This window comes from Mustela erminea, chromosome 14 (assembly GCF_009829155.1).
Source record: "Mustela erminea isolate mMusErm1 chromosome 14, mMusErm1.Pri, whole genome shotgun sequence".
NCBI classification, from domain to species: Eukaryota; Metazoa; Chordata; class Mammalia; order Carnivora; family Mustelidae; genus Mustela; species Mustela erminea.
Window position 1 is genome coordinate 17194878 of NC_045627.1, and position 54828 is coordinate 17249705.

Consider the following 54828-nt stretch of genomic DNA (forward strand, 5'->3'; position numbering starts at 1 on the left):
TAAAAAGATACACGTACTTCCAAGGTCATCCCAACATTATTTGCGGTGGCCAAAGTATGGAAACCACCTAAATGTCTATAGATGGATGAATGAATAAAGAAGATCTACTTTAAACATACATATAAGGGAATATAATCCAACCTTAAGTGGTGGCAAAACAAAGATTTTTTTCAGACAAACACTGTCAATTGATCGCTAGTAGATCTGCAAAACAAGAAATGTTTAAGGAAGTTCATCAAAACAAGAGAAAGAAGGAAAGAAAGGCAATAAGGAACAGGGTCTCTCAAGCTTTTAACCAAAGAGACAAAATAATAATAATAATAATAATAATAATAATAATAATAATAATAGTAATGGTTTGTTATTACTATCAACAGAAGTTCGCTATTGCTGGTAAGAAATTAACCACAAGGGGTGCCTGGGTGGCTCAGTAGACTAAGCCTCTGCCTTCAACTCAGGTCATGATCTCAGGGTCCTGGGATCGAGTCCCACATCAGGCTCTCTGCTCAGCAGTGAGCCTGCTTCCCCCTCTCTCTCTCTGCCTCTCTGCCTACTTGTGATCTGTCAAATAAATAAATAAAAATCTTTAAAAATAAAAAAAAGAAATTAACCACAATGTGGAGGTTTAAAAGAATATCCATTTATTTTCTCACTCTTGCTGTGGGTCCACAGTCTGGACATGGTGCAGCTCCCTCCTCTGTTCAGGGAATCCCCGGGCTGCACTCGAGGTATGGCCAGCCTGCTTTCTCCACTGGAGGCTACACTGGGGAATAATGGGCTTCCACGCTCACCCAGGAGCTGGCTCTAATTCCTCCTGCAGCTGTACGACTAAGGATCCGTCAGTTTGCTGGTTGTGGGCTGGAGGCCACCTGCAGATGCCAGATGTCACACGTGGCTCCTTGCCATGCAAGCTTCCATATCTGTTCACTTCATCAAGCCGACAAGAGGAAGCTCTTCTCCAGTCTACTTAGATGGAGTCTCATATAATATAACGCAATCAGGAAGTGACGTCCCATCACCTTTGCCTTAAACATGATCTAACCAAGGGCGTGGCACCGTTACCTTTGCCAGTTCTGTTGGTCAGAAGCAAGTCTCGGGACACTCCCATACTCGGGGGAGAGGATTACCCCAACACATGGACGCTAGAAGGTGAAAACCACTGGAGGGGTCACCTTAGGGGTTTGTGTGCCATGTTAGTAGTTTGAGAATCCACTTCCTTAGAGAAAGGAAAATGTATTTACTTTTGCAAACATTCGTCCATCAGTCTAAAAAGGTCTTGGTAAATTTCCTTGGGCGCGTCCTGTCCGAGGTAAAAATCCACATGATTGTAGTGTGGGATCAACTTGTAGTAAATAAGCCTGGTAATCTTAGGGAGTAAATTCTCAACGTCTTTGAGATCAGCCACACGGTCATGTCCTCCACTCCACACAGCCGTTGGTACCTCCATCTTTGTGACGTCATATAAGGGAGGTGTAAGCTAATTACAAATAAAGAGATAGAGAAAAAAAAAACAGTTTTTACAGAAAACCACCTAATGAAGTAGCATTCACTATTAATTGTTTTTTTTAAAGATTATATTTATTTAACAGAGGAAGAGAGATCACAAGTAGGCAGAGCAGCAGGCAGAGAGAGAAGGGGAAACAGGCTCCCTACTGAGCAGAGAGCCCGATGTGGGGCTCGATCCCAGGACCCTGAGATCATGCCCTGGGCCAAAGGCAGAGACTTAACCAACCAAGCCACCCAGGTGCCCTAACTATTAAGTGTTAAGCAAGTTCTTCAAATGCTCCAAGCATGCAGTTAGAATACACTTAGTGATCTATAAACATTAAAATGTTCAAAGTACTTAAAAACACTTTTGTGCAATAGTTCAATTGTGAGCAAATGAACAACAATGATAAAAAAAATCCACAACCATTTTATTCCTGATCTGCACTTGGAGGAAAACAGGAAAGAATTCTAGGGGAAGGGGGTCCTTATTTCTATGGGGGCCATCTTTCTAGTAACACTTGCATGGGGACTATGTCCTTTTCCAACAAGATAGATGTGTTTATGTTTTGGATACATGTAAATACTTCATCTCATACACAGAAATCTGGACAAGGGGTTACTGACACTTGAGCAGGCTCTTGGGGGAGCACTGAGACCAACAGAAGAAAACATCTGAAATACAAAGTTAAGAAGGAGACAGCCTGTTCCAGAGAAGAGTGGCTGTGGTATTAATCTCTAGCCCCTTCTCTCTGGACATACAGCGTTTCTCACGTGGATCCAACAAATTCCATCCTCCAGTTTATCAGTGGTCCAAGATGACCAGGCCTGGCCTATCCATCCTTCATTCTTCTGGCTTCCATGACTGGATGAGAGATGGGTACATGGCTAAAAACCAAGCCAGAGCTCTCTCTGGAACTTTCGGCTAGAGTAATTGAGAAAAATACTGGCCTTTTCTTTGGATTTGTGGTTGGAAGAATGCTATGAGCTAAGTACCACCAGGCACCCTTTCACTACTATTTTTAAAAATAGCTTAAGAAGGGAAAGGGCACAAGCAGAAGTGGGAGAGAGAGAGGGAGGGACCAAGGGAGCAGGAGAGCCTGGAGGACAGTGTTTAAGTTTCTACCTATTGTGAATTTCCCACCACACTTCTTAGCTCAGTAAAGCATACTGCTTTTATATTTTTTAAACTTAAAATAGAGTTGTCTTCTGTTTAAGCCTCCAACTCTTGGTTTTGGCTCAGGTGGTCAACTTGGGGTCTTGAGATCAAGACCCTGCATGAGGCTCTATGCTGGGAGCAGAGCCTGCTTGAGATTCTCTCCCTCTGTCTCTGCCCCTCCCACTCATGCTCTCTTTCTCTAAAAATAAATAAATACATCTTTAAAAAAGAAAATGCACCATCATTAATTTTGGCAGCAACATTAGGAAGAAAATGTCATAGGGACAAAGGTACAGATCCTTAGGAACTTGTAACCTTGCCCGGGAGAGGTTTCCTAGATGAGAAATGCACACGGGTGGGCCATCCCTCGGCGAATGTGCACCCAGACTTCCCTGAGCAGGGCGGTATTCAGGCAGAGAGCATGGCTTTAGTCATTACAGAAGTCACTGGCAGTCCATGTGTTGGTGTCTGGGTCTTCGCATCGCTAAATATCTTACTGTTTACACCTACGCTATACTGCTGGGAGACTATGGTCTTGGGCTTAGAAGCAGGTGGTCAGTGGGAAGGTGTAGCTGCAACAGGGAGTGAGAAAGGTCAGGAAGCAACTGAGTGCAGGTCGGCTGTGAGCATAAGGGCTTAGGGGAGCAGAAGGGCTCAGGGCAGGGGAACTGGCGCAGTGCCCAAAGGCAAAGAACAGCAGAGGCAAGAAGAGACATGCTTCCCCTGACTCTGTGGGTTTCTCAGTGGGATGAAACAGGGTACAACGACCCGGATGCAAGGATGGCGAGAGCACAACCCAGAGGGAGCAGCACGTGCTAGCAAGTTTATGGCAACAGACTGGGGCTCCGCAATGGTTTAGGACTCTATGAAGGACAAAAGGGGGCCCAGAAGATGGCAAAGCAAACATGAACGTGAAAATCAGGATGCAAATAAGACGTGCTGGCTTTGGGCCAAGAAATTCTTTTTTACTCTCGTGGTAATAAAGGATTGGTGATTACACTGATAATCACGCCTGCCTAATTTAGGGATATTACTTATACTTGTGACAAAAGCTATTGCTTTGTACAGTTGATTTCATCTACCCTCAGTCTGGGATTTTCCATTATTCATTCCCTCCAAGGTCCCAAGCAAAAGATTGTAAATGAACTTGAACTACCCCCTCTCCCCACCCAGTCTTCTGAGGATCTGTGAGCACACTGGTAAAGCTAAGCCTTGTGACTCAGCTCTCAACCAAATTGATATCTGAGGCCACAGATAAATTCATCAACCAAGACACTTTCCTTTGAGCAACTATCTATTCCTGTGAGGACGAGGAATCAATCAATTACAACAGTAAACGGCACTTGGGACATAGTGGGCGAGTCTGTGGGTGGCCAGCAGTTTAGGAGAAAACTATAGAAGTTCGGGAGGAAAATTGGATTTTTCACACCAGCCAAAATTATGCAATTTCAATACTGCAGTTGGGGTAGCACTGAAAATTTGCTTTTTAAAAAAAATTCCAATTTTTTCCATATTCCTGATTTGAGGAACTCATGTGTCTTTGATGACTACTTGTTTAATTTGAGCTCAGTCTACTAGCATGAGGCCAAAATCATATACAGATTTCCTTATAAATTCTGGAAAAAATAACAACAAACAGAACATAACCTATTGCCATTTAATATAAAACTTTGGCCCCAAAAGTTTTCAGAGATTGTGTTAGGAAGTATCGTGACCCACTGATCTCTGACAGATAACAGCACTTCTTCCTTAGAGTGAGAGTTCTGCCTCGTATATCTTTAGTGATCCATGTTGTTTAGTGATCCAGTGTTGTTTTTTTTTATTTTTTATGAGTCATACATGGCATCCCAAAGATCTGTCCCAAAGCGCTGAGAGTTTCTATTTTTTGAGAAGGAAGAAGTGCAGTGGAAGAAGAATGGATACAAAATCCAGGAACCCTGGGTCATACTCAGGTCCATTACTAGCTAAATAATTTTGGCAATTTACGTAACCTCTCTGAGCCTCTGCATAATGAGGACAATCATATTTGCCTTGCACAGTCCTCGTGAGGATCACAGTCATGATGTGGAACCTGGCAGGAAACCGAGAAGTAGCATCTGACTGATATACAACATCTGGGGGTAGTGTTGGTGGTTAACGAGTGAATACCACTTTATTAGTTTGCAAGCAGGTGCCCCTGATGATTATTGCCATCTCTGTACCTGGTGGAAGTGCCTCATGTTCTGATCAGCATTTCCCCAATCAAAAGCTTGGAACAGACCAGAATTAGCAGCCTATAATAAAATAAAAATAAAAATGCATTACCGTGATATAAGAAGACAGCACACATTGAAAGACAATAAACAGAAAATATACAAAGAGGATGACATCACATCCCACTGTTTTGGCACAAGAGCTAAAACCCAGTAAAGAGGAATAAACCTGATCATATAAATGATAAATATTGATATACTAATTCACAGAACTAGGACTGTTTTTCAATCCCTTCCCCCATACTTCTCGAACGAAAATCCTCAGGCAGCAATGTCCTTAAATGTTCTAATGCCTATGAAATGTTTACAAGGATGCTGGGTGGGATGATTCTTGAATATCTTAGCTTCACAAATTTTAATTTTAATTTTTTTAAAAAGCACCAGCTGGACATCTCCTACATTGAAAATTGACTGTTTTCATGTACAAACAGCTTTGTACGTTATCCAAGGCAGGCGGTCTAGGGTATTAGGACCATAGTCCTTATTCTTTTTTTTTTTTTAATTTATTTTTTATAAATGTATATTTTTATCCCCAGGGGTACAGGTCTGTGAATCGCCAGGTTTACACACTTCACAGCACTCACCAAAGCACATACCCTCCCCAATGTCCATAACCCACCCCCCTTCTCCTAACCCCCCTCCCCCCAGCAACCCTCAGTTTGTTTTGTCATATTCCTTATTCTTAAACATTTTGTTGCCAATGCAAGGAATGTTCATTAACTCGGAGCCTCCTCAGCGCTTTCTGTTTGAGGTACAGTGTTGCTGTCCCCCATCTGCAGGGCCAGGCAGCCTGTGTCTCCCACGTCATCTGTTCCTGTGGCCACAGCCTCCAGGTCTGAGACACCACACGCACCCATATTTGCATTTTAATGTTTAGACTTTGGCTATTAGAATAGAAATATTCATAAGCCTCTACACCTAAGGGTTCCTTCTGTGATTTGCCAGGAAGCAGGTAACGTTCACATTTGTCTCAAGGGCTTCATGAAATGATTTTCAGGCTAATCCAAGGGGTTTTTTCTTTTTCTTTTAGGTTTTTTTTTTTTTTTTTCTTAACTTGACTCTCTGATTTTTTTTCCCACCCTCGTTGATTTAATCCTGATTTTTAGTTTAAAATTAGTCCCATCGTGATGTCTAAGGACAGATGCAGTAGTCTGCTGCTGTTGGAATTTTGCAGGGTTTTGGCAATGGAAGGCACTATCATGGGCTACTTAGGTCATCTTCCCCAACGCTCATCTGTGAAATGGAAATGACAACATCCTCCTCACGGGCTGTGGAGATTTTTTTTTCCTTTTTGGTTGTGAAGATTAAATAGGGTAATGCAACAAGATAAAATAAATAGGGTAATGCATATGAAGAGGGTGACACCTAATTACCACCATCAGCATCAGCCTCATCACCCCTGCCTTGGCTGTCTGAGTAACTTAGAGCCACATGATTTATCTCATCCCCTTCCCCCACTGTCCTGACTTATTTCTGTCCTGAAGAGGATTTTCTGTCACAGGAGAAGAGACCTTCTGAAGAGCAGTCAGCTGGGAGATGCGTAAGGGACTGGCTAGGACATCTGTAGAATGGGGGTCCCAACACCTCCATGGAAAGACTGTTATTAAGAATTCAGTGAGACTGAATGAAATCACACATATGAGTAGCAAGAACACATAGTAAGTGCTCAGTAAATGTGAAATTGAGGTCGCGTCACCTGGAAGGCCATTCCCATCACAGGCTCCAACCGTCTCCTCACCGGGAGGAGGCCATGTGGCCTTTTTCCTGCAGGAACTTGAAGGCTTAGCTTCTGGGGGATATAACTCTTCAGAGGAGTTCAGAAATCCTCAACTAGTATTTCAGGCTATCTAGAGCAGTGCTTCTCAACCTTAAACCATGGAACAAATTTATTTGGGTGGAGGTTAAAGATTCCTAGGGATCTCAGATATATTAAAACTCTGGGAAGACCTTTCTCTCCTCCTTCCTTCCCCTCCTCATACACACACATGTTCATACATACTTGGCTCAGAAAGCTCTACCAATTGAATTTGACTTGTCTCTGCACTTGCTGAATATTGAGTAATAGGATAAGTAGAACACTTAAAAAAATTTGAAACTGAGAGTAAAAACCAGAAACCATTAATCTATTTTAGTCCCTCTCTAACATTTAATTTGCTCAGAACTAAACATGATTTCCATACTCCGAAATGGCCCACATGCCAATAGGAGGCTGAGCAGATCTTTCTGGAACAGCCCATATAATGCTGTATAAAGTTCTGTTAGAACTGACAATTTTCCAAAAGAGGAAATACAAGCTTTCCCAGAAAAGGCTGTTTGGAGGGATCCAACAATCAGAGTTCAATCAGAATCTGTGGGAACTAGGCCTGTACACCAGACACTATTGAGGACATGAACAGAAGAGAGAAGAGGAAGTCGCTGCACAACCCCACAGTGGGCTCTGTGAGACCACTCCTCAGGGGTCTCTGAGACCTACGTGGACCTCATCTCAGGAATAGAGATCTCTTACCTGGGCCCAGTGCAGCATATTCTGAACAGACGTGCCCGCGGAGCTCTGCGCCAAGTAAACATCCAAGCGACTCTGCAAAGGAGAGAATTTTTCCTCATCTGGAGGCTACTCATGTGACCACACCACAGATAAACCTGAATATTCTCTCTGTCAGGAATAAACATGTACCATACCCTCTTGAAGAACTTTCTCCTCCCTTGGCTCTAGTCTGCCCTGTGCAGCCTTCCTAAAGTCCAGAGGCCATCCTGCAGGGTCGAAGGCACTAACACATGTTCTCTCCAGCCTCACCTCAGACAGGTCTGACAGTCCAGGGGGTCAAGGAGTAAAAGCCACAGTGACCTTCCTCACCCTGGGTTGAGTCCCAAAAGACCTTCCCAGAGAGTTGTTTATCATGAGGCATTGACAAAAGATCTGAATGTTTGCTTTCTGATTTTAACAACATGGTCAATATTCTATAGGGCTCTCTGAAAGTTTGTGGGACATAACCCAACCAGTGTTGTAGCTTCCATTAACATTTAGATTTTTTTCTGGATTAAAAAAAATTTTTTTGTTCGTATTTTCCATTGCATATTTTTTTGCATATATGAAAGAGTTATATATTTCCACCAAAGTAAGCCTACTAGAAGCATCATGGAGCTTTTAAAAAAACACAACTCATCATGAGCTACCCAATACTATGAGGTACCATGAGGTACCCAATACCAATACCATGAGCTATTGAATCAATATCAAAACTTCTAGGGGTGAGTTCTGGACTTGTGAAGTTTTTCAAAGTTCCACAAACTCTTATTTATGCGTCCCTGCTTATCCACTAAAACATTCTTGTAGAGACTATAATATTCCATAGGATGGTCCCCAACAGTGAAAAAAAAAATGGGCCAATCTGACTGTACAACGAAGGCCCTCCATGGGAGTTATTCTGTGAAGTCTTTCTTTAGCAAGCTCTTAGGCCATGCCTCGAAGGTATTTTTGAAATGATCTCAGTTGGGTGTGCATAAAGGTCCTCTTACTCAGCTCTGCCTACATGATATGCCTCCATCAAAGTGATAAACAAGCACAGTTCCCTTCAGTAAACTGAGAATAACGTAGGGGAGGAATGTGGAAAGCCAGTGACTAAGGCACGCTTTCCATAAACCGCCTTTTTTAAGTCTTGCTTAAAAGCAAGAGAGGTGTTATCAGTGCCTTCCACTAACAGAGGGAGACTAGGCTCTGGGCAGAAGTCTGGGAGATAGTCGAAGACATTTTCAGCTTTGTCCTGCCTCTGGTTTCAAAGATACTTCCTCTCTGGCTTGGGAGTAAACAGTACACAGTGGACAGTAGCTGACTCTTTGGCTCAGCTAGTGAGGACCAAGGAAAAAAAGGATTTCATCCAGAGAGAACTCACCAGTAACCCAGCTTATCCCTCTCAGTGTCCTTTGAACAATGAATCTATACTTAACATTGGAAAGCCACCCCTTAACCTCTTTTGATTAAAGAAGTAAGTGGTTCATAAAATGACTATTTCCAAGTCACCTATGAAAGAGGAAGACTGGTTCAAAAACAGATGCCTGAGCTTACTCCCTGAGATTCTACTTTGGTAGGTGTGGGGTAGCGTTTAGGCATAGCAAGATAAATTTCTAAATCATAGCCTTCATGTAAGTGAAGGACTTTCCAAGGGCAGCATGTTGGCCAACAGCAAGAGTTGGTGAGAATGTTCAGTGGCCAAGCCTTCTCCTCAGAACCTCCTACTAAAGCAGGTGGACTCCCCAGCTTTGGTTGGAAACCACCACCATGTATCTTCAATTTAGAAGACAAAAAAAAAAAAAAGAAAGAAAGAAAGAAAAAAAGATCTTGAAATGTGTTCTCCACATGATTCAGTACAAATTCTCCTCACCTCTGTGCAACAAAACAATTGTTTTCTTGGCTCTGACTACTTACACATACCATGTTTAAATTTTTCGGGTCAAATCCACTCAAAGTAAACAGGAAGTTGCTGCAAATATGACGAAATAGCTTCCGGTTGCACACCTTGGTGGCAATGAATTGGTCAAAAAACGTATGAGGGTAGAACATCTTGTCACCAAATAGTGCCTGCAGGATGAGTATAAGACACCATCAGATTTCATGGATGTGGACGTCAAGAGTGGAAAGGGATAGACAAGGGCTGGACAGCTGTGGTATCTGCACTACACTAGTCCTCAGTGAAATGGAGAGCTCTGTTAAATTTTGTCTTTGGTTCTCCCAACCCACCCTGGTGATCTTTCCAACTTTCCTCTTGATGCCTTTTCCCAAGATCTTCTACTTGGGGTGTTTTGAGAATGCCCCTTGTGAAAGCAGTCCCTGTAGGGAACTGGTAAGTCTCTGGAGTTGGGGATGCCTTGGTTCAATTTTGGACTCTGTTTCTTATACCTTAAGGGAGTATTGAATTTCAATTATCCAGAAGTTTCTCAACAATGACATGAAAAATTAACATGCAGTATGCTGTGAAGATAATAGGTCTTGTTTAAAAGGAGCCTTCTGGGGGTACCTGGGTGGCTCAGTAGGTTAAGCCTCTGCCTTTGGCCCAGGATCGAGCCCCACATCGAGCTCTCTGCTCAGCAGGGAGCCTGCTTCCCCCCCTCCTCTCTGCCTGCCTCTCTGCCTACTTGTGATCTCTCTCTCTGTCACATAAATAAATACAATCTTTTAAAAAAAGGAGCCTTCTACAGTTTTTAGAATCTAGTAAACACTCCTCAAACAATAACTGCTATTATAATTAGTGAATGATTGTTCCAGAATCTTTCAGCGAACTCTTCCAGAGGCAAAAGCTCAACCCCCCCCCCCCAAATCAATCTCTACTAATGGAATTTGAGGCAATGTTGCCAGTGAGTTGAATTTACCTTCTGAACTTTAGGAATCCCTTCAAATTAGAACACAAGTTCATATCTAATTCCTGTGCATAGAATATGAATCTTGCCTTTGTTTCACAATAACTTGTTTTATAATCTTAAATTAGATAAAAGATGAAAATATTCTAAAAAAAAAAAAAAGACTTTATGTGTTTATTTGAGAGAGCAGCAGGAGGGGCAGAGGAAGAGGGAGGGAAACAAGCAGATTCCCTGTTGAGTGCAGAGCCTGGTAGCTCGATCCTAGGACCCTGAGATCATTACCTGAGCTGAAGCCAGACAACTGCTCCTTCACCCTAACTGAAAGAGAAAGGATAGCAATGCAGGCCAGCCAGCCATGCAGCACCCATTCCTACGGTGTAGTCAACGTGACCTGTAGACTGTGTAATTCCAAGTTGGTTCTAGAGGTGGCGTACTTGTCACGTAGCAGCATATGGTTCTAGCTGCTGTGAATTTAAGATGTTCCTTCTAGGTACCTGGCCCCATGCCAGGTCACATGGTTTATCAAGCAGAACATGGGCTGGATGCAGCTCTCGATGGCCTGCTGAGCTGGACACCATGTGCATGGCTGTATAAGGATCCAGAACTAACTTTTTCAGGTTGGCATTGGAAAGGAGGGGAAATGATTATGTAGAAGAAAGAACATCGACCACAGATGGCCTGGTCAGATCTGGGTTCAGGTTCTGATTCTACCACCCATTTGCTGGGTCATTTGGGACAGGGTGCTTAGCCTTTCTGAGCCACAGGTTCTTCTTTTAGAAATGAAGATGGGCGCTTTGTTGGCTCAGTCAGTTAAGCATCTGACTCTTGATTTTGACTCTGGTCATGATCTCAGGGTTGTGAGATCAAGTCCCACCTTGGGCTCTGTGCTGAGTGTGGAGCCTGCTTTGGATTCTTTCCCTCCCTCTGCCTCTAAAGAGAGGAATAAAAAAAGAAATAGAGAAAGGATGGAAGAAAGGAAGACAATACTAACAATCCTTACTACTATAGATAACATGCAAAGAGGAAAGGGTCAAAGCAAGCTGTAGGTCAGAAAAAAGATAGAGGGGCAAGAACACAGAAATGCTCAGGGATAAAACAGGGGTGGACGATGTGGAGAGGATAAGCAGTTGGTAATTAGGAGATCTGAAGCACCAAGTGCTGAGGTTTTGAATCTAAAATAAACTTAAATAATAATACTAGACAATTTTTACTGAGCACCTGCTATAAGCCAGATAAGATGCTTAAACATATATTGTCTCAATCAATCTCCAAAAAAATTTGACAAATCTTACCCCTTTTTTAAACTCATTCATTAATTTTCAACTTTACTGAGGAATAATTGATATCGTAAGACAGTGTCTTATAAATGGAAGTTTGTACGCTTTGACCTACATTACCCCATTTCCCCCTCCTCCAGCCCCTACTAACCACCATTCTATTCCCCTTTTCTATGAAATTGGTTTTTTAATATTAGATTCTACATATAAGTGATTCAGTACAGTATTTGTCGTTCTCTGTCTGGCTTATTTCACTTAGCATTGTGCCCACGAGTTTCATCTGGTTTCCTTATTCTCTTTTGACTTTTTTATGTTCTTTTAAATTTTCCCATTTTAATTTGTCTTTACTATTTTCCAGAAGAGCTATACTAATTTATATTTTCACCAGTAGCATACAAGGGTTGGCTTTTCTCAACATCCTTGCCAACATTTATTTCTTGTCTTTTTGGTAAAACTCATCTAACGAGTATGAGGCAATGCTCCATTGTGGTTTTGGTTTCCGTCTCCCTGATGATGAGTGAGGTTGCGCATCTTTCCATGTGTCCGTTGGTCATTTGCATATCTTCTTCGGAAAAATGTGCATTCTTGTCCTTTGCCCATTTTTAATAGGATTACCTGCTTTTTTGGCTATTGAATTGTATGAGCATTTTTATACATTTTGGTAATCAACCCCTGATCAGATACATGGTTTGCAAAGATTTTCTCCCATTTTGTAGGCTGCATTTTCAATATATTAATCACTACCTTTGCTGTTGAAGCTTTTTAGTTAGTCCCATGTGCTGATATTGCCAGTTCTCTTGGTGTTTTATCCAGAAAAATCATTGTCAAGACCAATGTCAAGGAGGCTTTTCCCTATGCTTTTTTTTTTAAAGATTTTATTTATTTATTTGACAGAGAGAGAGAGATCATAGGTAGGCAGAGAGGCAGGCAGAGAGGGGGAATCAGGCTCCCCACTGAGCAGAGAGCCTGATGTGGGGCTCGATCCCAGGACCCTGGGATCATGACCTGAGCCGAAGGCAGAGGCTTAACCCACTGAGCCACCCAGGTGCCCCTCTCTATGCTTTTTTCTAGGAGTTTTATGGTTTCAGATCTTCAGTGTAAGTCTTTAATCTACTTTGAGTTAATTTTTGTGAGTGGTGTAACATAAGGGTTCCGTTTCATTCTTTATTTAAGATTTTATTTGACAAAAGAGAGAGAGCACAAGCAGGGGGAGTGGCAGGCAGAGGAAGCAGGTTCCCTGTTAAGCAGGGAGCTCGACACGGGACTCAATCCCAGGATCCTGGTCTCATGACCTGAGCCAAAGGCAGACGCTTAACCGACTGAGCCACCCAGGCGTCCCTCATTCTTTTGCATGTGGCTGTCCAGGTACCCCAATACCATGTGTTAAAGGGATTGTTTTTTCGCCATTGTGTGTTCATAGTACCCTTGTCAGAGATCAGTAGACCAGAAATATGGGTTTATTTCTGGTTCCCTATTCTATCCCACTGGTCTACGCACCTGCTTTTATGTTAGTACAATACTGTTTTGATGACTGTACCTTTGTAAAAGAGTTTGAAATCAGGAAGTGGGATGCCTCCCCTTTTGCTCTGCTTTCACAAGACTGGTTGGGCTATTTGGGGCCTTTGTATTTCCGTACAAATTTTAGGATCATTTTTTCCAGTTCTGTGAAAATTGCCACTGGAATTTTGATAGGGATAGCACCGAATCTGCAGTTCGCTCTGGGTTGTATGGGCACATTAGTGATATTAATCCTTCCAATCCATGAACACAGGGTATCTTTTTATTTATTTGCACCTTTCTGGGTTGTATAGGTATGGAACTGAATCACCATGGGCTAATTTACTTATTTCTCACAAGCCAGAATCCCTGGCTTCTACAAAAATGCTCTCCCTTCCATCTGCTTTAACTAAAATCACTGAATGCAGCAATCACTTTCAGTCTGCCATGGGAGAAGCCCATATTAATCTGTTAGAGGAAAACACACTAAACCAATTTATTTCAACAGAGTAACTGATCAGATTCGTTAGCTCTCAGCGCACAGAGGGAATTTGGAGTTCGGGATATTGCCCAGATTTTGAGGAGTTGACAGACTGAGAGTCTATGAAGCATGGGCAGTTGAGTAAGGTTGGGCTTTCAGTGGGGCACCTGGGTGATGCAGTTGGGTAAGGATCTGACTCTTGCTTTCAGCTCAGGTGGTGATCTCAGGGTTGGGAGATCGATCCCCACAACAGGCTCCATGTCTAGCGGGGAGTCTGCTTCAGATTCTCTCTCCCTCTCCCTCTGCCCCTCCTGCTCATGCTAGCGCTCTCTCTCTCTCTCTTAAATAAATAAATAAATAAATAAATGAATAGATATTTTTTTAAGTTGGACTTTTCAGGTGGGAAGAAAGTAGGTTCTAGGCAAATCCTGATAACAATGAGTAGCTGACATTTATTAAAATTTTATAATGTGCAAGACCAGGATCTAAGGGATTCACAGGTTTGAACTCAATCCTCACAGCAGCCTGAGGAGTAGGAGAGGTGCCCTCTTTGGGGCACCTGGGTGGCTCAATGGGTTAAAGTCTCTGTCTTCTGCTCGGGTCATGATCTCAGGGCCCTAGGATTGAGCCCCACTTTGGGCTCCCTGTAGGGATCCTGCTTCCTCCTCTCTCTGCCTGCCTCTCTGCCTACTTGTGATCTCTGTCTGTCAAATAAATAAAATCTTTAAAAATAGATCCCATCTTTATGGGTGAAGAACATGATTCACAAAACCTATAAGGTCTTGACCAAAGTTACTCAGTCAGCTAGGATCCAACCACATTCCACCCACTGCCATGCTGTGTTCTCAATCCCTACCCCATATTGCTCCTAAAAAACCAGGGGCCACTAGAGAGAAATTTAACTCACGAGATTAAACAAATCAATTAATTACTTCAACATTGGCTTTATCTGTGAGTGAGAAATGACATGGGATAGAAGCCCCTGGTGTAGATTTGGACAATAGAGTAGGATGGTATCGGTGTGAGCTCCCTGAACCCTGTCGTTAAAATTACGTTATCGACAGATCTATGTAGACATCTTACATCTGTGATAGTCTCAGAAGCTTATAAAATGCCATTTTGTCTAAGGTTTTCTTCTCTTGAAATCAGTGAAAATAGAACTAGTTTTAGTAACTACAGATTTAAACTTGGAGGAGTCACATACCTTGACTACTTCTCTGGAAAGAGTTTTGAATTTTTTCATAGGACTTTGGGTGTATTTCACTGTGATGACTGGAGCCAATGCAAAAAATATCTTAATCCTTTTAGCCAGCTCTGGATTGGTAGAGAATGCTATGAAGGCTGAAGGGGAAGAACACACGAGTCTATAGATTTAAAACAATTCTTCATTCACCATAAATGAGAGCAAAAGAAGGCATGTTAAAAGCAACAGCCACTACAAAACAACTCAAAATAACTACTACTGGTAAGGAAAACTTTCCTAAACTTCTCAAGAAGAAAATTGGGTAATTCAAAATGCAATGACTTTCCTGTCCCTGGAGAATTTAAGTCTACTCATAGTGCTACAGAAAGGGTTCAAACATCCACTGGGGGGCATGGCCAGGTAGACTCCAAGGGCCACTCTACCTTGACCATACTCTTTGGTATCAGATAATACTTGGCCCACAATTTTGGCTTCCCATTCACTAGCCATGGCAAGTCTTAGTTTGCTCAAACTGTAAATGTGGAAAACAGAATCCTCACAGGATGATTCTTTTGAATCACATATATATAAAACAGAAGGTATTCTTTGGCATTCTCACCATTGGGAAGGATTTCCAAATTCAGCCATTTGTAAAATATGGAGGATAATGGTCTCAAATGTTTCTAGGTTGCCATGAGAGATAGTACATAAGATGCACAGCATCCAAAGACCTACTTTACACCAGAAACCTGGTCAGGATTCAGATGCAGAAAAGAGCCTGGTGGAGATGCTGTTAGTATTGTTGAGGTGTCTAGCTACATGGGGAGCAGGGCAGGAGGCAAAGTGCCTCATGCCATTGTCAACATGGCTCCATCTACCTCTAGCCTATCCCAGGGCCTCTGGGAACAAAAAGAAACAATAATGATAGTATATGATTTTCACAGTTTGTAGTTCTCTGATTTCTTTTTGGTGTCCTCATTCAGTTGAAAGCTCTTTAAGGGAAAGACTGTATCATTTTTATCTCGGCCTTCCCCACATCTAAACCAGCATCCAGCAACTGTGTGTGGTATATACACACATGAATAAGTCCCTCTCCCTCAGGCTTATCTGTCCATTTCCAAATTCAGTCCTGGGGCAGCAGAAATCCCTGGTGTCCTCCTCACTTTATTTACTCTTCAGAAACCAGTCAGAGGAAACGGTTTCCCAGGCCAAGTCCTCAAGTTTGAGACTGCACAGAGGGAAGAAGTCCTGAATCCTTTCATGAATCTGGGAGGTTCTCTGACACTCTCAGATCCCACCTGCCCGAACATACCGATGGTGGTGCCTTGTGAGTGGCCCACATAATAGAGTTGCTCTTGTCCAGTTTTCTCTATGATAAAATCGATTGTGGCTGGAAGGTCATAGCCAGCCATCTCGTCCACGCTGCCAAAGAGAAAGAACAACAAAATTGGAAAAAGAAACCATCCATTGTCAGGCCTGCAATGTTTAGACATGTTTATTGCAGGCATAGAGACATAGCTTTTGTCAGTTTAATACTAGAGTCAATATAGAACTTTCAGCATCTCGGCAAGTTTTGCGGATGTCCCCTTGATTGTAAGAGTCACATGGTGAAGAGACCAGAATTGGAAAAATCTGCTTTGCAAAGGCCCAGAGAGCATTTTCCTGTAAGCCTTGCCATAGTTCACTAAATTCTATGGCAGATTTACCTTGAAAAGAACAGTGCCTGGGATGCTTATTTTAAAAGCAGACTAAAGAAAGCAGATCTGCAGGCGTCAGCCCGGACAGAGGGAATCAGAATTTCTAGGGAAGTGGTGCAGCGATCTGTGTATTTATCAATCACATCAGCTGTTTTGCTGATGTAGCTGGGAAAACGCTCAGCTAGGGAATGATTGTGGTACCTGTACTCGTGCTGTCACAGGGTGGCACTGGTGTGAGGAATGAGGAAATACCGAGAAAGGCATCAATGGCTTTAGTGGCCTGTAAGGCATGCTTCTTAGCTCCTGGGCCAGGATGGACGGTCGTCCCTGGCTGCTGTGGCTTCTAGAGCACACCATGCCCCAGGAGCTGTTGCTGGCAACTCTGCTCTTCTGTCATTCTGTGCTCTCAGGCTTTCTTTTTATTTTCCCGGGACCCCGACTCCAGGCCCAAGTCTCAGCCCCGCCAGCCGATAGTTTATTCCTCCTCAGCAAACAAACATTGGAGGTACCACTTGTGCAGACTCACCCAGGGCTCACTCTTGGCTTATCATAAATGTCTGGGCCTCAAAATTTGCACCCAGAACCTTGTTTCTGGTCCCATTTCTCCATCAATTCCTACTTGAGCAAGCACCTCATGTAAGCTTCCTTTGGGGTCCACAGTGGCTAAGTGACAGTCTTGGAATTAACCTTCCTAAAAATGATCTCTGCATTTTGATTTTTCTTTTTGCATATATACTTTGCACACACACAAACACACACACACACACACACACACACCAGCAAGCAGGGTTTTTAAAACAAACAACAATGCAGTGAATAAGGGCATTTCTCCAGAGCCTGGGTAGAGGAAGAAATGTTTGTTTCCTTCTTACGGATTACACTGGGTTGCATGTGCACAGAAAGGGGAAAACCCAAGGGTGTTCGTGTCCATGAACAAGGTATACCCTTTATTTATTAGGATGCAGATCCTTACCTGAAGGCCCAGTATTCTTGAGATTTGGGTGAGAATTTCAAGTGTTTCCTGGACCAGGTGTTACCCCGGCTGTTCCCCATCCACACATCATAACCGCGATCTGCCAGAAGGAAAGCCAGGCTGTTGTTCGGGAGGTTGCATATCCAGTTAGTGGCAGACGCGATTAAGCCATGTTGCAAATACACGACGGGTCTCCGAGCTGAAACACACACGGGCAACAAGACTCTCAGGTCCCCATGCCCTCAGGGTCTGTAGGGGAATCCTCTTTCCTGACTTCCTCTAGCAGAACAGAGGGCAAGGGATGGCATTTGGCACCTGGCAAACCTGGCTTCGAGTCCTCTGTGAACAACTTACTTGGGCAAGTAATTTGTTGTCTTCTGTCTTGTTTTTCTCTTTGTAAAATTTGGATTATACATACTGTTTTACATTGTTCTGTGGGCACTGGAGTTGGGTTGTTCTTGCTCAAAGTCGATTCTGCTACACATTAATCCCTTGTGCCTCAGTTAATTTATCTGTATAATGGGCAGTGATAACAAATGCTATCTCCTAGTGTAGTCAAAAGAATTAAATTAGAATTAAAAAACTTAGGCGAGCCTGGATGGCTGAGTCAGTGTCTGCCTTTGGCTCGGGTCATGATATCAAGGTCCTGGGATGGAGCTCTGTGTTGGGCTCAGCACTTAGTGGGGGGAGGGGTGTCTGCTTCAGGATTCTTTCTCTTTATCTCTGCTCCCCCCTGCACTTATCCTCTCTCCTTCTCTCTCTAAAATAAACGAACAAATCTTTTAAAAATACATAAAAGACTGTCCAGCATAATGAATCATTTCTCTCTGATTATTCATATCAATAAGGCTTGCTGTCTCACGGAGCATCTGACTACCAAACTAAATTTTTCTCGAAATAATAACAGAAACATTGAAAAATGCCATTTGTGAATATTGACTGAGATCCAGGCACTAGGCTCAATTTTACACATGCCACGTGGTCTCTCATTCACATTGTCAGAAAGCTAAACAGCAAAAGGCAAGGTGTTCAGGAACATGTTATGCAAAGTGAAATTGCAAAGTCCTGTTCACAATGTAGAACTGGGACATCTTGATGAAGAAGAAGGCAAGAAGTGGTATTGAGACACAGACAAGAGAGAAAGTGACAACGGTGTTCTTTTCTTTCACGACGGGTTTGTAACTGTGCTGGTGCCCAAGACCCCCTCAGCTCCCCTGGGCTAGACCAGTTCCTGGGGATCGGGTCGCTACACCGGGGTCCCAGAGAGCCTTCTGTCACCCAGACACAAGAAACAAAACTCTATGTTCATTCAGTCTACCTTTGGAGGAAATGGAAAGAAGGAGTGTTATTAATTCTGCTCAGTTCTTGCTAAAGAGCAGTCATAAGCCATAGCCTTCCCCGGATCGTCTCACTGTAGAGTCAACTGTCCAGCTCATGCATTTCAGCAGCTCGCTGGTGAACCAAAATAAAAGTTTGGGCAGACAAAGTTCTCAATGACTATTTTCAAAGGTAATGGGGTTATCTAGAATCTAGATTTTTCTCTTCACACGATAAACCATTCTGATACTGGTAAGATTCATTATACAAGACTCCAAAGGATCAAATGAGCTAAGATTTGAGAGAAGAAAGCAAAGAGTTCTTGCCAGATGAATTCCCCCTTTCTCTACAGAGATCAATCTGTGTTGTAGGGAGCTAGGACTGGCTCATTAATCAAGTTTAAGTATAGCACTATTTGGGCCCAACTTAGGACACCTGGGTGGCTCAGTCAGTTAAGCGTCTGCCTTCAGCTCGGGGCATGACCCCAGGGTCCTGGGATCGAGCACCCCACTGGGCTCCCAGCTCAGCGAGGAGTCTGCTTCTCCCTCTACTCTTCCCCCTGCTAATGAGTTCTCTCCCTCTTTCTCTTTCTCCCTGTCTTTCAAATACATAAATCAAATATAATCTTCTAAAAAATCGGGTCAGATTTACTTAAAACATGAAGTCCCAATGACTTAAGAAGAGAACTAATTACAAATGAAGTTGCGAAGCTGTTGGGATAGCTGAAGCAAAAGACAGTGATCATGTCCAAGTCTAGACTTGAGGAATACTGAAGCAGAGAGGAGTTTTCAGATAAGAGACAGATTGGAGACAAAATTGGTAGATCTTGGCAACTCACTGCATATAGGAAGTGATGGAGAAGAAAGCGTTAAGTTGACTCCTAGGGGTCTGGTTGTTCAGCCTCACAAGGTTATCTCCAGAACAAGACCAAGTTTTCTTTCATGTTTTCTTGTAAGGAAAATGTGATGGAGTATAAAAAGATTAAATAAACAGTATACAGTTGACCTTTGAACAACATGGTTCCACTTATACGTGGGTTTTTTTTAATAAATCCAGTACAGTCCTATAAATGAATTTTTTATTCCTTGTGATTTTCTAAACATTTCCTTTACTCTACCCCACTTCACTGTAAGAATACAGTATATGATGCCCATAACAGACAAAGTACGTGTTAATTGACTATTATGTTATTGTTGAGGCTTGTGGTCAACAGTAGGCTATTAGTAGCTAAGTTTTGGGGGAGTCAAAAGTTACATGTGAGTTTTCAGCTGCTTGGAGTAAGGGTAGTGGTGTCCCTAACTCCCGTGTTGTTTGATCCAACTGTGTATCTAAATGCTTGAAAAACTCCAGAAGATTCTACGAGTGAAATGGAGCGAGACTGGTGGAGGTGATGAGTTTCTTATTTCAGAACAAAAGCTGCCTGTCTGCTCTGCTTCTCTCAGCACCCCTAGGAATCTCTGCTGTAGGCATTCTTCCTTCCATAACAAAATAAATCCTACTTGTTCTGGGACATCCTCTTCCATGAGGAATCCGGTAAATTCCGAGGACATAACCATCTTTGGTCACGACATCATACTCTTCGCAAGGGTAACCCCAGTAGGAAATAATCTGGCTCTGAAAAGAGAAGAGGAAAACAGACACAACCATGATGTCACCTCTCGGTTCGTATGCCTACACTGCAGTATAGCACTTTGAATTACACAACCTACTGTTCAGCTAAGTACTGGGATAGAATGTAGCAGGAAAATCAGGATCACTTGAGAAAGATTTTAGAAGAAGGTTGCATGCAAAGGCAGGGGAAGGCAAGGTAGGGTGACCATACCTCCTGATATTATTAATGCCACCCAGGTACACTCTCAAAATGTTTGGGAAAAAAAAATGTATGGTCATGGTCAGCTACTGAGGGAAGCCATGGGGATTGTATAGGACCCCATGGCGGGTAACAAGTGAGCTATGACTAGACAACCTTAAATGGAGGTAGGAGAAAGTAGTCACCAGGCCCAGAATGAGATAGGTAGAAGGGGCCACACGGAGAAGGAGACAGCCCACCTAAGGTGACCACGTGGAGGAAACAAGGGCTCATCAACGAATCATCCGACCTCCCTCTTGTCCTTCTGATCTCCGCTTAAGATTTCAAAGGGCTGAACTGAACTGAAGTCAATGTCAAAGGAGCTTGTGGACCTAGGTCAGCTTCTTGACCAGAGGGAAAGATGCAAAGAAGAGAGAGTGAACCCAAATGAAACCTCCTGCACAGATACACAGGCATGAGGGGAAATGTTTGCTGGTCATCTTCAGCAGAAAGAGTGTAGTGTATATGTTCTGCTTTATTAATTGTTACAACGAGCCTTTGAGATGGCGTCGTACCCACTTGCAATGGAGAGAAGGGAGTGTCAGCAAGCTGCACAATCTATCTGAGATTGTACGCTAGGAAAAGAGAAAGACAAAATTAAAGCATAAGGAAGCTCAGCCCCAAAGCGCATGGCTTTACCACGGGATTACGCAGGTACCCATGCAAAGTGCACAAAAGATTTGCATATGCATTTAAAGCAGTGGTTATGAGCCTAGACTCTGGAGACAAACCACATGGCATTGAAAGCTAGCTCTTTCTCTTCTTAGCTGGGCAACTCCGGACAACTTATTTAACCCTTTTGTCCCTCAACTGTAAAATAAAAACAATACTAGTATCTCTTCACAGACTTGTTCTGAGGACTTCGCATAAAGTATCTAGAACAGTGCCTGGCACCCAGCAAGTGCCCTGGAGATGTTTATCATTCTCATTATCTTTATAGAATGATTAAGAACCCCAAAGCACCCAGACCAGGAAGGAAGAGAATGTGTGTGAATATGAGAGAAAGAGGGAAAATTCCATATGATGACATATAGTCACGGACTGTGACATCAGCCATGTAGGAGGTTAGGGGTGCCTGCTGCTTACCATGGAGAGAGGAACAACAGGAGTCACTAATTAGCCACTGTGACAGTTTCATTCTTCTTAAAGTCCTAACACAGCCTTGACATGGGTGAGGACATCACTGGTACAGAATGTGTGCAAGAGTATGGAGTAACCCACTGGAATGAAGACTATGGTGGAAACCAGTCATTTTCTTCCTTCCTTCTTTTTCTTTCTTCCTTTCCTTTCTTTTCCTTTCCTTTCCACCTTTCTTCCTTTTTCTTTTCTTTCTTCCTTTCCTTCCCTTTCTTTTCTTATTTATTTATTTATTTATTGAGAGAGAGAGAGATCACAAGTAGGCAGAGAGGCAAGCAGAGAGGCGGGGGAGGGGGCGGAAGGCAGGCTCCCTGCTGAGCAGACAGCCCGATGTGGGGCTTGATCCCAGGACCCTGGGATCATAACCTGAGCCGAAGGCAAAGGCTTTAACCCACTAAGCCACCCAGGTGCCCTCCCTTTCTTTTCTATTCTTTCCTTTCTCTCCCTTCCTTCATTCCTCTGTTTCTCCTTCCCTCCCCCCCCCTTCTTTCTTTCCTTCTTTCCTCTTCTTTTTTGACTAACACTGTTCCATTCCACTCTATTCCTTTTCACCTCTGGTATAAATGTCTGTTATAAACAACAGTTACCATGTCTGGCTTATTAAACTAAGAAAAACCCTGAAACAGCTCACAAATTAAAGAAATGACTTTAGAAAGAACTTCAGGGAGAATGCAGAGATACTCTGTGGAGGTCGTCAGTATGAACTCATGGAACTGTTCTTCAGGAAACCACCATCAGATGGTAGCTCAAACCACCAGGAAAGGGAATATCACTGCCTCAACTTGGCTCATATCTTTAAAAGTTTAGATTAGCAACTTCCAGACCTGGTTAGCCCATGCCAGGGAACAGGGGCACGAACACAGATTTAGTCAATGCAGAACTGGTTGTAGACAAGCACACCAATTAGATCTAAAATGATGATACATTAATAATTTCTTATCTTAATTTTTGTTCTTCATGAAGGACTTACAATATTCATATTAGCTTCAGGATTTGTGATACTTCCTTTCTTGTGATAGCCATATACAGGTCCAAGAAGAAGCATCCAGTATGCTGTTGCTAAAAGCTGCTGCATTTGGGGTCTGCCTAGAATAAGAGATATTAATATATTTGTCATCAGAGAGAATGCTACAAGTGAACTTTGTGTAATCCTTCTGTAATACGACTGCAGGAGAGAGTAGAAACATGATTCTAGGTTGTGCTTTAGCAAGCAATAAACTTAATATTCAAGACTAATTCCAAGAAAAATCTGAAATTATGAATCTTTAGTAAGAAAAGAAAGAAGGAAGGAAGGAAAGAAGGAAGAAAGGAAGGAAAGCATAAACATCAAATAAGTCTCCACTATACAGCTGGACAAAAGAAGGGAATGTAGAATTTGCAGAGAAAGAAATATAGTGGCCAATATATTCATGAAGCGCATTCAATATCTCAATAGTTATCAAATGAATTAATTCCTTTTTTTCTGATCATAGGAGTAAGCACTGGCACAAACTTTACAGAGAGAAATTTATTACCATGACTTACAAATTTAAAAATATTCATAATTTTCACTCAGCGATTGTTTCCAGCAGTCTATCCAAAGGAAAAATAATATACATAATAGTAAAGAAATACATATTATAAAATCACTCCTGATTATATATCTTAATATAGAGAAATTTACCAACTAAGAGATTGATAAAATAAAAATTATGGGCGAGGAAGAATGGTATTATCCAGCCATCAAGTACAATGTAAGTGTTACGCGAAATCTCTATTATATAATATTAAGGGAAAAGCAATGTGAATCGTGCACATATGTTGAGCCCAATGAAAAAAAGCAAATGACAAAGAGAGAAAAAAGACTGTCCCCTGCCAAACCCCTCATGACTGACCCTAAGACCTGACCTTGACTGCCCACTGCAGGTACCCATCCACATTCGCCCAACATTTCCCTTAAGTTCTTTTTTTACAGCCTATCTCTTAAGCCGGGGTTGGGGGGTGGGGGTGGGGCATGGGAAACCATGATAGGCACAGCACTCTATGATAGAAACCCAAAGTACACCCCTCAAGCAATAGCAATTGTCCAGCGGAAGAGCTCCGGTCGCCCAGAGCACTCCGACCCGTGTGAGCTTAAACCCGGACTCACGTCTGTGCAGAGGGACCGTGGAGTGACCCGGTTGCCTCTACCTCCTTATAACGCTAAAATGTCCACTCAAGGGGGGCACAAGCTTATTTACATAACGTGCAATGTATGTGCAGGCAAGGTTCCTCAGGGCGCATGCTCAACCTCGTCCCTGCCTCTAGTAGGTCCGACGACAAGTCTCCTGTGTTTAAATACTCATCGTCACCCTGAGGAAAAGGAACCTATCACCCTTGCTCAGGGGTCCCAGCTTTGGAAGTTATTATTCCCCGCGATCTCCTTATTTGCTGCAAATGACGTTTTCTTTGTGCGACAACACACCTGGTGTAGTTTCTCTCTGTGACTCACCAAGAAGCCAACCCACTCAGTTGCCTAAACACCAAATTTTAATTACGGTTATATCTGGATGGTGAATTATTGTCTCATTTTTCTAGACTTTCCATGTTTATAGTATTTTTTTTTAAATACTTTGTCTTAAAAAAGAAGTTACTTTTCAAATAGAAAATTCTCAGAAGGATGGGGGAGAAAAGATGATTATATTCCCCATTTGGCTTTGAAACCACTTAAGTTTAAAAGCAACAAGCAAGGAAACAATCGCAGCAATAACACAGGGGGACAATTTGCAGGATGGAGAGTCTTTGATTCAAGACACTGTGGCCCATCACCACTGCGTCCTGCCTCTCCTGTGTGTGCTGGGACCTTGGATCAGGTCATCTCTTTGTGACTAGCAGCAAAATCATGTTTCATGGAATTTTCGGTAATTTAATATAAAAGTCTACAAGCTGGGACGCCTGGGTGGCTCAGTTGGTTAAGCAGCTGCCTTCGGCTCAGGTCATGATCCCAGCGTCCTGGGATCGAGTCCCACATCGGGCTCCTTGCTCGGCAGGGAGTCTGCTTCTCCCTCTGCCTCTGCCTGCCATTCTGTCTGCCTGTGTTCACGCTCTCTCTCTCTCTGACAAAAAAAAAAAAAAAAAAAAAAAAAACTTAAAAAAAAATTATACAAGCTAACAATCTAATTCCAAAGACGTTGGTCACCTTGCTGCTTCCTCATTCCTGGCCCTCTGGTTAAAAAAAAAAAAAAAAAAAAAGGGAAAACTTCTTTATTCAAAAGAAGGAGACATTTCTGCACACCATCTCAAAGGGTTTGCTTTTTTTTCCCCCTGTCTCTCAGTATCTTCCTCCTTCCTTCCCGTCTTCCCTCCTTTTCTTTCCTTCTTTTTCCTTCTCTCTACGTCATTCTCTTTTTCCCTCCTGCCCTCCTTCCCTTCTCTGTAGCAGGAAGAATCACATCAGCATTTGGGTTTTAAAGGGCTTTTAGGGGCACCTGGGTGGCTCAGTTGGTTAAGCCTCTGACTCTTAATTTTGGCTCAGATCGTGATCTCAGATTGCTGGGATCGAGCCCCACGGCGGGCTCAGCAGAAGTCTGCTTGAGGTTTCTCTCTCCCCCTCCTCTCTCTACAATAAATTAGTAAATAAACTTTTAAAAGAAATAATGGGTTTTAAATAGGACTATTCTCTCTGAGGCCAATAAACAGAACTGAAAAGTGGAAACTGCATGAATAAATCAGATTTAGATACCCACAAAGGCTGTAATTAGGCCAAACAGGTGCTGTGGTTAATGAGAAGAGGAAAACAAACTTTGGCTCAAATGACTCACAGTGTGGAGTCTGGAATAATAAAAACACACTGTCTGGAATAAACAGGAATTATTCTGAGGATGCTGTAATATATTTATAGCAAGCACTGTTTCTGTTCACTGTTACCAGAATTCAGGCCATGAACAGGTAACACTGGGCAGGTCTACAACATGGATTTGCTGAATAAATGTGAGAATGGTAAGCAAGTAAATGTAAATTACTCGTGTTTTTAGTGGTTGTTGTCATTGCTGGCTTTAATTCTTTCAGCTGAAAATATTGCTGAAATGTACATTTCTTATCTATTTAAAAAGCAAGAAAAGAAAATCTAATTTTAACCGAGAGAGCTCAGTTGGTGTATTTTCCTTCCTGATAAATTGTTCTTAATCTTCTGAGTAGATCCTTGGTAGCCAAGATTATTAGAAGAATATGGAAATTAATCAAATTAGCAAATAAAATCAGTTTCAAAACTGGAAAATAGATTTGACAAAGCTCAACTCCTCTTCCTAACCAAAACTTGTCAGCAAAGTAGAAATAGAAATTCCTCAATTAGTTGAAAGACTCTGATGAAAAATCTTCCAACTGCAATTATAATCAACAGTAAAATACTGAATATTTTCACCTTAAGAATGAGACAAAAGGCTGGGTATGTGCTCTGATCATGTCCATTCAGCATGGTACAGCAGGTGTCATTAAATAAAATAGAGTGAAAAGAAGGGAAAAACAAAACCAAAAAGCAGAAAAAGGTGGGAAAGTAGAAGTGAAAAGGTATTTGCAAATGACATGATAGTACATTTAGAAAATCCTAATCTGCACCAAAATTACTAGATATCATGAGTACATGCAGAGAAGTATCAGAACAGAAGATCAACATAAAAATAAGCAATTATTTATTTTATGCTAACAGAAAAATGCTTATCAAACAAAAATTTTAAAATACGAGTTAAATAGCATAAAAAACAAAAATTATAAGTAACAGCTTTAACCAAAGACCAGCAAGATCTTCACACTGAAAACTGCAAAACTTAAAGAAACCTAAATGAGTGGAGAGAGATTACCTACTTTATAAATTAAAGACTCCATATCGCTAAGCTGTCAGTTCCCAAGTTGAACTATAAATGGATTAAGTTTCAGGGACAATTTGGCCAGACTTCTTAATAAAAAATGACAAGCTGATTTTATAATTTATATAGAAATATAAAGACCCTATAGTAGCCTAAGCTATTTTAAAAAAGAATAACAAAGTTGGAGGACTTACACTATACAATTTAAAGATTTACTATGGAATCACTATAGTCAAGACAATGTGATATTGGCAAAAGGATTGAGGAAGATCCATTAAAAGAATAGAGTACAAAAAAGAAAAAGAACAGAGTACACAGAAATAGACCAAATTATATGTAATCTAATAGCTTTTGACAGATGTTCTAGTGAAGTTCAATGAGAAGAGAAAAGCATTTTCAATAATTATTTCATTGGAGCTTTGATATCCAGTTGGATATCAATTTTGAAAAAAAAAAACTTGCTACATTTCTTAAACCAGACATAAGATATACTTGAGATGTATTGCAAATAAAAAAGTGAAAACTAAACTACAAAGCTCTTAGAAGAAGTCAGAAGATAACATCTTTACAAATTTGGGATAGACTAATTATAAAAGAAAAAATACTATAAATAAGTCTTTCTTAAAATATTATAAACAAGTTTTTCTTTAAATAAACTTCTGGTCATCAACAACACCATTAAGAAAATTAAAAAAGCAGATCACAGACAATATAAAAACTTTTCAATTGATACCTGGTTTATAAAGTACGTATGTGTAGGATTTTTTAAAATTTGAAAAATAATAAGTAACAAATTTAAAATTAGCAAAATACTTGGATAGTCACTTCACGAAAGGATATATAAAGAGCCAATAAACACACAAAAAAGATATTCAATATTGTTAGTCATCAGAAAAATGCCAGTTAAAACCCTCATGAGCTACTACTGCCTACTCACTACATTGGTTAACATTAAAAAGACCAGCAATAGGGGCTCCTAGGGGGTTCAGTGGTTTAAGAATCCAGCTCTTGGTTTCAGCTCTGGTCATGATCTCAGAGTCCTGGGATCGACCCCTACACTGGACTCCCCATGGGGCATGGAGCCTGCTTGGGATTCTCTCTCCTTCTCCTTCTGTCCTCCCCCTTCTGCCCTCAAATAAATAAATCTTTAAAAACAAACAAACAAAACCGATAATAGTAAGTAGTGGAGAGAAGGAGGAGCAATCAGATTGCTCATACATTGCTAAGGGGAGTTTATAATATTAAAACTGTCAAAACTGTCAATTTCTTAAAACCCTATAAGACTGCAATTCCATATTCAGGTAGTTGCTCAAAATAAAAGAAAATAAAGGTCTATATAAAAACTTGTTTACAAACTTGTTTCTTGAAGCTTCTTCAGAATAGTGAATTACTGAAAATAGCCCAAATGTCCATCAATATTAGAAGGGACACACAGTTAGATTACATTTATACAGTGCAACTCATTGACACATATGGCATAGATAAATCTCACAAATGTTTGCTGAGTGAAAGAAGCCAAACAAAAAAGAATGCTTACTTGATAATTCTTTCTCTATGAAGACTAAGAACAGGTAAAATGAGGGGCTCCTGGCTTGTTCAGTCGGTGGAGCATATGACTCTCAATGCCAGGGCTGTGAGTTCGAGCCCTGCGTTAGGTGTAAAGATGACTTAAAAACAAAATCTAAGGGGAAAACAAGAACAGGTAAAATAAATGTGTTGGAATAGAAAAAATAATAGTGTTTGGTGGTGGCATTGATTGGAAAGGTACAAGAGCTTCTGAGTGATGACAGTGCTCTATATCTTGACCAGGATGATTGTCAAGACTCACCAAACTGCACACTTAAGATTTGTGCATTTTTATTGTATGTAATTACAACTCGATTAAAAAAACTGGAAACTATGTTGCAAAGCAGGTGTTCTCAATGATTACTAGTTCTGGAGTAAATTAGTGCAAGTCAGTTGGTAAACAATATTGCTACATTTACCAGGACTTCTTCATACTATTCTTATCTTATGTCCCAGAGGTTCCACTCAATAAATAGATACTAAGAGAATATATCTTTCACTTTGAAGGTGGGGCTCTGGGGGCATCTTTTTTACAAAGTTTTTTTCAGGCTTGTTATTTTAAATAAATGAAGTAAGAACAGATGTTCAATTGAAAAGGGCTGCTTAAATAAAATATAATATGTTAGATGATTAATTAAATATTGTAGAGAAAAACCATGAAAATGTTCATGAAAACTATGTAAAAACATGAAGACACACTTAGGAGATTACATTAAGTGAGGAAAAAATTGTCAGGAGGAAGAACTGTACATATCAGTGGTCTTCACTCCAGGGTATGCGATGACTTTCCAAGAAATATGAAGGCATGTAAATAGTTTTATTTTTTAATTTTTTTACGATTTTATTTATTTATTTGACAGACAGAGATCACAAGCAGGCTGAGAGGCAGGCAGAGAGAGAGGAGGAATCAGGCTCCCCATTGAGTAGAGAGCCCGATGCAGGGCTTGATCCCAGGACCCTGGGATCATGACCTGAGCCAAAGGCAGAGGCTTTAACCCACTGAGCCACCCAGGTGCCCCAACATGTAAATAGTTAAAAAATAAAAATCAGATTATAGATCTTTGACTCCTGTATATTCTTTCCTAAAGCTGATATGATCTGAGAATTTCTGACTTCAAGCTGGTTTGCCTTTTTGAACTCCACAAAGGGAAGGTCTACCTGTCCCATCTTCTGAATCCTAGGACCGCAAATCGTACAGAGGAACACTTGACAATATCAACACTGGTACTGGCAAAAGCATTGCTGATAAAGTAGCAATCTTTTTCCAAGGGCAAGTTACCTCTGCAAATGTGTTGGTTTTTAGTTCTTTGTTTTCAAAAAATTGGAAAAAAATCTACTTGACTTGTCAGGAGGTCAATCATTAAAAATAATTTTTGTGGATGTATTACCATCTGATTTGTGACAGAGAGCTTCAGAAAGAATTCGAGGAACTGAATAACACTATATAAACATGGTTTTTCAGCACTTACATCTGTTGAATAAATGGAAAACAATTGATGCTGAATTTTGTTTCATCTGTTAATCAATAATCATCCTCAGTGGGTGTATGGATTAAAAAGTGAAATTCCATTCATGTCGTTAAGAGATTCATTCTTAGGGGTGCCTGGGACCAAGGCCCACATCAGACTCTCTGCTCAGCAGGGAGCCTGCTTCCTCCTCTCTCTCTCTTTGCCTGCCTCTCTGCCTACTTGTGATCTCTGTCTGTCAAATAAATAAATAAAATCTTGAAAAAAAAAAGAGATGCATTCCTAATAAAATTTGGTTTTAATGCTTAATAATTATTCATTAAACCTTTAATATATTTATGATCCTTTCATTATATGCTAATGAAAGTTACAATGGCAAGTCATTAAAAAGTTAAAAGAAAATGCAACTTTATGATCAGAAAATAAAAACAATTCTAATTTCAACACATATCCACTGTTTCAGCTGCAAGGAAGCACCAATTGATGAATAAAAGACTTTTTAAGCATACAAATACATTTGGATATGCATTTATAGAAATATATAAAGCACCTGAAATATATAAAGCACCTGTGGAATGGGAATACGAATTCAAGGAACAAACAAAAGATATAATTTTTTAATCCATTAAACAAGAGATTTTTTTCCAAAGGATGATATTAGGTTTCAAATCACATTCTATTGGATATATTTTTAAAATTGTGTAATAATTTCAATTTAAACTGTCTACAATATACCTTAAGGTGCATCCCTTGCAATCATTTAAAATTATGATAGGGGCACCTGGGTGGCTCAGTGGGTTAAGCCTCTACTTTCGGCTCAGGTTATGATCTCGAGGTCCTGGGATCGAGCCCCTCATCGGGCTCTCTGCTCAGCGGGGAGCCTGCTTCCCTCTCTCTCCCTGCCAGCCTCTCTGTCTACTTGTGATCTCTGTCTCTCTGTCAAACAAATAAATAAAAAAAATCTTTAAAAAATAATTAAAATTATGATAAAAACAATTTTATGTCAACCTAAAAGTTTGTACATATTTGTGGAGTCTTGCACAATTTGGGACGATAGAGGCAAAAACAATTTTTAATCAAATTACAGATATATTTTTAAATATATACTTTCAAAAGATCTCAAAAAAATAAACCAAAAAGTATGGTCTTCAAAAAGACTGGAAGGATTATTCCAAAATGATAATGATTATGTTTGGATTCTAGGAATAAACACTTCACCTCTTTTGCTACTTATTGGTTATACATTTTTCCTTGATGACTTTATTATGTTGAATTACTCTTATAATATAAATATACTTAAGACATTTAGAAATAATTAGGTATAAATTTAAACCCAATGACCTCTGCGAAATGCCCTAGTGATGTGGGAGACAAATGCAGAAGAAAAATGACTAAATTTCCTTACTACTTACAGCCCTTTGTCAAGTCCTTGAAACAGGCAGAGAGGCATTCCTCTAAGGGACTCACCTGCCTGGCCAACAGGCAATCTTAGCCTTGACCCCCAGGATCCTGCAAGTCTACCTTAATATATGAAAATTCCTTCAGAAACTTCCTTTATCTCTACCCCCAGGATACATGTTGACAATCATCTCTCAAGTATATGACCCACCATACATCTGAAGGGTCTCATGGAGTAAGGGACAGGTGGGGCTAGGTAGGGAGAGGTAGGAAGGGGGCTGCAGGGTCAGGCTCACAGAAATCCCAGAAATGCTGAGGTGTAACAAAACCAGACCACCCTGCCCTGAGCCTCAGAGGTGGGGTCTTTTTGTGGCAGTCACACTGTGACCAGACCCCAAAGAAGTAAGCCCTTAAACATGCTATCACCAGCTCTCACTCAAAACGAGACATTACAACAATGATAAGGGCACAAGCTCCCGGGTCAGTTCCAAAGAAAAGATTGTGGATGGAGGCCCACATTGGCAACCCAGTGAGGGACCCCTCTCACTCCTGAGAGCTTTTTCTATGTCCTTGCCTAATAGAACTCTATTTTGTCCATGAGATTTCATTCTCCGACCCAGTGAGACAAGAGCCTCACTCTCCTGCTTCACTGGAAGTCTTCTGAGGGGGCAAAGCTGACACGTTTTAGTATTTCTGTTTTGTAATAACCATATCAGCAGCTCCCTATCCCCCCTCACTTTTTGTTGTTTACAGGATTTGGGGCAGTGATGCCAATGACTGTGTTGGCCGGAAGACTGTTGTCTGTCAGTGAAGATGTTTTGGTGTTTGCCACACTTTCCCTTTTTATCCAACATATTCTATCCAAAACCAATGGGGCGTTTACAAAAATTTAAATTCTGTCTCGTCCTTTCCCCAGCATCCTCCAGAAAGCTCTGATATTCTTATCTCTTACCAAAGAAGTGTGACTCACAAGGCTACATCACTATTTAGCAACCGGGTGAATCAGAATCTGGATCCAATCTGGTTCTCTGTTTCCTGAAGTCCTCCACCCAGAGTGAAAGAGGGAATGGGGAAGAGTGAGGACATTATTATCAACAAGTGAATGGGAGGAAATCATTACGCAACAGGACATCCAGCCCTGCAAATCTGGGATGTGAGGATTTAGCACTTCGTGTCAAAGGAAGAGGACTCCTGAAGCTTTGACAGGATCTACAAATGGGGGTGAGAGGCTAATAGCTCTGGGCATCAAGGCTAGGGGAATTCCAACAGAAAAGACTTTCATCCATTCATCTGTTGAAGGGCCTGGTGGTGGGTGTTATGGAGGGCACGTAACACAGGGAGCACGGGGTGTGGTGCCTAAACAATGGATCTTGGAACACTGAAAAAATTAAATTAAATTAAAAAAAAGACTTTCAGGCTGTATGGGGAATAAAATGCTCACGAGGAAAAGGAAAAAGAGCAGACACTAGAGGGCATTGCATTTTCACGTCTCTTCTACTACGTTGAGGACAAAGCCCTTGAACTCTGGAAAACCGTTGCATCAAAATTTATAAAAACTAAGATAACAAAGGAGGAGCTATGGAAGAGATAATTCTTTTATGAAGTAAAGGAGACATAGAATAGGTCAGTGAAGAAACATTAAAGCTGGTTGTGTTAAAGTGACTCCTTTGACGCCATTTTCCTATCCCCCAGTTAGCTCCACAGGGTGTCATATTTCTGGTCTGAAGTGTTAAGTGGGCTCAGGGGATTCTATATTTGAACAACTGTCTTTTTCCAAACATGAAAGTCTGGTAACAACTTTCTTGTTTCTGAAAACAGAGAATAAAAGATAGGGATATTGTAAAAGCAAGAAAATAAACCTTTGGCTTTGACGTGTGGACTGAAAGGACCATCATTTCATCTCTGATTCCCAGGGGGCTTCACACAGGTCTGCAATTATGAGGGCTGGAGGAGCACTGGACTCTTATATCCGCATTCATAGGAACCACTTTTTCACTCCTTGCCCAGTGAGGCTACTCATTACAAAGCAACAGAAAGGGAGAATGACACGTCCTTAGATATTGTTGGAAGAATGTTCATAATTTCCATAAGTAAGAATGTCACTTAGTACAGCAACGCCAGCCAGTCACTTGGCCCCACATTTTCCCACAGGTGACCCTGCTTTTAAGAAGGAATATTCATGTTCAAGGCCATTGGAAGGAGACAATAAAAGACTTTTTGAAAATTCCAAAAAATTTTGAAAGCATTATCCAAGCATTCTTTCCCAAACCCCTAGATGCACAATCCAAAAGAATGGTCTCTTAAATCCATGAAATCTGCCACTTGCCTTTTCCAGCTGTGGACTTACATTACCTCCTCTTGAGGAGACTCAAGTATAGATACATCTCCTATCCACATGCTACAGCTTTCTGAAACTCATTGTGATATTCTCTCAGGAAAACTCTGCATCCTGTCTTCTCGGTGGTCCCATTATACCTGCATTACCTCTTGCTTCATGAGGTAGAAACAAATACAACATTCCTCACCAACACATGATGTTTCTGTGCCTCCAACTATCTCCCAAGTCTCACTGAAATACCAGGACTCAGGCTCTGCAAACAGATCAGTAGTCATTACCCACCTGATCCCTGAAGTCTCTGGGACAAGGGGGTCTGCTGTCGTCAAGCTCTGGGAGCTTCAGATGGATTCCAGCTCCTTCCAGAAGCAGTTGCCAGGAGAACATGCTCTGTTCCAGCCAGCCAGGGAGATGTCGCAACCAGAAACTTCTCAACTCGAGGCAGATTAATCATGGCTTTAAATATGACAGAGGCCGCCCAGGCAACCTTGTCAGGTGAGTTCTTAGTTGGGCAGAAAAAAGAAGTATGAATGGACTAAAACCTTGCTCCTGCCAAGCCGGTCCCCAGGTTCTGTGCCTCAAGGGTCAGATGGATTGGAAACTTCTCAGCGGAACACAGACTCTCCATCCAGAAAATAATTCCACCCAAGGATGGATGCCATGACCAGTCATACAAGCATCTTCATAAAATGCCTCATCCCTCACCCACCCGCCCCGCACCATTAGTTGCAACACCTGTGGTGTTATTCATTCCCAATTCCTGCCTTGACTTTCCCAAATTTTCTCTACCTTCTTATGTAAATTGAGTATTAGAACAGGCAGGAATCAGAGAAAGTATATCCAAGTCTTTCAACGGAAGCCTAGAAACACTGCGTCTCATTCAAGGTCTCCAGCCAGCTAACGGCAGAAGCAGGGGCTTTTGCTCTCTCCAACCAGTGTCTTTCCTACTGGATGAGGAGCTCCTGAGTCTGCACTGGAAGGTAGGGGGGCTGCAGGGGTGTGGGATGTAACCTGCAGGGAGTGTTAGACCTATGTGGAGTCCTGCTTTCTGTTTTCACAACTGGGAGGCTGCAGATCCAATCTGACGACACTAATCCAAGCAAACTTCTAAAATGATGCAAACACTAACATCTGACATGCTTGAAAGTCATCTGAAGAACAATGAAGTCTTCCTGAATTAGCTCCTGAGTTTTCCCCATTGGTTCTGGCATCTCTGTGGCCACTCAGAGCACAGGACATGGTTGCAAAGTCACAACATGACTTGTGGGGTTGCTCAGTAGGTTAAGCAGCCCACTCTTGATTTCAGCTCGGGTTGGGATCTCAGGGTCGTGAGATCGAGTCCTGAGTCAGACTCTGTGCTCAATGGGGCATCTGATGAGGAGTTTCTCTTTCCTTCTGCCTCTCCCCAACTCTTGTGCTCTCTTTCAAACAATTAAATAAATCTTCAGAAAAACAAAAAAAACAAAAACAAAACCCACACAAAAGGAGAACTTGCAGTGTCGTGGGGTCAGTCAGGAAGGACTATGTGGCATGAAGTTGATTTTAGCACCAACAAGTCTCTTTGGATTGTGTCTGTGAGTAATAAGATTGTACTCGATTTGATTAAGAATTGTATCAGCATTGGTTTTGCTCCTGTCCTGTAATAGTTTTGGCAGTTAATTAAAATGTTTTAGAGATTGACTTGTTTTATTAGAAAAATTTTATATCTCTATGTTCTACATAGGCAGTTCCACTTACAAAGTAATGTGTTTTACCAGCCCGCCGTTTTGAGTCTTGAGAAGAAAAACGAAGCCCACCGGAAAGATGGTTCATGTGTTGGCAATATAGAAACATCTGGAATCTAGTCCATGCTAGAAAATTAAATACTCTGAGGCAAAAAGAAATGGAAAGGTGAAGTTTTCAAGTATTGCATTCAAGTATTTTAATTTAGAATTGAAGTTTTCAATGACTGCATTATTAAACTACTTTACCCAGAGTTTTCTGCAGGGCACCCTTTACCCGAAGAAAATCCAAATCATTGTTGTTTGGGGACTTACAGTGAGTGAGTTATTCACCCATATAAGGGCCTTTTGTGGTTTTGTTTGTTCTTATTTAACTTTGATCTTTGTCTCTGATCCCTACTCCCACATGCCTGACCTCCTTTCTACCATAACCTGTCACTGTAGCATATCATTGTAAAGAATACAGTATATTACCCTTCCATATGATATTTTGTATTAAATCTCATTCTATTTCTTACTTTTCTCTATGCTATTCTTATGAACAGGACTGATGGCCTAACAGAGGAGAGCCAGTGCAAAGCGACAACACAGGATGCCGTGCTGAAAAGCAATGAAGAATTTCCAAGATGTAGGCAGCCGAGGAGTAAACAGTGAGAGAACATTCAGAGCACAGGGCCCTACGCTTTGCATATGTGACATAACTATCAAGTCAGCCCTGCTTGTGAGAACACAGCATGTTCCTGTCTGTACATTGGTTTGTTTTTAATTACCGTCCCACAGAATTCCGCAGTATCTGTGTGGGTTTTTTTTTTTTTAAGATTTTATGTATTTATTTGACAGAAAGATAGAGAGCATAAGTAGGCAGAGAGACAGGCAGAGGGAGAGGGAGAAGTAGGCCTCCTACTGAGCTGGGACCCCCCGATGCAGTGCTCGATCCCAGGACCTCGGGATCATGACTTGAGCCAAAAGCAGGTGCTTAACCAACTGAGCCACCCAAGTGTCCCTGCGATATCTCTTTTTTAAGTATCCTGTTTCCCCTGAGTCAGACATACAATTTTATTTCTGCAAAATTCTCAGTTAAGAACATTAGCATTTACACTCCCTGTTATCAAATGTGTAAGAATTTCTTTGAGATCTATTCCTAGAAGTTAGAGCTTTTGGTCACACGTCATACTGTTTGCTCAATTTTCCTTTATGCTGCCAAACTGTTCTAGAATAGGCTGTGGGCTCCCATTCACAGTGCTGAAAGGACTCATGTATTTCTCTACCTCTTTTGCTAGTTGTGCCGATGTAAACCTCTCTGTCAATCTGTCATTTCTCTATTCCTTTCATCTATGACTTGACTCAGTGAACAGAAGTCCAACTCTGTTTACATATTTACTTTTACATGCATATCAGTGCTTTCTTTAAGCTTATTCCCCAACCCCTAGATCACCAAGGCACAGGACAAGATGCTTTCCCTCTGTTTGGGGGTAGGGCCCATCTTACTCTGCTGCTTCTTCTTCTGGCCTTCTGTTGGAGGAGTATGTGCTCTTTTAGGAACACTTCCTTCCTCTTTCATCATGATTTCTAAAAGCTCCAGGGCATTAGGACAGAGCAAGGGAAAGAAGAGGGTAATCCCTGCCTGACTCCTGCTATAGGCTCAACCTCGTAGTCTATGTGTGTGTGTGTGTGTGTGTGTGTGTGTGTGTGTGTGTGTGTGTGAGTCTATCTAGCAACCGTGCTCCAGGGGCTGGGGGCGAGGGAAGTCTTAAAGGGATTGCAACATTCACAGTGGATGGGAACTGGGTCCCCAGTCTGAGCCCATTTTAAAATCTGGGCCTTCAGAGGGTTTTGAGTGAAAGGAAAATACTCTGTATTGTACTATCCAGGTAGTATCCTGGATGCAAGTCATTACACGTTTGCTGAAACTAGTAGAATTCACAACAGTTTACAAGACTGAACCCTAAAATAAACTGTGGACTTGTGGTGATGACCATGTGTCAAAGTAGGTTCATTGGTTCTAAATGGACCGCTCTGGTCAGGGAATCATGATGATGGGGAGGCTACCTACGCACCTGTGGAGACAGGTGATAAATGGGAAATCTCGGTACCTTCCTCTCCATTTTGCTGTAAACCTAAAACTGAGCTAAAAACGTTGTCTTCAAAATAAAATAAAAATCTGTGCCTTGGGGCACCTGGGTGGCTCAGTGGGTTAAGCCTCTGCCTTCAGCTCGGGTCATGATTCCGGGATCCTGGGATTGAGCCCCACAACGGGCTCTTTGCTCAGCAGGGAGCCTGCTTCCCCCTCTCTCTGCCTGCCTCTCTGCCTGCTTGTGATCTCTCTTTAAAAGAAAAAAAAAATAAAATAAATAAAAATCTGTGCCATTAAGCTGGAGCCAGGGATCTGGCATTGTTTCATCAATGAGATTCTACGCCTTGGTGTGTGCATGATGTTGTACTGCCTTGCATTGTTTTGGTTTATTGTCTTGGTGTACTCTTCCCTGGGGCAGTATTGTTGTGGGTTGGTAGGGACCTAAAGTACCTGTGAGATTCAAGATTTTTATTTTAGGGGATGTCATCCTCCAGAGGTGTGTGCTGAAGCCCTTTTGTATGTGCCTGTGTGTGTAGGCACCTGCTGTCTTGTGGGCCAGAGTGTGCTGGAGATTATGAGTCACAGGGAAACAAGGCACATGGACAAAATAAACATCAAAACTCACTCCCTCTCCTGATGACTGCAGTAATTCATTAAGGCCTGTGGATTTTCCCAGGGAGGGGGGTGTTAAATTTGAAAAGACTAAAGAACTTATAGTATTTTGTTGAATCTAAGATGTCCTCATTCGTAAGTTGTAACTTTCATTATATCATGTACTTCTAGGAAAGAAACAAAACATCAGCCATACTCATAAGACATCAATTGTAAGAAACATTCTGAGTACCGAGATACGAAAATGTAAAAAAAAAAAAAAAAAGGCGTTTTGAAATCCATGAAATGTAGATTATAATTCAGCCACACTGAGTTAAATCACAAGGCTTAGACCATAAGATCTTTGTAAGAATTTGCTTCACAATTCAGATATATCTATGGGTTGAAATACTTGCATGTTTTGATATATCATGAAGTAAAATCAACCAGGATTCTGCAAGCCCCAAAGATCGCTTTCTAAAATTTCATAGGGGCCTTAAAAGGCCATAGCTACTGGAAATAGGATACTGAGACCAAGCCTTTAACTCAAATTGTCACCTAAACCCTGTTCAGTAGATATTATAATGTTCATTTTACAGGTGAGAAAACAATTCCTAGAAGTTATAAATACTTAGAGAACTAGCTGGGTGTGGGGAGGACAAATAAGACTCTCCAAAACATTTAATTCCTAACACCAAATGCCTGAATTGCCCTTTTATATAGATATTTGATCTTTTATTACAGGTCTCATAGTCAAAATGGTCATTTGTAGACAGTCCATATATTTGAAATACAGAAAAAGGTATCATTCAGCCCAAATGGGGTTTCTAAGTCAATGTTTAACTACGTTTGTGTTATTATCCAATAAGCTGTATATACAGACAGGATCAAGTCTGTCCATTTTATAAAATGGAAGAGGCAAAAAGAGAAGAGAATTCCTCTTCCACTCAAAATATTTTATCTGCGGACTAATTGTCTCTGGTGCCTATCTTTACAAGCAACTTGAGAATTCATATTTTTAAAGAAGGCCAGCATTACTCTAATACCAAAGCCAGAAAAGGACATTACCAGAAAAGAAAACTATAAGCCAATATTCTAGATGGATATAGATGCACATATTCTCAACAAAGTATTAGCAAACTGAATGCAGCAGCACATTAAAAGGAATTTATCCCTGAGATGCAGGGTTGTTCAATATACACAAATTAATCAACATGATAATACCATATTAACCTATGGTCATATCAGTATATGCAGTAAAAACCTCTGACAAAATTCAACATCCATTCACAATAAAAACACTTAGCGAAATAGGAACAGAAGGAACATATGTCAACATAATAAAGCCGATATACGACAGGCCCATGGAAACACCATACTTAATGGAAAAAGGTTGAAAGCTTTTCCTCTAAGATCACAAAAAAGACAAGGATGCCTTCTTTCCCCACTTCTATTCAACACAGTACTAGAATCAGATAAGAAAAAGAATTAAAAGGCATTGGAATTGAAAAGGAAGAAGTATAGTTGTTTGTATTCACAGTTGACATGTTTTTAATATATACAATCATAGACTCAACCAAAAGGCTGTTAGATCTAATCAACAAATTCAGCGAAGTTGCAGGATACAAAACTAACATACAAAAATAAATAGCATTTCTGTTCATTGACAATGAATTCTCTGAAAAATAAATGAATAAAAATAAAATCAACGCCCTTTACAATAACATCAAAAACAGTAAAATACTTAGGTATCAATCTAACCAAAAAATTAAAAGATCTCAATTCTGAAAGCTGTAAGGCAATGCTAAAATAAATCAAAAAAGACACAAATATATGGAAAAGTAGCCCATGTTCAGGGATTGGAAGAAATAATATTGTTAGAATGTCAATACTGGCAAAAGCTATCAATAGGTTTAATGCAATCCCTATCCAGATTCCATGGTTTTTTTAGAAGTAGAAAAAAACAATCTTAAAATTTATATGGAACCATAAAAGATCCTAAATAGCCAAAGCTATCCTAAGCTATTTTAAGAAGGAAAGATAAATCACGCCATTTACATGGGAGGACCTTGAAGACATTATGCTCAGTGAAATAAGTCAGATGGAGAAAAGCAAATACTATATGATCTTACTTATGTGTGGAATCTAAGGGGAAAAAAACAGGCTCATAGGAAAAATGATCAGATTTGGGGTTAGCAGAGACTGGGAGGTGGGGCAGAGGGAATTGAGAGAAGGTGATCCAATGATAACTTCCACTTCAAATAAATAAACACAGGGATATAATGTATAGTATGATGACTGTAGTTACTGCTGCTGTGTTACTTATTAGAAAGTTAAGAGAATGAATCCAAGAGTTCTCATTATAAGGAGAGACCTTTTTTCCCCTCTTTTTTTCCATTTCTATTTATTATACCTGTATGAGATGATGGATACTACCTGAACTTACCATGACATCATTGCACAATATATGTAACTCAAACCCTTATGTTGTATACCTGTTCATTCTTGTAGCTTCCTTTTATTTTATTTAGTTTAAATACTTAAAAGTACATCCAATTCAGTTTTATGAAACAAATTCATTGTGAATTCCTGATTTCAATTTCTTTTCCCTTTTCCCGTAAGGGAGAAAGAAAATTTTTTAAAAGAGTTTGAAAAACAGAAGAATATTCAAAAACTAACTCTTCATATTCAAAAACTAATTCTTTGAGTAAAAATAACTATATATAATAGAAGAAAAGCAATATACAAGATTCAGAATAAGAAAGGGAATACAATTCTTTTAAATTCTCAGAGAGAATTTAAAAACAAATTTAAGGGAATGTTCTAGGACATTGTAGAACTTAGAAGAATAGTCCTACAGAAAGATTGAACAACAACAAAAGATTCAGAAACGTGTAAGAACTCTTTATGTCATACTTAGAGATTCATAAGGTACGTTAGCTTTATGGATGCTTTTGGGTGAAATGGAAGCTTTATTGTGAAACATAAATGATTAAAATTAAATATAGAGCAATAGAAAACCTGAATAGATCTTAGAAAAAATTTAAAAGGCAGTAAAAGATCCCTTCATGGAAAAGACATTATACTTAAAGGAATCTTAGCTTAGAATTCTATCAAATAATGAAAGAACAGACAATTCATAAGCTATCTAAACTATTACAGAGCATCAAGAAGATTTTTATAATGCATCTGAATAGAATAACCCTTATAGAAAACAAAAGGATCAAAAAAAGTTAAAGGCAATTACAGACCATGCTTATGTATAAATGGTGATACATCAATGTTAAATAAAAAATTAGCAAATATAATACACCACCATGGATTCCTTCTAGCTATGCTAAAGCATATAGTATCATAAAAACTTTCACTGTGAAAATGCATCTAAATGCCTAGACTTCGGAACACAATAAAACCTTGTTTAAGATGTGTGGATATGGGGCACCTGGGTGGCTCAGTGGGTTAAAGCCTCTGCCTGCAGCTCAGGTCTGGGATCAAGCCCTGAATCAGGCTCTCTGCTCAGCAAGGAGCCTGCTTCCCTTCCTCTCTCTCTGTCTGCTTCTCTGCCTACTTGTGATCTCTGTCTGTCAAATAAATAAACTCTTAAAAAAATTAAGAAAAAAAAAGATGTGTGGACAAAGAATTGTTCCCCAATGGCATCGGAATAAGTGAGTAAATACTTGGAACACAATAAAGGAAAACACTTGCATCATTCCAAATCCAAAAAGAAAGTCCATGTAAATTAAGAATTTAGATGCAAAATATAATAATACCAAGTTGTAAGGAAATGTACGTAAATATTTTTTATAATATTTGAGTGAGGGAGGGCTTTCTAAATATGACCAAAGGCAGGAATTATGACAATAAATCATTAATTAAGCCATGTAAAATTGGGTCTATGTTCCTAAAAGCAGCATAAAGAATTTTCAAAAGCAATGAATTTAGAAAAATATTTACAACTTATGGAATAGAGTTAGTAATCTTTATATATAAGGAGTACTTCGGAACCAGCAAATAAAAGAGTACGCAATTATCAGTGACCTTGGTAGAGCCGTGGTTGAGGTCTGGGAGCCCGGTGAGGCTTACATGTGCAGTGCTGGTCAAGGACAAGGCCTGGGTAAGCAGGCGTCTCAGGCCTTCCAGGCCAGAATTCTAGGGCCATTACACTGAACCAGCGAGGTGTTAGTGGAACAACCCCTTTTTATTTCTTACTGCTTTTATACATCTGCCATATGGAGCTAATTTTTCCCGTCTGGCTGAAAACTCAGGAAAATCCTACAATGTCTCCAAGAAGGATCACAATTCAATCTGGATTTAAAATTAAAGTTTCTGCACCTTCTGAGCCCATGTTCCACCAGCTTGAGCTCAGAAGTCTGTTTAGGAAAGGGAGTATGTTGGCTCACACACTCTCTCTGGGTGCTTCTACCCTTTCTCTTTGGATTCTCGAACTTTGGTTTCTGGTCCTCCCAAGTTGGGACACAGAAGATAATAGGGGAGCAAGCTCTTACTACTTGTCCTATTGCATTTTACTACGTGGTTTGATTATATTGAAAACTGACTCTCTTGTGGGATTCCTTGGAGAAGCCTCTCTATAGCTCCTGGGACAGGGGACTCCCCTCTTGATCGCAGACGCTCACTTACTTGCAGCGCCAAGTTATTTGGTGATACCTCCGGCCTCTTCCTGCTGATGGTTCTTGGTCTTCCAGGCGGTCCTCTAGGTGAAAGACAAGCATACAGGGACTGCCCATTTTAGCCTAGAAAGCAGCCACACAGGACATTCCTCCATCCTTAGCTTTGCGGGTGGAGTCAGACACCAGGTTGCTGATTCCCAAAGTGCAGAGTATATGCATTATGCTCTCCAAGTCCTTTTGGCCTGAACTGAAGGGCAAGCATGTGCCTCTGTGACCCTGGGAAGAGAGTGAATCCGGAAGGAGAGGAAACGGTGGGATTCAGAGCGCGGGGATACATTTCTCCAAAAGCCCGCCCCTGAAATTCACAATCTCCGATCTTTTGAGAACTTTGAGGCTGTATTGGAGACTGTCACCGAGAGGACATGACCCCTGGTTGACCCGCAAGATGGACCCAAGCTGGACCCAGCACCCGGAGGCTCCTCACCTCCTCTGTGTCCCCGAAACGTGCGCTCTACTCTCCTTCCTTGCTCTGGAAGCAGCCCAGGAGCAGAGCCCAGCGGAGTTCAAGTGACGTTCAGCCGTGGGACTGCATACTTACACGGAATCCAGATAAACCCTCTACAGCAACTTTTAAGATTCTTTTAAAATCATGTGTGGAGATCTACCAAACTTGAAAGAGTTAAGTTTCTTGGCTTTTTAAGCCTGCCACCCACCACCCCAGGGGCGTACATCCTGAGAGAGCAGGCTACAAACTGCTGGCGGGATAAGCATGTAGAAAATGTTGTCCCCTAAAAGGGGTGCAGCTGAAATATAAACAAAGAGACGTATGCTTCCAGAAAAATCTCAGGGAAGAGCACTGCAGGCAATAGTTGAAACCGCTGGACCGGGCTCTAAAGGAAAGAGGCGAACGGATTCCACAGGTTCGCGTCAAAGTTAGGGACCGACGTCCCAGAAAAGGGAGCCACCAAAGTAGATCTAGATGGCCAGGATCATTTCTTATTGAGAGGGGTGACCCTCTTGCCAAGCATGGAGAAGTAGTAACTCACTACCAAGATGGCCCACATGAAGCTTGCCCCTTCCACTGAATTCTGAGATTGTCATCAGGTGGACAGGTCCATGTGTCTCTTTTATAATAAGTGAATGACATCCAAAAAGTAAAAAAAAAAAAAAAAACACTCCCGCCGCCTGCCAATCTGCAGCAGCCTCTCCTTGTCCTCTGTGGAGGGGCCAGCTCATGAAACAACAGTCCAAGAGTCAAATGATTTCTCCTACCTTTAGCGCAGGTCCTCCCTGGGACTCTAGCCCTCCACTAGGGAGTATTAGGTCTCAGTAGAAGTTTCTATTTTAATGTCCCCTATAGCTATAACACATCTAAGAATTTATTAGTTAATTTTAGCCCACTGAAAGTCATCTTGGAGTTCTGACCTCCAGAACCGTAAGACAGTAAATTTGTGCTGTGTGAATTCACTAGGTTTGTGTTATCTAGCAGTGAGTTAAGCTAACACATAATTCATATGTTTGTGTGTTTCTCCCACGAGATTGTGAGCTCCTTAAGGGTATGGCTATTCTTTCATTCGAGTGCAGTAACGTATAAAAGCAAGAATATTTACGATGTTAAAGTTTGTCCTCTTTGGGGTGCCTGGGTGGTTGAGTCATTAAGCATCTGCCTTTGGCTCAGGTCATGATCCCAGGGTCCTGGGAATGTGCCCTGCATCAGGCTCCCTGCTCAGTGGGAATCCTGCTTCTCTCTCTTCCACTCCCCCTGCTTGTGTTCCCTCTTTCTCTGTGACTCTCTCTGTCAAATAAATTTTTTAAAAATCATTTCAGTTTTCTGAAGTGCCAATAAAAATTGTTGATCACTTTTCTTTCATTAAATACTTGCATGTACATTTTACATCAAAGGAGAAGTTTGTTTCCCAATTCGATGGAGAGTCCTATTAAACTTTATCTTATTTCTCTTCTCTGTCTGTCTTCATTCTGAGGCTTCACAAAACTTCTTCATAGAACAGTGGTATTTAGGGCTCGTGGGGTCCTCAGAGATTAAGTATTCACATAGTTCTTTATTTCAACTGTAACTTCTAAGAAGTTACAATTAACTGAAAGTTTGTGTCAGAGCTAAGGCTACAACTGATTTCAGGTTTGTTGTTAGTTTTACTCAATTACATCTCCCATAACTGAAAGTCACAAGGGATATTACATGTACGTATCACTGCATACAGACATGCGCACACACAGAATCCTCAGAGACCATTCACAGATTCTGGAGACTGTGAAATAAATATGTCTCTGAGGGACAATTTCCCCCCCAGCCAACCACAGGCATGCAGGCGATTCAAGAGACCTGGTCTCTTTCTTCCCACGTTGAGTCTGGATGTGGAATGTTAGATTTGTCGTGTTTTGTAGCTCACACGTGTGGCTCATATTCTTTCAAATTTATCAAATATTAAAGGATATTTTTGAAAGAGATTTACTCATTTAGAGACATAAATTTAGTGGTAGAAATTTGAAATGTGCACAAGTAACTATAACAAAACTCACAAAGTCACTTTTGCTGTTGTTTTTTCTTTTTAAGATTTTATTTTTTTATTTGACAGAGAGAGATCACAAGTAGGCAGAGAGGCAGGCAGGTGCGGGGGGAGCAGGCTCCCTGCTGAGCAGAGAAAGCCCGTTGCAGGGCTCGATGCGGGGCTCGATCCCAGGACCCTAAGATCATGACCTGAACTGAAGGCAGAGGCTTTAACCCACTGAGTCACCCAGGCGCCCCTTTGCTGTTGTTTTGATAAGTACAATCTATAGTTGTTCAATGGATGTGAGGTCATTCAAAACGCTGGGTGTACCTGACTGTGAACAACCACCCTTCAAAGCAGAAATTCATCTTGTGATGATCGGGTGTTCACTGTATTAGTTAAATTTAGGTATCTTCTTGATGAAGGTTTTTTTTTTTTAATTTTTTTTTATTATGTTATGTTAGTCACCATGTAGTACATCATCAGTTTTTGATGCAGGGTTCCGAGATTCATTATTTACGTATAACACCCAGTGCTTGTGCAATACGTGCCCTCCTTAATACCCATGACTGGCCTAACCCATCCCTCCAAACCCACCCCTCTAAAACCCTTGGTTTGTTTCCCAGAGTCCACAGTCTCTCATGGTTCATCTCCCACTCCGATTTCCACCCCCCTTCATTTTTCCCGCCCTTCTCCTAATGTCATCCATGTTATTCCTTATTCTCCACAAGAATGTGAAACCATATGATAACTGACTCTCTCTGCTTGACTTATTTCACTCAGCATAATCCCCTCCAGTCCCGTCCATGTTGATGCAAAAGTTGGGTATTCATCCTTTCTGATGGCTGAGTAATAGTCCATTGTATGTATGGACCACATCTTCTTTATCCATTTGTCTGGTTTTCATTTCAAAAGAGATTGTGGAGTCCAAGCTCTAAGTCCCTTGCCACAACAGAGGTAGGGGTTGATCACGGAAACCAAGTGCTCTGAAAGGAATGTCCTGAACACAGCAGTATGTGGACAACTTTAAGCTTCTGGGGTGATGTGTCGATTAGTCTGCACAAAGGTCATGGGCTAGGGCAGCAAGAATAACCAGTTCTTTCCTTCTTTCCTCTAGTATCTGGCAAATGGAATGGGGAGAACCAATTTATCCAGACCTTGACTGACAATAAATTATGCCTATGGAACAGAGCTTCCTTCTGCTTCAATATGCAAAACAGTTCCAAAAATATTCCCCTTCAATTTTGCTTCAAATTTATTTACTCATTAGACATATACTGAGCTTCTATGACATATACCAGATTTTTATTTTCAGGCAGTGGAATTCAGCCATTAACAAATAAAAATCTTAACCTTTGTTGAACTTCCATTCTAGACATAGCCAAGAGGACAAAGCTCATTTTCAGCATCAGTTTAACTCAGCATAACACTCTGCCAGACACGTAAATGAAAGCACAGATTTGATAGACCTGTGCTTCTCAAACCTTAATGTGTTACAGATCTGATTGTGTAAAAGGTAGATTCTGATTCGGGTAGTGCAGGTGGAATCTGAGATTCTCCATTTCTTTTTCTTTTTTTTTTTAAATTTTTTCTATTCATTTATTTTCAGAAAAACAGTATTCATTATTTTTTCACCACACCCAGTGCTCCATGTAATCCGTGCCCTCTATAATACCCACCACCAGGTACCCCAACCTCCCACCCCCCTGCCACTTCAAACCCCTCAGATTGTTTTTCAGAGTCCATAGTCTCTCATGATTCACCTCCCCTTCCAATTTACCCCAACTCCCTTCTCCTCTCTAACACCCCTTGTCCTTCATGATATTTGTTATGCTCCACAAATAACTGAAACCATATGATAATTGACTCTCTCTGCTTGACTTATTTCACTCAGCATAATCTCTTCCAGTCCCATCCATGTTGCTACAAAAGTTGAGTATTCATCCTTTCTGATGGAGGCATAATACTCCATAGTGTATGTGGACCACATCTTCCTTATCCATTCGTCCATTGAAGGGCATCTTGGTTCTTTCCATAGTTTGGCCACCGTGGCCATTGCTGCTATAAACATTGGGGTACAGATGGCCCTTCTTTTCACGACATCTGTATCCTTGGGGTAAATACCCCAGAGTGCAATTGCAGGGTCATAGGGAAGCTCTATTTTTAATTTCTTGAGGAATCTCCACACTGTTCTCCAAAGAGGCTGCACCAACTTGCATTCCCACCGACAGTGTAAGAGGGTTCCTCTTTCTCCACATCCTCTCCAACACATGTTGTTTCCTGTTTTGTTAATTTTGGCCATTCTAACTGGTGTGAGGTGATATCTCAATGTGGTTTTAATCTGAATCTCCCTGAGGGCTAATGATGATGAACATTTTTTCATGTGTCTGATAGCCATTTGTATGTCTTGATTGGAGAAGTGTCTGTTCACATCTTCTGCCCATTTTTTGATATGTTTGTCTGTTTTGTGTGGGTTGAGTTTGAGATTCTCCATTTCTAATAAGCTACTGAGAACTTGGACCAGGCTTTGAATAGCAAGGTTAGGGCAAAGGCAGTGAGGTTTGGAAAAAAGCGTCTAGATTCAAATTTAGATTCTGTTGCTTAAGCAAGATCTACTTGATGTCTTTTCTGCTTTGTTTTTGTTCTTGTTTTTTTGGTAATGAAGACAATTATGATCATTATGATGCTCTAGCTACCATTTATGGAACATCAACTGTGGGCGAGGCACTGTGCTGAGTTTTTGACCTATATATTTTAATCCTCACAATAATCCCTACAAAGTCTGAATGATTGCTCGCATGTACAGACCGAAAAACAAACTGTGCTTGAAGAGGTCAAGTAATTTATTAAAAGCCACTCACCAGGCAGGGGTGGGAGTTGCGCTCTCTGCCCAGCAGACTCTTCATCGGTTCATGCCGTGAGGATGAAAACTTAAGTGCGATGAGGAGCCCAGGTGTGTAGGAGTGTGCTTGATGTTTAGTAGGTGTTAAATAAATGTCAGTCTCCCCTCTCCTCTTTGGGAAGGGTGTCATCATGAGTGTCAACATGAGTTGACAAGAATTGGGAGACGGGGCATTCTGGAATCCCATATTTTTCCTTCCCACTAGATCCACTCCATTTACCCAGAAGTCATTGCGATTAGTGGGCATAGACCCTCATGGCCCAGTTCCCATGGATCTGCTGAGAGTAGTTACCAAAGGGACCCCAGTCCAGCAACCTTCCTCCCTCCCACCTAATCCTTCAGTAGAGCAATGGCTGACACTTCCTCCACTCAGCCCACATGTCTTAGTCCTCTCCAATTGCCCAAACCTCCTTTTATTTCTGACCAGCAGCAAGACCACTGTCAGGGCTCTGCACCTGCCTTCATGGTTGCCTGAAGCTGGGTGGCGGGAGGAGAGGCTCCAGGAGGCAGGAAACAAGCATGAGTGTGTTTATATTTGTTGGTAATCAGCACAAATGCAATTTCTTTGGGGCCTGCTCTGTGTCCACAATCAACATCCTGGACTTGAGTCTCTGTATTTTACCAAACTCTCTAGGAGACTGTGGTATAGACTGAAGTCTGAGAAGCTCTGCTATAAAGCATCATTTTCATAGGAAAATGTGTTGCAAATTCCAAATGAACCATTTAGAAATCAGCATTCGGAGATGGCCCATTATTAGTGTAGACAGTGCTGGCTTTATGAAGAGAAGAGCTAATCCGTTCTTTAGGTAGAGGGCTGTGGATGCTCTCTCCAAGGGCCAGATCAGATGGTAAAGCCTCCCCTCCACCTCTCCCAACCTCAAGAGAGTGATCTAGCTGACATCCTTGGTCAACATAAGGTTTCCATGCACATCTGATTTATATATATATAAATGAAATTATAGGATGTGCAGAAATGTGAAACTTGACTTTTTTTTCCCCCAGAATTTAGTTTTTTTCCTGCCTCAGTACCCTCCTTCAGCAATTATTTTTACTTTCCTGATGCCTATATGCAGAAGGACAGACTATTAGTAGTGTTCATGAAAACGCACATGCTTCTTTCTGTTGTTGCTCTGTTTTCGGCTTAGCGCAATTAACCCAACTGTTACATACCACTTCCTACCCAAACCTGACTGATGAAAAGCAACTTCAGATCTTCAGGTTTGTGTATCCTTGAAGCATTCAGTACAGGCTTTATTACACATTACATTCACTGGTTATTGATCAATAGAGGAAATGCTTGAGGTCTATTTTAGAAAGCAAATTGCTCAATGCAAAAGAAAACTTTCAGAATGGGAGAATAATGAAGTGATTCCATGCAACAACAAACACAAAGAAAAACAATGACCCCATAGCTTTGGTTTACTTCTCTGCAGTTAATATTGCTCCCTGCTCCTGCTCCTGAGGGCAATATATACACTCATAAATAAGGTGGTGAGGGACTGTATTCTAAAAGATACACCAGAATCCCTGGACGTCAAGGGAATATTGTTTGGAAAAAAATCCCACAAGTGATTTTGTAACTCCTTGGTTGATGATCACAGCTCTCCACCAGTAATAACTCATGACATATATACTAGAATAGAATAAAATCTAATTCATGTTCCCACAAAATCATAAAATTCCATTTTTTGGATAAGAAATGAGAGAGGCCTATATATAGGAAATTACATACTTTTACTAAGGGACATAGAAGACAACTTGAACAGAAGTCCAGAAACACTATTTTGAAGAAGATTCTACTTGAAAAATTATCAATATTTTAAGAATTATTGAAAAAATTTTTTTAGTATTTTATTTATTTGACAGAGAGAGATACAGTAAGAGAGAGAACACAAGCAGGGGGAGTGGGGGAGGGAGAAACAGGGTTCCTGCCAAACAGGGAGCCCAATGCGGGGCTCAATCTTGGGACCTGGGGATCATGACCTGAGCCAGGCAGACGCTTAACGACTGAGCCATCCCAGCACTCTAAGAATTATTGAAAAGTTTTAACATAGATTTAATAAAAATCCCAGCAATAATTTTTGGAAACTTGCTGAAAGTATAAATTCTACTAAGACTAAAAAGATAAGACTATTTGAGAACATTTAAGACTAATTTGTTAAAAATACTCAAATGAGAGTAACAAGATGGGTCTTACCCATCATGAATTGAATTTTGAGATGATAGGAAGCCTATCAAAAATGGACACATTGGCATGCCTGGGAGGCTCAGTTGGTTAACCTGCTGCCTTTGGCTCAGGTCATTATCCCAGGGTCCTGGGATCGAGTCCCACATCGGGATCTCTGCTCAGCGGGGAGCTTGCTTCTCTCTCAGCCTCTGCCTGCTACTCTGCCTGCTCGGGCTCTCTCTCTCTCTCTGACAAATAAAGAAATAAAATCTTTTTTTTAAAAAAAGGGACATCATTAGTCAAGAATTGAAATCTGGATTCGGTCCAGGTTCTAAAGCCTGTGTTCTACTATTCTTTCTTGCAATAATTAAAAAAAAAATGATAAGGAACAAACAGTGGGAAAAATTTTGTTTGTTTTAAGATTTTATTTATTTATTTGTCAGAGACAGAGAGAGACCACAAGAAGGGGGAGCCTTAGGCAGAGCAGGTAGAGGGAGAATGAGGCTCCCTGCTGAGAAAGGGACTTGATTCCAGGACCCAGGGACCATGACCTGAGCCAAAAGCAGATGCTTAACTGACTGAGACACCCAGGCATCCCAAGTGAGAAAAAATTCTCATCAGCTTGTGTTTATATCTTCTGAACAAACCAACCATGGCTTTAAGAGCAATAAGTATTTTCAAGTATTTTAATGGTCAAAGTTCTGTTACTAAGACCTCAGTTGTTTTTTGTATGCATTGAGTTCAGCTTTCAAATCCAAGAGCCCTATCCTGGACCATTTACAATGGGCATCTAAGAGACAATTTTTTCTTTTTCTTTTTTTTAAAATTTATTTATCTGTCAGAGAGAGAGAGCACAAGCAGGCAAAGTGGCAGGCAGAGGCAGAGAGAGAAGCTGGCTCCCCACTGAGGAAGGAGCCTGCTGTGGGACTCAATCTCAGGACTCTAGAATCATGACCTGAGCCAAAGGCAGTGGCTCAACAACTGAGCCACCCAGGCATCCCTAAGAGACAATTTTGAATGAGAACATTCACTTAATACCTTGAGAACACATACAAATGACTTTGGTCTGGTGTATTCCTTCAGGACAAATGGCAGACAATATGCTTTTCAAGCAACCACCTTACTGTGTCCTTGATGACCAAGGTTCCTCTGGACAGAAGTGTCTTTCTGATTCCACTGTGCTGTGCATTCTTTTGGTATAAGAAGAGATTCTAGAAACAGCTTTCAGTAGTCAGTGAGGTTAGTTAGCTCATTTGGAGATGGTGTAAATGAAATCAAATCCTGATGTATAGACGAGGATGAGTTAGGAGTAGGTTAACTAAGTTTCTTAGGCATTAATGCTGCAATCAAGGTGTTGCTTGGGACTCCTTATCTAAGGCTTGGTTGGGTTCCCATCTGTACATATGTGACAGAATTTATTTCTGGACAGCTGTAGGATTCACAGTAGCTTGTTTCTTCTTTGAGGTCAGAAGAAGGGTCTCTGATATTTTATGTTCCTTAAAAGACTCACATGAGGGACGCCTGGGTGGCTCAGTTGGTTAAGTGTCTGCCTTTGGCTCAGGTTATAATCCCGGAGTCCTGAGATCAAGTCCCATGTTGGGCTCCTTGCACGGCAGGGAGCCTGCTTCTTCCTCTGCCCCTCAACCTGCTTGTGTGCTCATGCTCTCTCTCTCTCTCTGTCTCACTCTCTCTCTCAAATAAATAAATAAAATATTAAAGATAAATAAATAAAAGACTCACATGATTAGGTCAGGCCCACCCAAGTAAATCTTCCTTTTACACCAAAGTCAACTGATTAAAGGATCTCATTCATACTTGCAAAATCTGTTTTGCCATAGAATGTATCACAATCACAGGGACTTAAGTCTCTTCCATTTAAGAGGAGTTTATGTCACGTTGTTGGATCCATTAGAGGTCATCTTGGATTCTGCCTACCATAATTAGTGTGAGTTTATCCATCCTGTTTTCCAAGGTAGTTTTGATTATTCTTGGCCATTCAAGTTTCTATGTAAGTCTGAGAGTAAACTTATCAGTTTCCACAAAAATATCTGCTAAGATTTTAATTCTGATTGTCTTGAATTTATAGGACAATTTGTGGAGAAATGAGATATTTTTGTAATATTAAATTGTCCAAGCCATGAATATAGTGTATTCATTTACTTAGGTATTCTTTGTTTCTTTTTTTTCCTCAATAATACCTTATACATTTCTGGAAAATAGTCTTGTTTTTCCTATTCACCAATTTTTAGTGTATGATATGAACATTGATTAGCTATTCATTTTGATAACCTGGGAATGATATGTCTCTGTTTCTTCATGCTATATTTTCGACAGTGGTCATTTCATAAATGGGTGGTATAAAACCTATGAACTGTATAAGACAGTCAATTCAGTTATGGGAAGAAAATACTTGGGTATCTCCCTAGATTTATTGTAATCCATAAAAAGATGAATGAAGAAATCTAGTATACAGTGAAATGGATATACACTAATGTGCTGTAATTATGTAATGTGATAAATGCTAGAGGAAAAGTCCCCAAATCAGAGCTACCCAGGTGAGTTAGTATGTATTAAACAGATGGACGCTAGGTGACATGGTATGAATTGTTTTTATTCTCAGGTACTTGCTTATATGTTCATTTTCACATTTAACAAATACTGAGTACCTGCTGTGCCTCACTCAAGTTTTAGGTGCTGAAACACATGATCAAACTGAATTTGTTCCTGACCTCATGGAGCTTACATTCTGATAGGGAAAGAAAAGAAATAAACACACATACACATACTATACACATAATATGTCATAATATACATAATACGTACACACATACACATACTGTATACATAGTATGTCAACAAAATAGCAAGGAAGTTATAAATTGAAATAATGAAGTGTAATACTTGAGAAAAGGAAGGCATTCAGGAAGGCATTTGGATGATATCAACTTGAATGAAATGATTATAAAATGCACAGGTTTACATGGGAATAAGCATTTGGTTGTATGAGCAGAGGTGATATAGGGAAGACCCCAGGTTGGAGATACTTACTTGGAAATTATCAACTTATGGTAGTATTTAAAGTTTTTATAAAATTAGTATTTGAAGCTAAGGGATCAGGTAACCACCTCTCCTCAGAAGAAAGAATGAACAAATTTGGAGGTCTGAATGAAAGCTGTCCCCTGGGACACTAATGTTTAGAAGTCATGAAAATGAGAGGACTCAGCGAAGAAGAGAGAAGGAACAGTCTGGAGAGAAGGTGGAAACAGAGAATATGGTGTCCTGTAGCTGAGTTAAGATGGTTTTCAAAGACAAAATGAACTTCTTGAAGAAGAATGTATAAAGTCAGCGTTTTCTGCCTTTGTCTGCAAATCATCCAGAAGCACTAAGGGAAGTGAGCAAGACAAGCTTCATTCTGTGACACTAGTGGATATCTGAAATCCCAAATCAGTGCAAGTGTACCTGCAGCAGAGCTGATGATGGATCAAGGAACGTGTGTATGTTAGCAGGTGGCTAGAAAAATAAAAGCATTTCTGATGCGCACGGGGTCTGGCAGTACGCTTTTCATGAACAGAGCACATCCACACCTAAAACTTCCATGAACAATGGTGCCATGAACTAGATAGCTGAGCTCCCTTGGAGACAGTTTCGTTCTGCAAAGGAGACGTACTGAAGTGTAGAAGCACAAACCACACTTTTCAGTAGCCCTCTGTTTCCATGATGGTGCCAGAGAGACTGTACATGAGGGAAAACCACCTCATAGACACTAAATGTGCAGAAATAATCTTACATGCCATCTTAGCGGGTACTCCTCTGACATAGAATTTGATGCAAAAACTTACTTGACAACAGTTGATCGGGATTTGCAGACCTTCTACGAAAGTGAGGGAAGCATGGGGGACAGTAAGGCTGGTTAGGAGGAGAGGAATGCTCAGGGGGGTGATTACCTCGTTGACTGTAGCTTTGTAATTAGCACATCTGATTGCTCAGACCAGCAGGATATGTTCCGAGTCTCAGTGTGAACCACTGTGTGCCAGAGCAGCTGGTCAGAAAGGTGGAAGGGGAAAGGATGTTATCTTTTGTCTTGTTCCTCTCTCTCAGATGAAACTGTTCTGTAGAGTTTTAACTACCTTTCTTTCCTGGATTGCATCAGACAGTTGGCCTAGGCAGATGCTGGGGAAGTCGGAGCCTCCATGGGCCCAGTTCGGCCTCTGGGCTTGTTTCTGTGAAATGAGCCCAACACTTGGTTTTCCTCAATTTGGAGCTGCAGCAATGCCAGCCCCAGTGAGCTGGCTCTGTGATGAGCAAGAGAGCAAGCTGTTGTGGAGGCTACTCCAACGAGGAAGGAAGGCACATCCTGGTTGATCTGTAAACTGAGACCAACACATGTGCAGAACACTTGTTCATAATGCATTACCCCTCTAGCCTAAGGGATGACTCTGTTCCGTTTCCCAAGTAAACCTTTTGCAGTGTGGTCTTCCTTGAAAAGCTCTCATCCTTTTAGCCCAAGTAATGGAAAAGGAACCAGCACGAATGCATGCAAAACGATTATAAGAAAAAAGGGGTGAAAAGTATTGGGAAGAAAGCTAGTTGGTGATAGAATTGTCATCTGATCAAAATAGTCATAAAGTAGGTAAATTATGTGACCAAATATTAAATCATGAGTTTCCAAAGGGTGTACTAATAATTGAATTAATTATCTCTGTGATACAAGTATTTAAGAAAGCTATTAATAAGGGAATAGCAAACACATGGCAGGGTGTCAAACTGAGAAAAGAACAGAAAATATAATTACAGTAAAGAAAGCAAATTGGAAGAACCCCAAGGATGAATACATACTGGCAAAAATCTGTTCAGGGCCCGCCCGGGTGGCTCAGTCATTAAGTGTCTGCCTTCGGCTCAGGTCATGATACCAGGGTCCTGGGATCGAGCCCCTCATTGGGCTCCCTGCTTGGCAGGAGGCCTGCTTCTCCCTGTCCCACTCCCCCTGCTTGTGT

The 54828-nt window shown here is 41.0% G+C and overlaps 1 protein-coding gene across 3 annotated transcripts; it reads right to left on the minus strand.

Annotated features, from left to right (window-relative positions):
• Positions 1-625: 625 nt before the first annotated feature.
• On the minus strand, positions 626-34547 carry LIPK (lipase family member K). Of its 3 annotated transcripts, none has more exons than XM_032313377.1 (10): positions 33530-34547; positions 22630-22745; positions 20173-20287; positions 17357-17555; positions 15999-16108; positions 14708-14844; positions 9326-9472; positions 7403-7474; positions 4846-4917; positions 626-1477 (listed from the first exon to the last, which is right to left on the minus strand). In XM_032313377.1, the coding sequence occupies exons 2-10, from the start codon at positions 22732-22734 to the stop codon at positions 1238-1240; spliced, it is 1197 nt and encodes a 398-aa protein (XP_032169268.1). In that variant the 5' UTR covers positions 22735-22745; positions 33530-34547; the 3' UTR covers positions 626-1237. The 3 variants fall into 3 exon arrangements, with proteins under 3 accessions (XP_032169268.1, XP_032169269.1, XP_032169270.1); XM_032313378.1 differs by lacking the exon at positions 33530-34547 and adding an exon at positions 28017-28117; XM_032313379.1 differs by lacking the exon at positions 33530-34547 and adding an exon at positions 23788-23818.
• Positions 34548-54828: the final 20281 nt, after the last annotated feature.

Bases quoted from the DNA above. Each gene is read 5' to 3' on its own strand.
- LIPK (XM_032313377.1), bottom strand. From the start codon at position 22,734: ATGCAGCAGCTTTTAGCAACAGCATACTGGATGCTTCTTCTTGGACCT. The intron at 14,845-15,998 runs GTATGTTCGGGC...CTTCCCCTTCAG, and splicing joins CTCACAAGGCACCACCATCG to CCTTCATAGCATTCTCTACC. The intron at 4,918-7,402 runs GTAAGAGATCTC...ATTTTATTATAG, and splicing joins ATATGCTGCACTGGGCCCAG to GCTGCTAATTCTGGTCTGTT.